At 41.3% G+C, this 71,713-nt stretch overlaps 4 protein-coding genes across 6 annotated transcripts in view; 1 reads left to right on the top strand and 3 right to left on the bottom strand.

Moving 5' to 3' along the window:
- Positions 1-15,301: 15,301 nt before the first annotated feature.
- On the bottom strand, positions 15,302-19,792 carry mrpl22 (mitochondrial ribosomal protein L22). The gene is made up of 7 exons (XM_072661798.1): positions 19,736-19,792; positions 19,606-19,648; positions 18,408-18,534; positions 18,211-18,276; positions 16,337-16,414; positions 16,142-16,211; positions 15,302-15,592 (listed from the first exon to the last, which is right to left on the bottom strand). Exons 1-7 carry the CDS (start codon positions 19,761-19,763, stop codon positions 15,381-15,383), a joined length of 624 nt encoding a protein of 207 aa, XP_072517899.1. The 5' UTR covers positions 19,764-19,792; the 3' UTR covers positions 15,302-15,380.
- A 220-nt stretch (positions 19,793-20,012) lies between these two features.
- Positions 20,013-49,485, top strand: gemin5 (gem (nuclear organelle) associated protein 5). Its single transcript, XM_072661797.1, has 28 exons — positions 20,013-20,261; positions 20,351-20,505; positions 20,928-21,109; positions 21,207-21,361; positions 21,493-21,591; positions 23,336-23,468; positions 23,600-23,762; positions 26,759-26,971; positions 28,121-28,206; positions 28,317-28,399; positions 29,573-29,709; positions 30,359-30,432; positions 30,866-31,047; positions 32,035-32,174; positions 35,270-35,441; positions 36,583-36,807; positions 37,034-37,153; positions 37,660-37,782; positions 40,109-40,204; positions 40,674-40,811; positions 41,558-41,705; positions 42,619-42,738; positions 44,799-45,009; positions 46,146-46,400; positions 46,760-46,922; positions 47,996-48,485; positions 49,023-49,116; positions 49,202-49,485. Exons 1-28 carry the CDS (start codon positions 20,120-20,122, stop codon positions 49,364-49,366), a joined length of 4,464 nt encoding a protein of 1,487 aa, XP_072517898.1. The 5' UTR covers positions 20,013-20,119; the 3' UTR covers positions 49,367-49,485.
- A 7,650-nt stretch (positions 49,486-57,135) lies between these two features.
- Positions 57,136-62,485, bottom strand: cnot8 (CCR4-NOT transcription complex, subunit 8). 2 transcript variants are annotated; one of them, XM_072661750.1, is made up of 7 exons: positions 62,383-62,485; positions 61,593-61,786; positions 61,240-61,433; positions 60,152-60,313; positions 59,880-60,024; positions 58,752-58,862; positions 57,136-58,042 (listed from the first exon to the last, which is right to left on the bottom strand). In XM_072661750.1, exons 2-7 carry the CDS (start codon positions 61,707-61,709, stop codon positions 57,914-57,916), a joined length of 858 nt encoding a protein of 285 aa, XP_072517851.1. In that variant the 5' UTR covers positions 61,710-61,786; positions 62,383-62,485; the 3' UTR covers positions 57,136-57,913. The 2 variants fall into 2 exon arrangements, with proteins under 2 accessions (XP_072517851.1, XP_072517852.1); XM_072661751.1 differs by having other exon boundaries at positions 62,441-62,481.
- A 2,953-nt stretch (positions 62,486-65,438) lies between these two features.
- The window catches only part of wwc1 (WW and C2 domain containing 1), a 36,054-nt gene continuing 29,779 nt past the window's right edge, over positions 65,439-71,713 (bottom strand). For both annotated transcript variants that reach the window (XM_072661660.1, XM_072661661.1), the window contains exons 19-22: positions 71,633-71,713; positions 69,836-70,066; positions 69,213-69,331; positions 65,439-69,015 (exon numbers count right to left, since the gene is read on the bottom strand). The exon at positions 71,633-71,713 is cut by the window's right edge and continues 12 nt beyond it. In XM_072661660.1, coding sequence (XP_072517761.1) covers positions 68,949-69,015; positions 69,213-69,331; positions 69,836-70,066; positions 71,633-71,713 — 498 coding nt within the window. In that variant the 3' untranslated portion in view covers positions 65,439-68,948. The remainder of the gene's footprint in view (positions 69,016-69,212; positions 69,332-69,835; positions 70,067-71,632) is intronic.

Genomic DNA, 71,713 nt, shown 5'->3' with positions numbered 1-71,713 from the left:
GGTTCAGCTGAAATGGGGGATTGGGAACGCTATCCTTGTTCAGGAGGACTGGATCGTGTGGGGGGGGGGTGAGGGGCGTCTTGTTTGAAAGATGGTTTCTGCAGAAGAGAACTGAGTGGTACTGTGCTTGGGCAGTGTTATTGTGCATGTTTTAATAATGAACACCAGACAATAAAGAGAACATGGCTGCTAAATCTGGAGCTTAGAGGCAGAATTAAGCATCAAAGCTTCGGAGGGTAGTATCTTGCGTTCACAGCACATCTTAATCAGAACAACCCCAATAAAACACTGGACTTTTTTTGGCCCTCAAAACACAGGAGTTATTTCTTCAACACAAATCAAGGTTAGTCCTTTGTGCTAGAACGCCTTTAGCGCTGGAGCACGCTGAGAAGTTTCAGTGTTGTCGCACTTCGCCTGAACTTGCGAAGTCGAACCCGAGATGTTCTCCTCAATCCACAAACCTTGAAGTAGAAAGTCAATTTCAGATAGTCAACTCTGCACCGGGCACCTGGTACAACAACGGCGGCGAACACGGGGGAATCTCTCAGCCAATCTTCAGCGAAATGGTGCCCATTTATCTTCCTGAGGCCCGGCACGACCCGCAGCGTCTGCTCGCCTGAAGATCACCCCGCCTCCGTCCAAAGTTGTGTAACATTTCAAAATCAATTAGGATTTTAATTAATGAAAGGCAGCACCTGTGGCGGCGAGCAGTCACCAGGGAATGGCGGAAAAATGTCAGCGGCAAAATTAATTAAGTAAAAGGGTCCACGCCGATTCTTCACAAACAATCTGAGGTGAATCAGTTTCCTTAGCCCGAGCGCTAATGCTTATCAAAATAAGCTGCGTGTAACTTCTGAAGAGGGTTGCTTCAGAAGCTTCAGAAGCTTCAGTGTGGGCAAGGCTGGGTATGTCAGAGCCCGTATGGCGCAGAGCTTTTTCAGAGCTGAGCTCTCGGGAGAAACCTGGCTAATTAACACAAAAGCATCTTTATGGCTCTCGGCGGCCGCTGAGTTGTCTCTGCGCTCAAAATATCTCAGGTGAGAAAATGCAGTGGAGCACATTTAAAAAGACAGGAAATCTTGCACACGGCCTCTGGCTTAAGACGTGATTCGCAAGAACTTCAAGTAGAACACTAGTCATTTCATCAAATGAACAATATATTAGTAGTGTTCAGAGGTCAAAAAATGGCACAAATGGAGATATAGATTATAATATTCTATGTATAAAATAGATATATTCATATTCATGAATTCAGATGTTTCAAAATCAAGCTCCTAGCCATGCATAATGGGTTCTAAACAGTTGGTGAGTTTCCTGGCCTCCCACCATCAACTGGGAGTGATTTATTGCAAACCACAACAAAGTGTCAGTTGGTGAATTTCCTGGCCTCCCACCATCAACTGGGAGTGATTTATTGCAAACCACAACAAAGTGTCAGACCATGTAAAGTTACAGAGCAGGGCTGCCAAGGGCTGAGGAGCATAGTGCATAAAAGTCACCAATTCACTGCTGACTCAATAACTGCCTCAGTAACTGAGATCCAAGTCTTCTTTTGGCATTATCATCAACACACAAACTAGATGCTTCATGGCATGGATTTCCATGGCCAAGCAGCTGCATGCAATGCATCCAAGGGCTTTACGTCACCAAGCACAATGCCAAACGTTGGATGGAGTGGTGTAAATCACACTGGTATCCACTGGACTCTGAAGCAGTGGAAATGTGTTCTGTGGAGTGAGAAACCACGCTTCTCTATATGGCAGTCTGAAGGATGAGTCGGACTTTGGCGAATGCCAGAAGAACTTTACCTGCCTGACTGTAAAATTTGGTGGAGGAGGGATAATGCTATGGGGTTGTTTTTTGTCTATAGGCCACTTCATTCCAGTTTGGGGAAGGCCTCAGCCTCAGACCTCAGCCTCTTTAAACATACTTTGGGATAAACTAGAATGGAGATTGTGAACCAGGCCTAGTCCAACATCAGTGTCTTCCCTCACAAATGCTCTTCTTGATGAATGGGCATGACATTAAAGCTCATGTAGGTGCTTCAGTTCTTTTGTCTATGTAGTGTATCTCTGAACACCATGGGTTGGGTGATCCAATTGTAATCTGATGACAATGCGTCCTGGCTTTTTTATCAAATGTGACCAACAGCTTAAGATTAGTGTATGACATACACTAGGAATTCTTTCTGACATCCAATGTACATTTACATATAGTGAAATACAGTCCACTTCACTCAGTTTCATTTTAGTCACTAATCCCTGCGGTCACACCTCTCACATTGGAGCTTTTGTATTTTACCTAGACCAAAAAGATCCTAAGAAGAGAAATAAGCCTAATAAACATGAGTCCTGATGCTAACAGATCTCAGGTGAGTAGTGCTTAGTTGCATTTATTCAGTTACACAACTGGTTACCTCCTCTGACCCTTAGCCATTTTCAAATTTCAAAAAAGTAAAAGTGTAGAGTAAAAGTGTAAAAAGTAGAGTGTAACACACCTCAGTTTCCTTGCTGATACACACTGAATGTCATAAGAGCTTCCTCTGCAGTTCTACAGTTGACTCAGTACTCAAGCAGTCCTCTAGCTGCTCCTTCTGAACTTCTACTCAAGTTGTTTTAAGAAAGACACCATTACTTTTCTTTTCACTGAAAAATTCCTATCCTGGACTGTGTGTTATCGCAATAAGCAATATTCATGTGATCTACATATAGTTACAAACTACCACTTACTCAATTGCTTGCATTTTCCTTCTGATATAATATATTTGTATATAAAAAGTATTTGGACAGTGACTTTTTTTAGCTTTAATTGAAGGGGTTAACAAAAATATTGCATTGACAATTATAACCACATAGAATTATTAGTCATTTTATACATAGTCCCTCCACCATTTTCACAGGATTTGGAAGTATTTGGACGATTAACTGATAAGCGGTTTCATGGCCAGGTGTGGCCTGTTTACTCATTCTTTCATGACAAATGAAGGAGATACAAGATCTAGAATTGATTCCAAGGGTTAAATTTGTGAAGAAGTGAAGGAAGCCCAAAACAGACTAATCAAAGAGACAGCAAAAACAAATAGACGTGGCCAAATCAACAGTTTGTTCGATTTTTAAAAAGAAAGACTGCTCTAGCAAGCTTAGCAATACCAATACAGCCCTCAGAAAAACAACATATGACAAGTGGATGATCACAAAATCTTTTCTTGGTGAAGAAAAAAAAATACTTTGCAACTTTTAGTCAAGTTCAGAACAGTCCATTTCCGGAACAAGATACAGTAAAGGCCTGGCAAAGCATCTTAGGGGCTCAAACTCAACATTTGGTGATGTCCATGATTTCCAGACTTCAGACAGCCACTAACTGTAAAGACTTTGCATCCAAGTAATAAATATATTGTGTGTTAATTTGTATTACATTTACATTTAAGACATTTAGCAGACACTCACAAAAGTGCTTCACTGTTTACAAAAGTCAGTATGGATACCTAGATATACAATACTCAGCATACACTACACTTTGCCTAAGCACTCTTGGAAGTGGAGGGCCTTTAGTCAGCATTTGAAGCCAGCGAGTGACTCTGTCATTCAGACACCCAGGGTTATTTCGTTCCACCACTTTGGTGCCAGGACAGAAAAAAGTCTAGATGCATCTTTCTCAAGCTTAAAGGGCTCTTGGCACAGATCGGCTTTTGACCATTGCCATCAAGTACGGAGTGGCTGGTCCATCCTTAGCTTTGTAGGCCAGAGCCAGGGTTTTGCATCTGATGCGGGCAGCAGCTACAGGAAGCCAGTGAAGAGAACGCAGCAGAGGAGTTGAACATGGCTGGATCAGTTGTAAGGGCCTGATGCTACGCAGAGGAAGACCAGCCAGAAGGGAGTTGCAGTAGTCGAGCCTTGAAATGACGGAAGACTGAACAATCCCCTGGGTGGCCTCTCTAGAGAGGACATTCTCTGTTGGGAATTCTCCGGCTGTTGTAAAGGAGTTGGGTTTGCAACATGAGTGGAGAGCGATAACGGGTCATCTACGAGTACACCAAGGCTTTAAGCTTTTGAAGCGGTTAATAAATTTAATAGATTTATTATATTAATGATAAAAATGATGAATTATGTATTGAAATGAATGTAATATTAGATAATAAACTTGTTTGAGCCCAGTGCCGCTCTGACAGTATTACAGAAGTAACAGTAATGCAGAAATGAATGTACCCAGCAAAACTGGATGTCAGTATCTGCATGTCAGTTCCCCTCAGAAATGAATGCTTACGTAAATCCAGCAGTTCAATAAAACATGGCTGAAATGGTGTTTCAGTGTTCTAATGGCGGCCGGAGGTGCTGCTAATTGCAGTGCAGGAAAGAGCCTACAGTACATGTTCGAGGGACATTATCAATATCCAGTTTGTGCACTACTGGAAAAATAAAGGATGAATTGGCTCCGAGCTAAAGCACTAAGAACTTTTAAAAGCCTGCATGGCTTACAATACTCTTCCAAATCAATATTTCATTAGCTGGATAGAGGCATAATGTTCTTTGTTAATATAAAAAAAAAACAGCGTTTGCAGCACTTGGAGCAAAAAATGGAGAGTCTGGCTTGCTGTGTTTTACGACTTCACTGAATTATAAAGTACGCTAAGATAGTTCTCCTTACCCACACATTTCACAGCTACGGGACAGCTACAGAGCTTGCAGCTGCAAGGATGAAGCGCGGCTCACTGAAGACTCGAGGAGTCCTCCAAGTTTTTACTGCAGCTTTTTTATTCTTATTGAAAGGGCTGGAAAATGTAATAACTTCTACCATGACCTGAAGCCTCTTTCTGCTCCCTGAGACAAATGAGTGACAGTGTGGCGATAGCTACAAATGAAACGGAGCAGGGTTGCTTGTTCCCACCCCATATTTCCCATATTCAGGCAAACCCCGCCTCCTGCGTGAGGATCCATGCGCTATGGTGCTGAGTTATGAACTAGTAGCCAATCACAGCACTGGTGGTGGGGGGGAGTAAGTCTCCTCGCCCACACTAGACTGGCTCTGCTTTGAGGAGTCCAAATCGTTCAGAGCCCTTAAGCGGATATTAAAGGCGTGCGCTAAAGTTGAAACTCACAACCTACACTCCTGCAGACTGGAGGAGCAGCGTGGTCCCCATCCGGAACGCCGTGCCACAGCAAACTGGTGTACATATATAGGAGGGATTATTTTTTGGCAAATACCAACAGTGACACCTACAGATGTGAGATGAGTCTACCAGTATCTGTCAGGCTTCAGGATTGGGCTTGTTCTCGGCGTGTATTGATGGATGCTGCAACAGTAATTAGATATTAAACGACATCACATGAAGAGTAAGCCATTCAAAATGACAAATTACTTGTCTCCAACTGTAATGGGATTGCTCTGCTCATTACTACCTGGACCAAAGTAATCTCACTACTCATTACCTTACTTCTGCACTACTCTACAACCCGTAGAAAGTTCAGCTGGAAAATACATAAGAAACTCAACAGTCCTGGATTTAGAATGAAAATGCCACAGAAAGCATTGTTTAACAGACCCATCTCTACACCTACACAGTTATGCTGATTAAAATGATGAACAATGAGTTTCCATCATTAGAAACAGTTCTTAGTTTCACATTAGCATTTATAGATCAGATCTTTTTCACTAATTGCCCATAGTCAATATTGCTTATTTAGAGACATAAGTGATGCAAGTAATGTCATTCTTTTTTAGTCAGTAACTGTAACAGGGATGTAACATTGCTCTCATGCCATTATCATTTCTGCGATCATCAGGCAGTGATGGGGTTACAGTGTTACAGCGCTGTAACCCCAACCCTGCTCTTTTTATTCCATTATCACTTCTGAAATCATCAGGCAGTGTTCCATTGTTACAGCGATGTAACCCCAACTTTGCTCTTATTATTCCATTATCACTTCTGAAATCATCAGGCAGTGTTACAGTGTTACAGCGATGTAACCCCAACTTTGCTCTTATTATTCCATTATCACTTCTGAAATCATCAGGCAGTGTTACAGTGTTACAGCGATGTAACCCCAACTTTGCTCTTATTATTCCGTTATCACTTCTGACGTCATCAGGCAGTGTTGGGGTTACAGTGTTACAGCGCTGTAACCCCAACCCTGCTCTTATTATTCCATTATCACTTCTGAAATCATCAGGCAGTGTTACAGTGTTACAGCGATGTAACCCCAACTTTGCTCTTCCATTACCACTTCTGACATTATGAGGCAGTGTTGGGGCTACAGTGTTACAGAGATGTAACCCCATCCCTGCTCTTATTATTCCTTTATCACTTCTGATGTCATCAGGCAGTGTTGGGGTTACAGTGTTACAGAGATGTAACCCCAACCTTGCTCTTATTATTCCGTTATCACTTCTGATGTCATGAAGCAGTGATGGGATTACAGTGTTACATGGATGTAACCCCAGCCCTGCTCTTATTATTCCGTTATCACTTCTGACGTCACCAGGCAGTGTTGGGTTTACAGTGTTACAGGGATGTAACCCCAGCCCTGCTTTTATTATTCCATTATCACTTCTGCTGCCATCATCAGGCAGTGATGGGGCTACAGTGGTACAGGGATGTAACCCCAGAACTATTTTTTTTATTCCATTGTTACTTCTTCTGTCATCAGGCTATAATAAAACAAAGAGGCACCATGTCTTCCTTATTTTTTTATATTTTCCTTTATTCATCAAATAAAAAGAAAGTGAAAACACCCAGTAATTGGATTACAAACACATTCTGTATGCATGTTCTCCGGTCTTACTTTGGCTGTCACTTTTCATCAGATCAATAGCACTTTTTCCAGCACAAGTCATATCTTTGGGCAATGTGGACGGGGATGAAAGAAGATAAATAAATCGAAGCCGGGGCCCATTTTAGCTTAAGTTAAGATTTAGGCTGACAGGACACCAGCCAATAAGCCTCCAAAAACAAAGCTCTCACGTTGCAATTTTTCTCTCTTTCTCTCTTTTCTTTTTTTTTCTGTGCAGCGAGATAAATATTACTTTGAGGCAGGACTGAACGGGAGCTCAAGCAGAAGGAAAAAAAAAACACACAATGAAAGTGTTTGTTTGGGCCTCTTTTTTCCTCTCTCTCAAGGGCAAAGCATATAGTGCTGGCTTGCGGTTTGGGCCGAAGGGTGTCTGTGATGGATTTTATTAGCAAGCTAACATCATTTGTTCCCATCCCACCTCCGACTGAAAAAAATGAACACCTCCAGGCACTCCCGGGAACAGTGCCGGCCTCCAAATAAGTGCCTTGTTTTTTTCCCTTGAAGAAGGTTCCAGTCTGAGGAAAGACAGAAACGAATACCTGTTATTTTTTTCCCTGTTTATCCTTTGGTGAACTTTGACTCACCTCAGCTCTAAACGATGGCATTAACATATGAGGAAAAGTTAGACTCCAAGAACTCTGGAAGTTAAGGAGCCAAACGTTGAACGCCAGCTACTTGACGCTTGAGTTCACATCGTAAATAATATACTGCTTGCTCGCTCCTTTTTTATGTTAGCGGCAGGCTCCCCGTGGAAATCACACATATAATTTACTCTCTGGATATTTAGCTGATGACTGAGACATGTATTATTCAGTGGCTTTAATCTTTTATCCGGAAGCCACAACATTCGTGAAGCAAAGGAGCGGGAGAGAAGGCCGAGCCAAGGCAACCTCAGCGTGGCACACCCGAGCTTTAGTGCGAGCTCCAGTTTCCCCTCGTCTTGATTGAACTTATCCATATTTTATACATCCTCTCACCTTATAAAAATCAGCAGGAACAAGTGCCCAGCCAGGCAAGACATGGAAACATTTCATGGTTTGTGGTAGATTATGACCGCCGCTCAGTCTCAGGGCCACTGAGGAGACTCACTGGAGGACTAGCTGAAGAAGAACACGTGTTGATGCAGCTGAATAAAAGATGAACAATCAATTCTCTGTGCAGGCTCTTTCCCCTCCCTCCTTCCGAAACAGGAAATTCTGTGTATGCTGCAGATTTTTATAGACCTTCAACACCACCGGTACACAACCCGACATGGTCGGGTCTGGAGTGTATTGTGCATGGCACAAGATCATCTTACTCTTGTCCGAGGCAAAGCAGCGTGTTAAATTCCGAGGCACGTCAGGCTACAGTTTGTGTAATTGCTGGAGGACTGTGGTGTATAAACTCCATAGAACTTCAAATAGTAACTTCAGCAACCTTGAGGGTCGAGCCGGCAGGGTATGATCAATTTAAGCCCGTGATTAAAGATGGATATATCAGAGCGCAGGAAAACTGTGCTCGCAGATATGTCAGAACTCCAGTCTGAGGCTGCATCTCAATGGCACTCCAACAACCCCATGACCCAAGCAGTGCATTGTGCAGTGTGTGGAATGGAAAGTAGGGACGATATGTTATGATGAGAATGGATGAAATGATAATGCATCTTATGATGTTATCATGTCAGAAGAACATAATAATCACTAGCAAGCCAGGCTGTTGTCCATTCATTTGTTTGTCTGTTTGTCCATCCAGTATCTTATCAAAATGCTTTCTTCATAAATGCACAGTGGTGCTTGAACGTTTGTGAACCCTTATATCCCCTAATATCTAATAAGTAGATAAGGAGCCTTTTCTTTAAAATCCTAAAATTACTATCAGCTGCAGATGATTAGAACATTTGAGAGGACTTTGGAGGAGCTTGTCTTATTTGATTGTTGTGAAGATCATCATGGCGAAATCCAAAGAGCTCTCTGAGGCCTTCAGAAAAAAGGTGGTAGATGCAGATGAGTCTGGAAAAGGGACTTAAATGGATCTCAGAACAATTAGAAATCAGCCGTTCCACAGTCTGCTAAATAATTTACAGGCGCAACAACCGCCAACATGGTCAGGTCAGGTCGTCCTAGCAGCCTAAGAGCAGACTGAAAGATACGCAAAGAAGTCTCCAACAATCCTATATGATCCTACCTCTTTCCACAGCTGATGTCAAAGTACCACATCTACTCTCAAACAGAGACGGCACTCGTTTGATTTTCATTAGAGGTGTGCAAGGAGGAAACTCTTGCTTTCGATATCAACTGTGGTTTGGGGCAGATTTTCTGCAGCAGGGTCTGGCAATAAATTGTGTAAGAGGGTGCTTGAAGAAAATGTGAGGCCATGTATGTAAACACTAAAGCCGAAGCATCCCACAGCTGAAAGAGTTCTGCATGGAGGAGTGGGAAAAACTGTCCAGTGGATTTCAGAGACTGGTAGAGAGATATAGGAAATGTCTAATTAAGGTTATTTCAGCCAAAGGGGGAAATACGAGCTATTAGGGCATAGGGTGTCCTAGCTTTGTCCTCACAGGAAACTTGATTATTAACGTCATTTTATTTTGTCATGTATGTTGAGTTATATTACCCCCAAACTCTTTCAATACTGTTCAATTGAAGGTCAGGGGACAGTTTCCCAGACAGGGATGAAGCCTAGTCCTGGACTAACTTCTCCAGGACAAGCCTAGACTACACAGCATTTGTTTTTATGCCACTGTATATCCCTATCCTCCCATTTGACTTTCTTAAACATTCATGACTGTTTGTTAGTCAGCATTAGGCCCTGAGGCCTAATGCTATGGTTGAACTATGGGTTCAGCCATGGAAACCCACCTCTCTGTGCCTTCATGTTTCCTTTGCTCTACCACACAATGACTGAACTCATGAATGGCTAATGGGTTGGAGGCAAACCATCTCAGGACCTCCAGAACCTGGGTTGATAAAGTCTGTTTAAGATCATATTTAAATAGACAGGGATAAATGGATTTTGGGGGATATACTGGACTAACAGTACTAAGAGTAGAGTGGGTGGTTAGCTAGTGATATACTGTACTGGATTTATTGGATTCCAGTTTAAGAGGATATATATGGACACATTGGGGTTATTTTTTGATACACTGGTGTTTATAGGGATTTGCTGTGGATGTAAATATAGTCCCAGTGATTTGTTCTTGCTACCTTTGCATGGTTTTGTGGATGTGAGTTGTAATAACAGCATTAACTAGCAATGTCATCCTCATATCGTCACTGTCAGTAAAAAAATCTTATATCCCACTAAAAGTCAATGTAAAGGATTTCTACTGGTCCGTTAATCATGAATTTCTGAGATGGTGTAAAGAGTATGGAATTTGCAAATAACAAAACTGTTCTTCCCTAATTCTGAACATAAGTAATTGCACAAATTGATCTGATGTAATAAGGTAAAATCCTGTGAGCCAACTGCATTATCATATAAAATATAAGCTGTAGAAAAAAAACACAACTGGCACAATTACTCTATAATGAGGAGAAGCTCAGTTCAGTTGAGTCGGTTTTCCCAGTTTATTTCTCATGTTTTTAATGATGCATTTACAAGTCCAGCCAACCTTACCATCACTTCCTCCATATTCTAAGATTTAGTCAGAGCAAGTTTAGAAGGAGTGTGCCTGTTTTCTATTCATCCAGCAGACCAGGGATCTTACTCCATGTGCTGTCTTCTGCTGTCTATTGAGAAATCCTTTTTCACAAAGTAGGATTTCTCGGTTTAGTGAGATGACTTACTCCCAGAGTCTAGCCTGTCTGATAGGAGAAGAGCTGAGGAACAGTCTTAACTTTGGGCTTAGTTAAGAGTCCTGTACTTAAGTAAAAGTACAAATATTCCAGTTAGAAGCACTTAAGTAAAAGACGTTAAACATTTTTTACTCAAATAAAAGTATGAAATGTCACTCTCCTAAATGTAGTTCCGTAAGTATTTCCATAATCAAGGCATCTAATTCCATTTCAGTGTAAATGATGGTTTATGGATGAACTGCAAAATCATACACATCTCTGTTTTTTTGCTCAGCCTCATAATTAATATACCAGTCCAGTTCCATATTCAGTTCACAGATGATAAATATGGTAATATATGGTTCACAGCTCTGATATCCTGAACATGTGATTGACACTTTTGGCCAGTGTTTGTCTTTTCAATTAGACCTTAATCTTAACCTTTACAGATACTGTTTTAGTGTTTCTTTCACATCATAACTATATCAAAACAAGTTTTTTAAATTAGCACAAAAAAAATGGTAAAAATAAAGTGTATCCTGAAAACTGGTGAAATGTTGCCCTCTGTCAATGTTGTCTCCTACCACTGAAAACCCAGCATTCCTACTTCACAGCACTGACCGATTTATTTTATTTAACCAGTGATTTACTGAACAGCTGAAACTGATTGGGAATATTAATAAAGGCGAAACTGCACAAGTGTGTCAGTTAGAGGTTATCATTCTGTGTTATTTGTCACATTAATTAGTTAAATAGCTTCACAAGGATCTTTTCGAAAACTATTTAAATCAGATTGCAGAACCAAAGCTCAGCTTAGTTTGTTTTTCACACAAACCAAAGCTTTAACAGATTCAGATTAACTGCCTAATTTAAAAAAGTGCTTTTAAAAAGTTAAATGTAAAAAGTAATAAGCCTGTTTTGCAGACAATGTAAGTAAAAGGTCTTGTGAAATGTAGGGAGCAGAAGTAAAAAGTGCCAGAAATACTCAAGTAAATTGATTAATTAAAGATTCAAGTAAATTCAGTAGCAACAACGTACTTCCACCTCTGTTGAGCTGAGAAATCCTGCTTTCCAACCTAAACACATAGAAATATTTATTTATTTTATTTATTTATACTAATAAATGTAGTAAGTAAAGGAGGCTTGCTTAAACTTCTACATTTCTACATCAATTTTTTACATTTATTATTAATGTTTTTTTATGTAACCACAAAGTAAATATCAGTATGATAAAATGAGTTATTTAGTTTTTGATGAATCTGCGTGTAGAAACCTCCAAAAACTATTATTTATATGGCGGCATTATTTAAATTGTGCTTATATTAGAGAAACATAATAAATTATGAGGTTGTGAAAATGATATTCAGGGTGAATCTTGGTGAAGGAAATCTTTCACTAATAACAATTCTATGGGAATTTAATTTTAGGCTGTATTAGACTGTGCCCCACTTTCCCCTCCTTTCATTTTTCTTATCACTGGAACAGAACTCCGGTCTAAAGTGGGGATTTCTCCGCTCGCTATTCAAGACTAGTTTTCCATTGGAATAAAATTAGAATGATGATATGACTGGTGAAAATGAATGAAGTATTAATTTAGCTAATGTTGACAACCTCCCTGATGTATGAAATGAAACCTGGCAACGTCCATCGCATCACAACGGAGCCGTTTCTGCTTTGCTGTATGGTAAAGGCTCAGCAGCGCTCCAGCAATAGAACCATATGTGGAGAGAACAGTTGCTCTTCTTATTGTAGCTCAGTGCTCTGAGCTCCAGCAACGAGGGGATAGACCAGGGCTCTAACCTGAAATTGAGGGCACTTGTCTGCTTAAATTGGGGCCAGGAGATGGCATTTTATTTGAGAGCACACTGTAGGCGACGAGATGAAGAGCCCCTCGCTTCAGGAGTCTGCCCATGTTAGACTAAGAACATGGAACTGTGGGGAAATTAGAAAGTGCCCACAAAGCCGTGCCTCTGGTGGGGGCCAGCCCCCCTCCTCTCGCGGATCCAGGATCAGTTTCGGCTTCTCGGATAATGGTCAAGCCTGGGATTGGGTTGTGGGGATGCTGTTTTTAGATCGCCAAAAAAAAAACGGGTAGAAATCTCTTCTAGCGCTACAGACACTCGACAAGATGTATTCACCTTTATGGTAAGGCGATAGAAGGAAGACAGGATGGGGATTTTGATGAATAATTCTATGTGTAGTGCTGTGTCAATGCAAAGCCCTGGAAATTGAAAACAACTCTTGTAGGATAGCAAGCCAGGGATGTCTTTTCTTTTCAAGTGCTTTCCACCCAGTACACTCCTCTCCTCAGCACTGAGGTCATTATGGAAATGGTCCTTGTATTTATTAAAGAGGCTCTAGAATGACAAATTGTATTTTCCTTGGCATGGCTGAAAAATGAGAGTTCAGTTTGCGGAGGTGACATACCTCAACCTCAACAACTGTAGTGTCCTCTTTACAAAAGAAATCCAGCACAACCAAAACAGAGCTGGAAAACAGACCAATTCCTAATCCCCAAGACCAAAGTCTTGACTTACACTGTATTCAAGTCCCCATGACGTGGATGAACCCATCCCACATATGAAAGGCCTAGTCAAAGCTGAGGAGCTGTACAACAGTGATTGACAGGAGAATATGGTGTTGTTGATACTAGAGAGCAGCTCATCACCTCACAGGGATCTGTCAGGCTAAAAGCTAATGCTAGATCTCTCAAAAACAAGCTAGACTAGCTCAGCTGGCTACTGAACTGAAGCCTAAAACACACATAAGACGAAAAAGCACTGGCTTATTATTTAACCAGTAAGATTTGACAAGGCCAAACCCAGGGAAGCAAGGTTGCACTTCTATGGACCAGGTCGTCTCTGGCTGTTCAGTGTAAATGCTAAATTTTCCACTGTCTACGACATAGAAACAACACAGGCTGCAGCTGAATGCAGCTTAATGCTGCTTTAATTTTCCCCAAATTTATGAAAGCCAATTACCCAACCAACTCGTTAGTACTCTCTTCCTTTATCACACATAATGCTCCCGACATTGGGAGGGTGAGAACTGATGCATGCCTCTTCCAACACTTGTGCAACCAGTCACTGGCTCTATTCAAACTACCTCTCAAATCCCCAGAATCCTGTGTGTTCGGAGCAAAGTGCCAGGTAACCAGCTCTGATACATCAGCTAGCAGATGCCCTCTACCTACATACACCTTGAAGTGATGTAGGGAAAGAGAGAGAGAGGCCACTTGTGCTCTCTCAGGCTACAGCTGCTGATGGCAAGCATGACCTTGGATTTGAACCAGCGATCCTCAGCCATAGTGGCAGTGCCTTCGTTTGCTGGACCAATCAGAGCCCTACGATCCATGTTTTGTTATAGGAATGTGTGTGTGTGTGTTTAAAGATTACTACATTAGAGTTCTTTAAAATTGTACACACGTTCTTTTGGCTGCAAAAGTGGTTCTTCTATGGCATCACTCAAAGAACCATTTGAATGAGTATATGTACAATTACCTAACATACATCAATACCTGGCCTTACTAATAACTCTCAAACCTAAATGCAACCAAATCCTCACAGAAACGTTCCAAAATCTAGTATAAAAATTGAAACGTCATAAATGCTAGACAACCCCCCAACGAATAGCCCTGGTTTTAGAAAAAAACGGTGGATGAGCTGGTGTCTATTTGGACATAATGTGCAATAGGTCAGACGACAGAACTCTTAATGTTGAGCATCTGCCCAAAATCCTTAGACCCCTTTAAGCAACAAGTCCCTGAGTTGAGGGGAAAAATGAAGACACCAAGGGCAATACCAGCCCCTATCATAACGTGCCGTTAGATAGAGCAGCCCAAGTGTCACCACCAGACCCATTCTAATTTAATGAGGGGAATAATGAAACTCCACAAAATGGGAACGAGTATTCTGCCTGCTTCTGCCACACACAAGGGAAGGGAGCAGGGACACTTCAAGGTGATTTGGCTCCTCGAAGTGAAGTTGACTCAATTCCAGTTTTATTGTATGAATAAAACATTGGGAGCGCTCCTCCCAAGCAGAGGTCTTTAACATTTTAAACTGTGCATGTAGTCATGGAAAAAAAGCCCTCGGAAGATACGTAAACAAACTCTCACACACAATGCAGAAAATATTTCCCAATCTGTCTTGGTTCTGTCTCGCGTTTATCTGTAATCACGACCACGAATGTCAAAATTCAAAGCAGGCTGCATTAGTGTTATCAAATTCAGATTCTTTCTGCCTGCATTCATTTCACTTGCATCTGCTAGAGAATGGATAGTTAGCCCAATGTTTAATTCATGACTATTATCTAAACAAATAAGCGCAGCAGTAATGAACTTGGCCCAATGTATTCAGCCTCATACAAAGACCCAGTCCCTTGGAGTAGCGTTCTATTGCGCTTGCTTCAAAAGATGAAAAATGGAAGCTATCATCAGCGATCAGCTGCTCTGCTGTCCATGTCTGAGCACGGAACGAGTCTGGTCATGTTCGCGCTAAAAGGGCACATGACAATATAAAGCTGCAAAGTGCCATCAAAGGTTACTGGAAAAGGCCGAGGCCACACTCATCAGCCAACTAATGAAGAACGTCGCGGAAATGTCATGAATGGAAATGTCATGTAGTGGCAGCACTCAGGCTACGGAAGCCGCCCAGAGGGCGCTGCATATTCGGCTCATTCTCCCTCTGTTTCGGAACAAATGAGGTCACGTAGCAGGAGTGTGGAAATGACCGGAACAAAGTCCACTCGAGACAGACGTTCTGAAACAGGTGAGGCAATTTCTTTATTTCATTACTATTTACATGAACACGGCAGCTTGGAGGGCAGGGGGGTTGAGCTAGAGGGAGTGGATGATCGTCCGGTTCCTCAGCTCTTGGACGTACTCTTTGGCCTGGTCGAAAGCGGTCATCGGCGGCTCCACTGCTGGAGGCGCCCCCTCCACTAACTTCACAAAATAATGACAGTGCACTTTGTCCATGATGCCGAACATGCCGCGGCCATGGTAGCGAATGCGCTTGAGGTATTTGCCTTTGCCTGAGAAGGACTCAGCTGTTAAGAAAAAGGAGAGGGAGAAAAGGAAGGTCAGTTGAAGACGTCATGAACCAAATACGCAAGCTTTCAAGCCTAATTTAAGCATGGGATGGTAGTAGGCTCGCTCTGACTAAACATCCTTCCCCAAATCAAAAACATGTATGTATGAGACTTTGTAAATATTGGTACTGTGACAAGCGAGCACATCATAATTTGAATGGAAAAAAAGAAAAATGAAAATTTGTAGTTTTCTTTTTAAACAACAAAGCCGCTTCTGATGCTTTTCTTTTTCAAGTCAAAATATTGTGATAAATATTGTGTTTCGTACAATTGTTTTTAAATATTGTGATATCATATTTTTACCATATCACCCACCCCTACAGCACCCATCTACTAAATGGAACCAAAAGTTTTATTTATTTGTTTTTTTTATCTTAGTGTGAGAAATGCCCAGCTCTGCCAGATTTACACCTCTTTATTTATATGTGCAAACACCCAGTAAAAGGAAATTACTCCGTGCTATATCATATCATAATGATCAGATTTCAGCATATCCTGAACACTTACCAACATACAAATTAGATTTGAATTCAACATTGTGGTTCTTCACCGCCATTTCTTGGGCTTCTAAAAGAACCTGTCAAACAGTAATAATTTCATTTAAGGTCACTTCATTGAACACTTCAAGTGGTTTAGCCCATCTGGTGGAATCTGGGTGACTGATAGTCAGCTATGATGCTGTTAAAAAAGCCATACATATACCTCTCTTATTACTTTGGCTCCCTTCTTGTCATTGAACTCGAGCTGAGCGAGGGCTTGGTCGATGCTCATTCCTTTGATCTGTTGAAGGAAAAATTCATCAGCTGAAGGTTTATAAGCGAACACTAAAAAAACAGTAGAGCTGTACGGTATATCAGTTATTGTTATGTGCGCATGTGAAATAGTCACATCACAGAATGCCATGCAAAGCAAATGATCTCATGCACATTGTGCTACAACTTGCTTGACACAAAAGGAAAATTCCCACTGTTCTCATTTTCTATGACCTACTAAGATCTACCAGAGCCAGTTTATCTACTCAATATCATTTCTTTTACTCCAGTCTTTGATACAGAGAGAGCATTATTAGTATCATGATATGTTGATCATTGACTTCTGGAGAAATCTGGTGAATTCCTGTATTTTTTAATATCACAGTATATATCTTAGAACAATATATTAATAATAATTGCAATGTCTGTTTTTTTTTTTTAATATCATGCAGTCGTAGCCAAAATGTTTTGATGTGAAACACAAAAAACATACTGTATCTGAATTTTCCTTTGACAGGACGCAGACATCTGAAGTGTTTGAAGCCCATTTAAAGTTCATATAGTCCATTTATTGGGAAAGTTTTGTCTTAGAACATTTAGAACAATTTTAAGACCTCAATCATTTTGCTTTAGAACCTTTTTACCCTCACTGACATAGCATATAAAAATTCTTTAAACCCTTGCCAACCATCAACACAATAATCTTTACAATAAACCATTTAATATCAAACCACTCTAAATAATGCTAAATAAGTTGCTTAAAAAACATGGAACTCCTTATTAATTTGAAGCTATATTGAGCAATAGCGTCCCATTCCTCTATTCCGACATAACGATTACATAGAGCTCTACAGAAGAGCGCCAAGTAACAGCAAGTACCTCAAAATGCAACACATTCTACTGAGCAGTGCTGCTGAGTCAGCATTTAGCTCAAGACTTTAGTCGTCTGTAGGACACCAAACATTAATCATAAGCCTGTATTCTCCGTCCTTCTGGAACTAAAAAATCCTTTACAATTCCAAGACTGCTGTGTCGTCTACTGACACCACAGAGCAGAAAAAGTGCTTGGGTGGATGTGAAATAATTATAGCTACAGATCAGAGTACATCTGAATGCAGCTGTACTGATATTACGGTTCATCACTGAATCACAATTGGATCGATATAAGTTTATGTGCCTGTACATTCATACTCATCGCTATAATTAATAATCTACTGCTATTTAAAGATTCTAAGTACCTACTTTGCCCATTTTAGATGGCTGTAGCTACAAAAGGCTGGTAAATCATTATTCATAAAATTAATCCACCATTTTTTTTTCTGATCCAGTCACAATTATGAGACGCAGGCAATTGCAACATATGTGATGTCATATATTAAATCATAACACTTTTTTAAGACTTATAAGCATTATATTGTGAGCTATATTATGTAATCCAGCTGTTGTTGACAATTCCTCTAGTCAAAAACATCTGCTTCAACTCACTGGTAAATTAATAGGTTTAGAAGGTGTAGGGCAAGCCTTTCCTAAGTTGCACTTTGAAAACTGAAGCTGTTGTCTAACTCTGATAAATACATATAAAATAACTATACTGATTAACAGTATATGCTTACACTGGTATTGATCATGGGCTGACCGCAGGCACAGAGAGTGGCAGAAGCTCTCCCTATTACACCCTAGCCCACACACATACACCCACCACCTACCAAGCACCCAAGCATTGTCATGTGCCAGGTAGGTAGCCACTGCTTTTCTTCTCATCCATTCATGTAACCATTGCTGATGCAACCAGCAATGTTCTTCAGGTTGTTCAGTGTCACTTACCAGCTTAGCTAGGTACCACATCTTGTCTTTGCTGTACTTAATCTGACGTCTGCTGTGAAACACCTCCTGAAAAACACAGTAAGCAGCTGATGTCAACAATTTACCAGGCAAAGTTTTTTTTCTCCCTTAGTTTGGAATGTGTGATATGGAAGTACATATTGAGCTGATGAGAAGAAAGAAAAAAAAGAGTGACTAACAGCTGGTCTGGGGGGCTCATCCTTCTGCTGAGGCGGATATACAATGCGATTTTTCCTATCCCAGTTCTTGTTGTTTAATAGTGCGGTAGTGTGAAGACAAGACACCTGCGAGCAGGGGGCGAGAAACCTGAAACAGAGTAAAGTGATCAGCATACACAACAGAACCGTGACTATTTATTCATTCCCCCCCCCCCATTTCATCTGGCACTTAATTTTCACACTTTTGTGAAGCACTGTATAAAAAGTCTAAAAAAGGTTATTGCAATGGGTCAGCATGAGATGGCATAAAATAAATGTAATTAATGAGAAGGCTAGGCTTCTAGGCATGTACAGTCTGGCATGCATATCAGTGAGTAATAAAAGATATCTGCATTTTAAGAATACATAATTATACGGCAATCAAATCTACATCGGCAGATAACTGTTGAAGTTGGAAATGCCATGGAAAATACAGAATACCCAGAATGTCCATACTAGTACAAACCTTACTTTATTACATATACAGTACATGGTGACAGCTATATCATCAAAGAGCATAAATTACAGTGCAGAATATCATATTGTATAGTTAATATGACATGAACAGACACTATACAATATGTACAGTGCACTGAAGCAAACAGAAAACAATTATTAATCATTTTGATTTATAGCCAAATTGAACAAGCAAAACCACAATGACAGCCAACTTTTATTATTTAAAAGTTAAAAAAAAAAAAGATATATCTGTAGGGCAAAATTATGTATTATTATTTATTATTATTATTATTATTATTATTATTATCATAAAATATATTTTTGTAAAATATTTACTTTTACTGGATGATCAAATAAAATGGAAATGGAAGCATTAACATGGTAATATTAGATTTTCAGGAATTTAACATAAATAAATAAGGGTCTACCTCTAATATGTACGTAAACAACACGTATATTTACATAAAAAAAACGAATAATTACGGATAATATTTGCATATACACGCAGTATGTAAGTAATGTATAGACAATATAAATTCATATACAGTGGCTGCATACATGCATTTAATAACATACACACACGCAGGTGATTGAGTTATATGGATAAAACAGGATCATAATTATGGATAATATCTCTGTCCTTGACGCTTCCGCAGGCTGCAGGACAGGCTAGCTGGCTAGGCTAATCAGGGCGGACTAGCTTCACAAACTGCCTACAAACCTCGATTGAATGTGTCCAAACACACGGCCGAGGAAGGCGACACCTGCGGAAAGGACAGCACCATTATAATCAGAGTTTATTTCAACCAGCTGAAAACTCAGTAACACAAAATAACGCTACGTTAGCCCACCAGTCGCTGTCACCGCGGAGGTCGCCATGCTGAACACACAACTACCGTAAACTGTCCCGCACAGTCGCAAAGAGGCTAGAAGAAGTTGATGAATTATTTTAGGAATTATTTTTTGCTGCGATGACGATAACGTAAAATACCACCGTAAATGTATTTACAAATATATTTTCATCTAAATTCATTATTTCTATTCCTATTTCACGAAACTGACGAACCTGCGCCTGATGGTGTTTACGACACCCCTCGCCGACGGACGGCTCTGGCTGTGTTGATGGAGAAGCAGCATGGGTGAATGGAGCAAGTTAGCCGCTAGCTGCTAGCTAAGCACCCCTCATTTACCCTGAATCGTTTTTCTTAGTCTTAAAACAGGATATTTGAGGCAGAATGCATGAGAGGCTTCTTCCAGCTTCTCCTAACTGGTACTGCTCCCGCTGCAGTGATGTGAACAGGAGCGGAGTTCTGGGCTTTGGAGCTAAAAACACAGTCTACCTGCTGAAAGTGACTGCAGCCTCAGCAGCAGTTCTAGGTGGGGAGAATGTTGTTTACACTGGGAATTTATACGTATTTCTGCATTCATGCCCTACAGGTTTGTGATCTCGTTTATGTGCCCCACAGGTGAACTCAATGGCCACACAGAGAGGGTTTCTGGCTTTGCTTTTTGTCAACATGAGGGGCAGGAGCATATCTGTGCCAGTAGTTCAGATGATAAAACAGTGAAGATCTGGGACATTGAGCAGAAAGCTGTGTTGGCAGAGCACAGTGCTCATCAGGTAAGGCCAAGAACAGCCTTGGAAGTAGTGAGACGTCTCTGTTTAGTTAAGTTTGGCTACTTCTGTTAAGTATAAAAACTTCAGTAAAATCAAATTCAAGTTTATTTGTCAAATGTACAGTCATGCACTGTGCAAACCTTTACTCCATGTGTTTATTATTCATTTATGCAGAAACTATGGAGAATTATTTAGTAATCTTGTGGGATCCCACAGAGTTCTATTTTAGGGCCTATTCAACTGATGTTCATTGTAACAGTGATGCAGTAATGAGTGATGAAATGTGTATTTAAATACAGAATCTAGATAAAACACAGGATGGATAAAATTATAACTATATGACATTCAATATATAGAGAAAATGGAAAACTGTGAATTTCGGCATTGCAGTAATATGTGGTAAAATATGTCATGTGTTTGGTCAGAACACCATCACCTCCCTCCATTGGTCTCCTGTGGAGAAGGGTCTCGTGGTGTCAGGAGATGAGAAGGGCATCGTAGTGTGCTTTTGGCTCGGCAGGAACGACACCCACAGCTTCTTCCCTGAACCCAGAACCATCTTTTGTTTGGCATGTTCTCCTCACAACGAGAACCATGTCGCAATTGGGTAAACTCTGGGGTCCTCCCAGTATTGCACTGCATAATCTCTCACTGATAACAAGTTTGTCCTGCCAGAGGGAGGACTAATGGCCTTTCTCTTTAAGGTACAAGGATGGAATGATTGCATTGATCGACATCAGTAAGAAAGGAGAGGTGGTCCATCGGCTGCGAGGTCACGACGAGGAGATCCATGCCTTGGCCTGGTGTCCCGAGCCCAAAGAGGAAGATCTGTACACTCCTAGACCAGTGGACAGTACTGGTGTGTGTGATCAGTTTCATGGATGTTTTACTACTTATTTGCAAATAAAAGGCATAAATGCCTCAGACACAATATTAGTTCACACCTGGTATCTACAGTTCCTCACACTCAGTTGTGCTTCTTACCGGCAGATGCCTCCAATGGACTGTCAGAGATTGAGGGGGGAGGCTATATTGCTTCTGGGAGTCGAGATCAGACTGTCAGAATCTGGAGCACAGCCAGAGGGAAAGGTGAGAGAAGCTTATTGGTACAGTCCTTTATATTTAAATCATCATAATTCATCAATCATAAATGCTGCGAAGGGTTTATACGGAAAATAAAATATTACATATATATTCATTTAATATATATAGCGAAATATAAAAAGCCAAAAACAAAATGTTGACCTATATAGAAATATGCTATTAAATGTAATATATTTACTCGGTATATACTATGTATGTACACAGTATATACAATATATATGCACAGTATTGAATATGTAGGATATACTTTTATTTTTTCTATTTTCTATTTTTTCTTTTCTATTCTATTCTATTTGATCTATGTACAAAATAAAAAAGAAAATATTCAGTTCTGTTTGTCTATACAAAAAATAAATATTCAGAAGTGTTGGAATGGCATCACCAAATATTGTATTTTAGGTATACACTAAAGACATTTGGTTTTGAGATAAAAAAAAAAAAAAGATTAATTTTAGCTTTAAATGTGTTAACCAACTAAATGCCACTTTTGTTTAAACTCCACCATTTTTCAAGTGAGAAAAATGCTGAAACATGGCCAACAGGTGTTTCTTGTTGCCAAGGTGTGCTCCGTTATTTATTTATTTAATTAATTAATTAACCGAATTAAATAAATCGCTCACAGCATTTACTCTCCCTGTGTTTTGCCTGTGTTGAGTTGTCTGAGTGAAAAGTAAGCAATTTTGAAGCTGAGAAAAAAGGTAGATTTGGGCAGAGCTAGTACAACAGTGTAGAATGTCCTAAAAAGAAACCACTTGTGTTACAACAACTAGGGCATCAAAAAGGTCTGCCAAGGTACACATCAGCAGTTGATGGCCATGTGAAAACTAATGAAATCCCCCCCAAAAATAGCAGTCTGTGGCATTACCAACATCCTCCACATCCTTCTTCATCAGGGGGTAAAGCGTAGAAGGTTTTAGACTGGCCAGATCAATAACCAAGCCTAAGCCCAGTTGAGCATCCATTTCACTTTCTGAGAAGACTGACAGGAGAAATCTCAAAACAAATGAACAAAAATTTACAATAAAAGGTCTAGATGTCAGTAGATAAAAGCTGAAATTCTGATACCATCTCATATTCATCATATAAACATCAATGTCTGTAGTACAGTAGAGCAAGAACTAAAAAAATTGCCAATCTCTTTTTTTAATTAAATTTCCCTCCCAATTTAGCTAGCCAAGTACCCAGCCTACCTGTTCATACTCTTCCCCCTTTCACATGTAATGCTCCTGACACTGGGAAGCTGACACACATTCACAACCAGCCTCCAAATGTTTTTAAACTGCTGCCTAAGCAGAGTCACTTGGCGACCAGTGTGCTCGAAGGAAAGCACCAAGTACCCAGCAGACACGTGCCGGGCAGCATCACACCAAAGTGGTGGGGGGAAAGAGCTCTATCTACCCACCTTGAGAGAGCAAGGCCAATTGTGTAGGGCCAGTTGTGCTCTCTCAGGCTCTGGCTGCTGATGGCAGGCAGGATGATCCGGCATTCGAATGATGTACATAGCTTTTTGCAAACTGCATAATTTTTTTATTTTGCTGAGGGGAGAAATTAGTTTGGTTTCTGTAATTAAATAACAAAGCCAAAAGAAAAATGTTTATTCTTTTAACATTCAGTCGGAGACAATATCCAGACACTTTATCATGAACATCAGATTTTATGTCCATCACGCAGCCCTAGTTTCCTCTGTAGGTACTCAGAATGATGTGCTCTTCTGTGGCTCTTCCTCCAGGCGTGATGACCCTGAAGCTGCCCTTTTTGAAGAGGCGGGGGGCAGGAATGGACCCTGGTGTGAAGGAGAGGCTGTGGCTCACTGTGCACTGGCCTAAAGGAAGACCTTCACAAGTTGTGTCCAGCTGCTTTGGGTATGAACTTTCTAGACTTTAGTGATGCTTCATGCCTTTGAGTGAGTATTTCTTCCTTGTCCTTTCTTACCCCTGACCTGTCTGATGATTCTTCTCTTGGTGTGTGTGTGTGTGTGTGTGTGTGTGTGTAGTGGAGAGCTAGTGGCATGGGACCTCACAAAGTCAGGCAAGCAGAAGTGGACTTTGCTGGGCAGTACTAGCGATTGTCAGAACCACAGCCGTATTGTCTTCAACATGAGCTCATTGTGTGTGGGGGATCGAGAGATACTGATCAGCACGTCCATGGACAGAGAGGTGAGCTTCTCCAACTAAACGGAAGCTTAATAGTGTCTTCCATTAAATCCACACTCCTCCCTCAGTATGTTAATATTCAGACCCCAGTGGGGAGGCACCATAAGTCCCTGCCCTTTTGCTCTCAGACTGTACCCTCTCAGTTGGCATGCACAGCATAACAGTCAAGTTTTTTTAATGGTCTCTGTTGTGTTGACGAGACACAGTTGTGGATAGGCCAACACAAGCAGTGTAGTCCTGACTCCAATGGACGTTCTGCCTTAGTAAACCCGCACACCGCTTTGTAAATCCTGCCGATCAAACAGTAAAATATGAATGTATTTTTTATATTTTTGAAATCATAATCTAAAGGTATTTGAAGAAGGATATGACTAACATTAAATAGAAGAATAAAAGAAATGGTGGAAATTCATGTATAGAAATATGGAAGATTTTCTTTACCAGCATTGAAACACTATATGGACAAATACAGTGTGTGCAGAATTATTAGGCAAGTTGTATTTGAGAGGATTCTTTTTATTATTGAACAACAACTATGTTCTCAATCAACCCAAAAGACTCAAATATCAAAGCTTAATATTTTTGGAAGTTGGAGTGTTTTTTTTTGTTTTTTTGTTTTTTTAGATCTTAGGAGGATATCTGTCTCACGTGTTTATTTTCACCAGGTAAACCAATATAACACAAAATTTAGAAATAAACCTTTCTGACATTCAAAAACAAAACCACAAACAAATCAGTGACCAATATAGCCAACTTTCTTTACGATGACACTCAAAAGCCTTCCATTCATAGATTCTGTCAGTTGCTTGATCTGTTTAAGATCAACATTGCATGCAGCAGACACCCCAGCCTCCCAGACACTGTTCAGAGAGGTGTACGGTTTTCCCTCCCTGTAGATATCACATTTTATGAGGGACCACAGGTTCTCTATGGGGTTCAGATCAAGTGAACAAGGGGGCCATGTCATCATTTTTTTCTTCTTTTAGACCTTACTGGCCAGCCATGCTGTGGAGTATTTGGATGCATGTGATGGAGCATTGTCATTAAATTAAATTATGGTTTTCTTGAACGATACCGACTTCTTTCTGTACCACTGCTTGAAGAAGGTGTCTTCCAGAAACTGGCAGTAGATCTGGGAGTTGAGCTTCACTCCATCCTCAACCCGAAAAGGTCCCACAAGTTCATCTTTGATGATACCAGCCCATACCAGTACCCCACCTCCACCTTGCTGGCGTCTGAGTCGGAGTGGAGCTCTCTGCCCTTTACTGATCCAGCCTCGGGCCCATCCATCTGGCCCATCAAGAGTCACTCGCATTTCATCAGTCCATAAAACCTTAGAAAAATCAGTCTTAAGATATTTCTTGGCCCAGTCTTGACGTTTCTTGTTCAAAGGTGGTCGTTTTTCAGCCTTCCTTACCTTGGTCATGTCTCTGAGTATCGCACACCTTGTCCTATACTCCAGTAACGTTGCAGCTCTGAAATATGGCAAAACTGGTGGCAAATGGCATCTTGGCAGCTTCACGCTTGATTTTCCTCAATTCATGGGCAGTTATTTTGCACCTTTTTTTTCAACACGTTTCTTGCGACCCTGTTGGCTATTTGCCATGAAACGTTTGATTGTTCGGTGATTGTCCGCTTCAAAAGTTTGGCAGTTTCAAGACTGCTGCATCCCTCTGCAAGACATCTCACAATTTTTTACTTTTTTAGTCTGTCAAATCTCTCTTCTGACCCATTTTGCCAAAGGAAAGGAAGCTGCCTAATAATTAAGCACACCTTATATAGGGTGTTGATGTCATTAGACCACACCCCTTCTCATTACAGAGATGCACATCACCTGATTTACTTGATTGGTAGTTGGCTTTCAAGCCTATAGAGCTTGGAGTAGGACAACATATATAAAAAGGATGATGTGATCAAAATACTCATTTGCCTAATAATTCTGCACACAGTGTATACTGGGACAGCAACTCATCCCAAAAGTACTGGATGGAACATCATCCATCATTACAGAGAACACAGTTTCACTGCTCCACAGCTCAATGCTGGGGGGCATTATACCCTTTTAGCCCATGCCTGGCATTAGGCATGGTGCCAATAGGTTCATGTTTATCTGCTCCACACAGTCCTTTTTTATTTTATTTTTTTTAATTACCTGTTCACAGACCTGAATTAGCTAGATAGTTGTTTTAATGACAAAATCAGGTAGTAAATAGCTTATTGTTGTGAAATATAAATAAAGACATACTTTTAGCTCCAATAGATATTTAGGAATAGGTTTACGGACTGATTGTACATTTAGCAAGCATACTGCAATATTTCTGCGAGGTGAAAATGGCAAGTGAACACGTACCGCAGTACAGGATAATATTGCACAAAGGCATTTACGGAATCTGGTGTAAAATGGACTTCAGGACATGATTATCTCCTGAATTATCTCCTGAAAAATAAATAGTTCATACTTCAATTAATAGATTGAATCTAATTGCAGTTGATTAGCCAAGAGAGTTTTGCCAGCTGACATGGGCAGCTTTAGTTTTCAACAGGGGATGCTGGACTAATGTTGTCAACAAACACTGGTCAGTCACATCTCTGTACACACATGCCCAAGAAACATACTAAAAAATGACTGTTTGTTAGTAAAGCCAAAAGCTGATGATTTAGTGCACTCTGGACAAGCAGAATGTTTGTATGACACTGTTACTGTGCTAAAATCTCAGCAAATTTGTTGAATTTACTGCTTTTGTAGCCCAGTACAGAAATGTTTGCATCAACATTGGTATCGGAAGATTTGTTCATTAAAAAAAAAATAAATAAATAAAAATCTGTTATAAGTAACGTAATTCACAAGGTTCTTTTCTAAATGTAGAGAAATGCGTCCGACCTCACTATGCTAATTTAAGGTGCTGCACGTAGATATTAGGTAGGATGATGTTGGATTATTTTTTTAATAATGTTGATTGTGTTGTAAGAAATTATTTTTTTTGTTTAACTGTGTCCAGATCAAATGCTGGGACCTGGCCTCTCTGGAGTGCTGCTGGACTTTACCTACATTGGGAGGTTTTGTCTACTCCATGAGTTTTTCTCCTGTGGGCACGGGGTGCTTGGCATTGGGTGTTGGGGACAACATGATCCGGGTGTGGAACACCATGTCCATCCATAATCAATATGACACCAGGACCTACTGGCAGAGCATCAAATCCAAAGTAACTGCGGTAAGTTCCAGGAAACCTGGCTAAGAAGCCTTCTGCAAGGAAAGCATATCAGCTGTTTTGGTTGATTACACGATGGAAGGATATTAAACCGAACAATGACTGATCATTTGGCCCAGTTTGAAAACCTTTTTGATGTAGTTTTGGTAAAGTAACTATATATTAAAAAGGAAATTCTGAAAGGATGTAGGCAGTACTCACAAGTCCCAAGAAGCGTACACACTAAACAACCCCTAAACACAAATAGACTGGGCCCAAGAAGCACTAGCTCTGCTCCCGTTATGAGTCCCTGAGTCTAACGCTACTGTCCCTACACCTCACAGTTTTGCTCTGCTCTCTCTGTGTCCTCTGTTTTCACCCTTTTTCTCTCTCTGTACCTGTGTGAGAGCAGTGTGCTTTCCATGTGGTTGGGAGCTCCTCCCTAAGTGGCTACAGCTGTCCATGATCAGGGGGAGAGCTCCCAGCCTAGATTGGTGGGAATCCACGGCCACACCACCTCCTGTCCCGCCACAATATGTATAAACCTGTCATGCCACCATGTCGTCTTATCGCTGAATTTGCACTGATTATTTGAATTATTGTCTGATTAGATTTTTTTGTTTGTTTTATTATTTTTTCTTCTTCTTCTTCATTGTCCATTTTTGCTCTTAAAGATTCAGTGGCTGTGTGGGATGTGCTGTTGTGGGTTGCACTCTGAGACAAAAAAATAGGGATATTTGGCTTGACTTTAAATCATTAAATCAGCTGTTTGTTTATTTTTTTAATGTCTATTGTTGTTTAGAGACTGAGTCTACCAGGTTTCGGACCACCAGAAAAAAAGCCGTTTCTGATATCGAGATCATTTTAAGGGAACCTCCTCAATTTAAATGAAAAATGAAAAATAAAATATGAGCTTGTTTTCAGTATCGGCTAAAACTGAAAACAAGTTTTTGGATCTGTAGCAGAAAAGAAAAAGTGGTATCATGCTGTTATCTATCAGACTGATGGGTAGACACACAGTGCAAAAACACGACAGTGCAGAATACAGTGGGATCACACTGAGCCATTTAAGAGTGTGATGTGGGTCATTGTGTTGTTCATTTTGAGAGGGTATTGTGAAGCCTGACAGCAGCTGGCATTAAAGATTGTTTATCTTTCCTTCCTCCTTGACAGTTGGCCTGGCATCCAGCGAAGGAAGGCTCCTTAGCCTTTGGCACAGATGATGGCAAAGTGGGCATCTATGAAGCTTATTCTAACAAGTAAGCACACACAGCCAGTTATTACCAGTTATGCCTATTTTGCTTGTTTGGTAACCCTGAGCTGCTTTGGACTAACAAGGAGTTCAATCTGTGTGCGCTCTGACACGCAGGCCTCCTCAGATCTCCAGCACGTACCACCGCAGGACTGTCTACTCCCTGGATTGGGGACCCCCCATCCCACCTCTGTCGTTCGGTAAGTTGCGCTTTGACGTTTCAACAAGTTCAATTCATAATACTCTCCGTGGCCCGGCAAACATTGAACTAGGAGAGACGCCAAGAGCCATCCGTCAGCGGAGAGCGGTGCTTGCTTAATGTGCGCTGGTAATTGAGCAAGCTGCTGGCGTAAAATGCCCGCTTCCCTTCCCTCGCAGGCGCTTTCTGTGGGAAATGGAAGCGCAGAAACTTCATTTGCGGCCCGGCCGCTGCCGCATGACACTTTTATCGCCATATCTGTCATCAGGCTGGGAGACGGCGGAGATAATTGCTTTTGTTTTGAGAGAGCTGCTGACTGGAAAGCGGAGGTGGGGGGTAATTTGTTTACACACTTTCTGCTGGCTGGGCGCTTCTCCCACGCCCGTCCCCCGGGATACTGCTAGTGGCAGGACAGCGCGACAGATTATTCGGCACTTACATTCGCGCATCTGGAGCAGAATGTGGGGGAATTCAGTTTTAAGTAGTCATATATTTATTTTATTTATTTTTATTATTATTATTTCAACCAATTTGATACTGCCATTTAGCATACCCATTCGTAAATCCCCCTAGTTTAGCAATGCTCCCGACACTAGGAGAGTAAGGACCTCCGATACATGTGAAGCCAGCCGCTGCTTCTTTTTGAACTGGCGTCGATGCAACATTGACAGGCAGCGTTCAGGGTCCCCAGCTCCACCCCAACAACGAACAGACACTGGTGCCGGCCAACATTGTTTTAAAGGGTTGAGGGGAAGAGCGCCATCTACCCACCTGGACAGAGCATGGCCAGTTGTGCTGTCTAAGACTTCAGTCGCTGATGGCAAAGCGGCAAGGATTGGAGCTCGATTTTGCAATCAGTGGGCCGTAATGGTAGCATGTTAGGCCGCTGAGCCACCCGGGACCCATATTTGGAGATCCAGATTGATTTAGTCCCAATCTCAAAATGTTATTTAAAAAAATATATATATACCAAACAAGATGCAGATCTGAACTGATCACTGTTGTGTTGTATTTGTAAATGTATTCTACATATACAGTGTAATATAACCGTTTAAGATATATAATATTTTGCTGCTATTTCCTTTCAGAGTCTTAATATTCAGTAAAGATGTTTAGACAAGCATCTAGTGCTAATGTGTGTGTGTGTGTGTGTGTGTGTGTGATCTGGTTGTAGGAGGTTCTGGAGACAAGCCCTCATACAGTCTGTACAGTTGTGGTGGAGAGGGGGTCATCTTTCAGCATGACCCCTGGAAGCTGTCAGGAGAGGCCAGCAACATTGACAAGCTCATCTGTGACACCAACAATATCAAAGTAAGACTTTAGATTCACAGCGCACCATTACAGCTTCCCTTGGCTAATGAAAAACCTGACCTGAGTTCATACGGTCTACGTCATACATAGACATGTATGTGCATCAGAGCCGGGTATAACGCGCTTTCCTCCAGGCGCAGTTATGGCCATGTTTGCTGGGACAAAAGTTTATTTGTGGAGATTTCTTGCACAAAAATATGAATCTGGCTCAAACAGTTATCTATTTTCATTTTCATTCATCTGTATTTGCACAGATCAGCCATAACATTACGTTAATAGTGTACACCCCCCTCTAGCGCCGCCCACAAGCACTACAGTAGTTTTACAGTAGGTTATCACTTCTCACGCCTTCACTTCTCACATGCATCAGCGAGCCTCGGGCGCCAATGACCCTGTTGCAATTTGGCCCTGGAAATGACTGTTCATCTGCTGCCTGATACGTACGCCTCACCCCTTGTCAGGTGCCAGCTGCTGTAACCAGACAATCAACGTCCGTCACTTCACCTGTCAGTGGTTTTAATGTTCTGGCTGATCAGTATATACATGAAAAGTATTGGATACAGGCATCAGCCCACAATTCCTTTGTCAGTGCATTCCTACATGAGATTATTCCAATATCCTAAAGAGAGGTTTGTCTTGTTTCTTGCAGCACAAACTCTCTCCACACACAGACCTTAGCTGGAAGTCGGATGGGAAAGTTTTAGCCATTGGAAATGAGGATGGGTGAGTGATTCTCTCGTAATGCTGCGTGGAATCTTTAAGATAATAATGCCCCTTTAAGACGATGGCAAATGGTGCTCCTCTAAGTTAAATTGCACAGACATTTTTGGTTAGTATAAAGATCACGCCTTATTATGTGGAGACACCTTTCCATTTCACATAACACATTCTGAACATTCATGTTCCTCAGACCAACCTTAAAACAGGCCATCAAGCAGGAGTGTTTAAGAAAGCATGATTTCTTGGTTAGCTAGACAACTAGCTAGTCACGCCCATCCTAAAGGGAAAATTAGTTTTCTTTCTGTTCCTGCATTTCTAGGCAATCCTCCCTTCGGGCTTCAGTTCAGTGCAGCTTTTTGAATCTTTTTAAGGAATCTTACACAGAAAATGCACGTTTGCGAGTGTGTGAGCTAGGTGTGCTGTCTGTGGTTTTCAGCTCTATAGAGGTGTATGGGGCTCCCAGTCTGAAGCTGCTGGGCTCTGTGCAGCAACACCATAAGATCATAAACACGCTTCGCTGGCACCACCAGCACTCAGACCAGCCAGAGCTGCACTGCCTGCTGGCCTCCGGCTCCAGCAACGCCCTCATCTACATCCACGACCTGCGCAGTGCTATTGGTGAGCAACTTTAGCACAATCTCAGATGTTCCAGATCAGCCGGTCACCTTCATTATGTCATTGCCTTATCACACAACATATAGATGCTACTTCAGTCATTTTTGCTGTTTGTTTACATAAGAATGAACTACACTGATATTCAAGGCAGTCACACTATTCTGCTGTGAGCAGCATCTATCATGTAGACAAAAGACGTGTGTGCGTGTGCATGCGTATGTGTGTGTGTGCTTATAGTTGTTTTTCTGGGAAATATAAAATACAGCCGGACCATTAGGGCAATTTGCTGCCAGACTATTTCTATATTTGGATTGTTTTTGATTATATAGATTTTTTTTTTTTCTTCAAATTCTCTCTCACCGTTTTAAAATGACCCTATCGCTGCTGTCCAATGAAAAACATATATCTCCATTTTTGTCCATTAGTTATTTGAACCCTGTGGCTGCTCTGTACACTGTGTATATAGTTTTGGATGACTAGACCAATATAAATGCACAAACATTCCTGGTCATCCTGCTAGCCAATCAATGCATTAAAAAAAGAGTGAGACAGAGAGTGAGACAGAGAGTGAGACAGAGAGTGAGACAGAGAGTGAGACAGAGAGTGAGACAGAGAGTGAGACAGAGAGTGAGACAGAGGCCTTGCTCTCTCCAGGGTGGGTAGATGCCGCTTGCTCCCCACATCACTCCAGAAGAGTGGAGGAATGGCAACTTCCTGTAACGGCTGATATAAACAGAGCTAATGAACAAGTACCTAGCAGTTATAATAGCACACTTGCATAACTTACCTCATGTAAGTGTGATAGCATTGATAGAAGTAATAGACATATTTATGTGGTTTCTAATATTATGACATTGCTGTCTATATAAATGTTGTTGTTTTCCATGCTGGTGTTAATTGTCTGCACTGCCTGTACAGCTTGATTATGCTGCTTGATTTTAGGAATGTTAGGTGTGAACTCTTTACTGTTTTACTGTTACTTTTATATAGAGAACCCTTCAGAGAATCCAGTTCTGGTCACCGAAGCCTTCCGTAGTCTGTCTGGCCACACCAACAAAATCACCAGTCTGGCCTGGAGCCCTCACCACGATGCCCGCCTGGTAACTGTGTGTTACGACGGTACAGCCCAGGCGAGTCACAGACTTTCATATGTCATTTTGGTGTGGGTGTGTGTGCAATGGTTTTACATTTGCATGTAATAACAGTCAGGTGAGGACATTTACCCGAACTTCCAATAGACCTTCATCACAGTCACTGTGTCGTCACGGCTGGCTCTGAATAGTAGCATTCTCAAACCTCCGCCTGCACCGTTTAACAGAGCACTCGCCGGTTTTCAACCTCCCTCAGAAATCTTCACTGGGCTTCTGCGCAGCCAACAGGAGGGTAGTTCACATGTCTGGAAGTCTTACCAACACAGACGAAAGGCTCGTTTGTCTTGCCCGAAGCACATTGCGCAAAGGCTCCAAACAGGGATAAACAAGCTTGGTGTGGAAAGCAAACGGCACTCAGATGGTGATGTGTCACCTGCCGTCTGAGCCCCGCTGTCTCCACTAGGAAACCACCTGTGGCGAGTTTTGCAAAGCAGAGAAGGGGCTAAATGTTTCTTTAGCTAACTCCGCATCACGTCTCTGACCAGCTTCAGTCTGGAGGAGGAAAAATCCAGGCAGGTTAAACGCCTCCCACTTAGTCCATGTAAACATTAGCAACATTAGCGAGTGCCCTGAACACCACAACTAGCAAAGACACACAGCCTCATATTTCTACATTAACCTAATCACCAAGATACAGTGCTGAGGGCTCTGTTTCTCAAGTGTTTTAACCAAATCTTGATGATAACAATTTGAATGAATGCTGTATAACATGAGTAAACCTGTCCTACTGTTCAGCCCTGCGTTCACTCTAGTTCAGATTAACTCTCATTTTATTGATTGTCTCTTTAAAATGAGACATGATGAGTTTTTCAGCTGGAGGATGATGTGGAAACTCTGGTAAGTGTGTGTGGTTGAGTTATGGGTGTATTTAGGGAAGGGTAGTAGCCTCAGCCATTGACTACAACCCGTCCGGGAGATGTTTTAACTCTACTATTTACTCTTCTGCGTTAATGAACGGAAGGGTGATGGTCACTCAGCTGAGAAATGTTTGTGTCTTTAGTTTTGACTGGAGCTATGAGGCTAATGTAGCTAGCAGTCACAGAAGCTAATGCCCTGTCATTTAACATTTGCACAAACTGCATACTTTGATTATCACAAGTACTATTTCTGACACTACCTACACTATATGGACAAAAATATTGGGCCATCTAAATCTTTGAATTCAGGTGTTTCATTCAGTCCCATTGCCATAGGTGTATAAAATCAAGCACCTGGCCGTGCAGTCTGCCTTTACACACATTAGTGAAAGAATGGGTGGTTTTAAAGAGATCACTGAATTCAAGAGCGGTACTGAAATAGGAGGACTGTTGAAAGTGGAGATGTTAAGGACCCACAGAAACTCCAAGTCATGAAGGGCTAGACCATTTGTTAAGTGCTGAGGCACATAGACAAAGACAACCACATTCACCTGTAATTGGATTCATATTGGCCAAACTTCTAAAAGTAGTCGGATCAAATTGAGAGCCTTTTTCCAAATGGGACAATTCTATTGGAAAATATTTATGCAGTGAGCTATTACTTATGTAGAAGGTTTTTGAGAACAAAATCAGACATTTCGAAAACTGGTAGGGATCATGTCCCCCAGCGTCCCCTGTGTAATTTACGACTATGTTAAAGTGCATTTTTGGCTGGTTTGGGCAAGTCCCAGTCCCAGCAGCAAGGAGTCAATTATGTCTTGCCTTTCTCCATGTTTGTTTATTTCACTAGAGAATAAGGTTTGGCAACAAGCTTCAATTGCTGTGACTGAACGTGTCCAGGCTGCAAATCAAGCTTCACTGAATGTCCCCAAAGACAAATAAACCCAGCACGCACATCTCCCATGGATAGACACCCAATTCTGTCGTCCATCGGACATGTTTCATTTTTACTTAAGCAGTATTTTTAATTGGCTGTCTTAATAAAGGTGCATAATAATGAGGATGACTAAAGATGAGGATATTGATCTTCTTGCCCTTAAGACTATCATTAGCTCTAGTTCGCTTCACAGGTGGATTCTTTGCGTTCCAGGTAGGTCTGTGACGGTAATTACAATACCGACTTATCGTAAAATATCTGGACATGACCTTAACAATTTTTGCTGATCTCCGTATTGCAAAATTGCCCATTGCAACATTTGTCATGTTGGGAAAGAGTGTAGTGCATGCAATGAGCAGTGCATCAATAACAGCACCTCCATACACACAGAGTGGACTGACACCAGCGGTGATGGGCTGGTAGCTGTTTTTCCCAATGTAACTCCAGATTGACAGTCTGGAAGAGTAAGTCCAAAGACCGTTTTCCACAGCGCTGGTGTGGGATCATTTTTGGTTGAATGATTGAGGAGAGCATGTTAACCTGGGGGCATCCTTAAACACAATATAACATATAGCCAATATAACTACACATTTTAAAAACCTGTTATCAAGCTATCATAAATATAAAAAATATACAAGTCATGCAAATTCATGAATATAATACTAATACTGTATTAGTATTATTACTATTGATAAGCAGAGGTACATCAGAGGGGTACAGCTTGCTCTTTAGAAGTTTTTGGACCACAGGACAAAAAGTAGTCTAGAAACCCTCCTGCCATTAACATGAATGTGGCTATATGTCATCTTTAATAATGAAAAATTGTTTTTTAAAGACATTCATCTAAAACATAACCATCCAGTTTTCTGAGCTGGAAAAAAACAGTGACCTTCTTAAGAGTAGGCATTTGCTCAATAGTGTAAATAGAAAAGTGACCGCACAGAGATGCACTTACAGATAGCATAATTTCCTGCATAGCCATAGAGGTGCTGCCAGCATGCTTTAAGGAAAAAAAAATGCATTAAAAAAAAAAAAAAGTTTGAAAAAAGACATGCACCCGGACTGTTACTAAGAAAGTGTCCATTGCTCTTTATATGGGTGTAACTGCATTATTAAGCAATTATATTATCATTACATCAGTGGCATATTCTTAAAATGACAATAATATTGTTTATCACAATTATTTCAGCGATTAATATATCGTCCAAAAAAAAATCGCGACCAGCTTTTTCACAATTTTGTGCTTGTGTTCTTGTGTATGTCAATCTACCATAATGCAGGTGTGGGATGTGCTGAAGGAGGAGCCCGTGTGTAACTACAGGGGACACAGTGGCCGCCTCCTTTGTGTACAGTGGTCCCCTGTTGACCCTGATCTGATCTGGACTGGTGGTGACGATTTCACCATCCAGGAGTGGGCAGTGTCCAAGCAGGAGCACGTCAGACCTCCCAAGAGTGAGTATTGTAGCAGCTGACCCAGTATCGGTGAGGTTTACCTGGATTTTTATGTGTGATTCAGCTAAAAGGATGTGAGAACCTTTTGCGATTCTTTTGGAATTGTCCAGGTAAATGCCTCCTAAAATATGTCCTGGGGCGTATTTCACATAGCAGGATTTCTCTGTTTGACTTGAGCCTCTGATAACTTGAGCCTAAAGTAAAGCCTGTCAAATAGGATGAGAGCTAAGTGACGTTTCTCCAGCTTTATTTAAAAAAAACTGCCGTGTGAAACTTTCCTCCTGGTCTTGCAGTCCTGTCATCCACCTGCACTGTGTGGTTATTTTTACCTCTGCCTCGCGTTATTATCCATGTTATTGGCTAATTGTGAGGTACTTCTTTAATCTCAATCAGGGGTGCTAAAGTAATACTGTGATTGTGTTCTGTCTCTGGGCTAACCAGTTCAGCCAGCCAATAAGAATCCTTCAAATCGAAAGGAAGAAACTGAGTTAAGAACCAAGAATTAAAATAATCCATCCTCCTCTAGTCGATATCGGAAAGCACAACAAATGACAGAACAGCAAAGATAAAAATTGAAAAACAAAAAGCAATAGTGAATTAAGAACTGTGGCAAATGTGACAGCAAGCTATAAATGATGACGATGTGAGTGAAATGTAAGGCCAGAATGAATCGATGTGAAAATCCAGAGCAGGACAGAATAGCAGCGAGCAGCAGGGCAATGGAGATCCAGGTCTGGCAGTACCAGGACAGAACAATTGGAACAGGGCATCGCAATACATGAGAAGGAGGGTTTTACAGTGGCACAAAGCTGATCCAGAGGGTAGACGGGCACCAGCAGCTCACCACGGATGGACTCTCATTAGCAGCCAGCGGTGTAAGTGTACAGTGTAGACAGCAATAATGATCAAACGCTGTAATCAGACCCGTACAGTACATCAGTAAGGAAAACGGTGCAGTACACTGGTGGATTATCCCAAAGCTAGGTTTTTCATCTAGATTCAAACACTGAGAATGAGTCCTGAACAGCAACAGTTTTGGCAATTTCAAACGTTTTCCTCACAGCTAAAGCATTGTGAGGCTTGGCATGTGGAGTGTCTGTCTCGCTGTGAAGTTACAGTAAGGGAATTGGTGTTCTAACAGGTAGGAGACGTGTGGAGTTGGAGAAAAAGAAGGTGCCGCAGAAGAAAGCCAAGAAGAAGAAGAAGACGACAGCCGGAAAGGGTGGGCTGAAGACTGAGGAGAGTGAATCCCCAATGGTGGAGGAGGAAAAAGGAGGCAGCGGTGTGGATGAAGTGCAGTCAGACGACGATGGAGAGGATGAAGACAGAAAGAGCACCAACATCTCTGCTGTTGCTCCCTCCACTGGTAACACTCCTCCTCTCATTTCCTGAAAGCCGTTCAACATCCAGAGCTGTTTAGTATGTGGGTTCAGTAAGTCCTGTTGGGGTATTGTTTAGCTTGTCAGGCATCATCGTTTTTATTGGTCCTGGTCTGTTTTAATTGGTTACTACATCATACTATATGTCATTCTGCAGAATTTCTCAAATTTAAATGTGCTCCATGATTACACATGTATGTAACTTGTATTCAGGTTTTTCAAAGGAGGCCAGTATGGACAGGTGTTTACCAGAGAAAATACAGAATGGGGGAAAATCTTATCTCCAGGTGATAAAGAAGGAGGTAAAAGAAGAAAAGAAAAGAGAAAAACCAGGTCAGTATATTTTGTTGTATCTCTATTATTATTTATTAAATTTCATTGTATCAATGTGTGAGTACAGAGCAGAAGACCTTGAAACCTGTTCATTTTAGACCAGTGTGAAAAGCACAGCACATGGGAAAGGTGGACAATCCCTACATTGTATCAGACTGGAGTAATTGAAGTAGTCAAAAATAAATAATAAAAGCACCCTCATCATCTGCCCTCATTGTTAACCATGATAAGAGGCCTACATTTGGTCCATTCTTTTAATGCCTGATGTACAAACACTCCTCGATTTTCCTCGAGTAGAAGGGAAGCCCATTACACTGTAGTTTCCGAAGAAGCTATTGTAGCCGAAATGTCAGCCAGCCCTCTGCCCTTGCTCTAGACTTAAACACATAGATTAACACACACCCTATTCGAGTGCACTTGACCTTTTCCCACAGAGTAGTCATTTTCCTGAAGTTGTGTGTGTGAGAAGGAGATAATTGGAATTGGTTTGCACTTCTTTCTTACAGAGTTATCTCTGAAGAAGAGGAAGCCACGCTCCATGCTGCCTCTCAGCACCTCCATGGATCACCGGCCCAAGGAGGAGCTGCAGCAGGACTGCCTGACGCTGGCCGCTGTCAGACACGCACACGGTCAGCAATACATCATGGATTTCAAACCCTCTCGCAGCACCAGCTTAGCTGTATTAGTCATCGTAGGACTGTCGGGTTTTAGATCCACCCCACCCCTACACAGTAGTAATTACAGTTGTAAATGGGTGACCTCGTGAAGGTTTCAGACGGATCTGATTCTTTAAGGAATGATTCAGTGCGTCAAAAACGCAGTAGTAGGATACAGGCAATAAAAATGAGAATGTCAGCGTGTTCGGTACATCCAGATGTTTGTGAACACACAGGTTTGTTTTCTGAAAATCTCTCCGTCCACCAGAGAGCGCAAAAGCAGCCCTAAAACGCTCCTGTGAGGATGCCAGCCTAAAAGAATGTAACCTAAAAACTGACCTGAATACAGAATGGAGCTGAAGCTGAAGATTTTCTCAGTGTGCGACTGAAATTCAGTCGGTTGCACCAAGCAAACTAATTTGAACGTATGTCCAAGTTATAACTTGGCCGTAAAAAAAGAAATAAATCATTAAAGTGGCAAGTCATTGCAGTAAAAACAAATTGCATCTTGCTTTGCGTCAGCAAAGAGTTAGGACACACCCATTTGATCAGTTCTGCAATTTTGATCTATATCCGCTCTTCTGTTTGCGTTGGTCAGAGATTAAAAAGATCACAGACCTCATAACCGCAGATTTACGGCAGCTCGCAGACATAAACTGAGCTCTTACAATTTCCACAAGGCTATAGTTTGACACTGCGAGATTTTGCTACAGGGTCATTCAAAAACCTTGTGGGTGACCCTGTTCAACTGGGTGCAGTTTCACTGTGATTATGAAGGCATATCTTTAATATTGCCAGCTTCATTTCCCTGAAATACACAATTTAGAACACATAACCTGCGAGGGACAGACTGGGATGCAGATGGAGAATATTAGCAAACGTATCACAAAAATGATTAATACCTTAATAACGCAACGTTACTTATTCCTGTCATACAGGGAATTACAATAGCAACCGATTCGCTTCATTGATATCCTTTAATAAATTACTTTAAAAATCGAAAAAAAGAATGATGAGCCAATAAACGGTAGATACACGGGGGTGACTGAATATAATACATTATAATATGAATACAATATTGTATATGATTATATTATGTCCATTTATTATTAACCACAGTGTAGTTAACCAGTGAAAAAAGAAAACTGGTTACTGGTTTTACTCTACATTCTTTATGTATTACCAAGCACCTTGTGGGACAGCAATTGTTTTTTGTTTATTATTTGTTTATTTATTTATTTTTTAATAAATTAAAAACCATAAAATGGTGCTGAAAAACTTAATCTGTGGTAGTGAACACACACACACACACACACTAGTAATCTAGGGACAGGGAGCAAAGAGGGTGAAGGGCCTTGCTCAAGGGCCCAACTGTGGCAGCTTGCCTAGCCCGAGTATTGAACCCACAACCCTGTCATCAGTAGCCTGGAGCTCTAACCGCTGAGCCACCACTGCCCGGTTGTTACTGTGGTGTAACCAGAATTCTGCACACTGCTCGTACATTTTAAACGAACTTGGAGAGCAGTTGTGTAACTTTGCCATAAACAGTACATCGCTGTTTTCCCTGATGAAAGCCCTTGAGCCGAGACACATGGGTTTCAAATAAGGGTGGGATTCTCCAGTCATCAACTGCTACTGGTTTTACTCTTCTGCAGCACATGTGTGCCAGCTCAATTTTTCCTGAAAGCAGTGAAGCTAATGTTTCACTGCTGTATAAAGAACATTCTGTTTACTCTCGTATGATCCTGGTTTTACCACTTTAGTCAGACGTTTAAAAAATGCATAGATGTGCTTGCTGACTAAATGGTATCTTGCACTTGCGATTGCCAGTTCGCATGTCTATGCATTTTTAAACAGGGAGTTTAACTCTAACTTTATCTGTAATTATTTTGATTAGTGAAAAGCTCTGGTGGATTTTTTTTATGGCCTATTTCACAGCTCTGTTGCTGACACACGACTATCCGGGTAAAATGTTCTGATACGTAAACAGTAGAGTTCCTCAGGCAGTGTGTGTCCTCGTTAGTACAAACACAACTACCAGGTCTAATGGCTTTCTAGACTTACAGTTTAGTAGTGTATTGAGGCCACATGTAGCCTGTGAAGAAGTAACAGTAACATCGAACTGGGATTTTTCTTTCTTTCTTTTCTTTATTCCTATATATATATAAGAGTCCGTTCCTACTTCTCTTTTTATTCTTTTGATTGCTACAACACTGTGTCAAATATTGATGAGGTCAAGACTAAAACCATGACCATTCAGTTGCTAATATATTTGTTCTCATGTTGCTTCTGTTCTCAGGCCAGTCAGTAAACTGTGTGCCAGGAGCAGGAGAGCACATCCAGCTCGGCCTGTTCACAGACAGAGAGGCCCTCTGCAGGATGTTTCAGGAAGAAGGTAAGAAATGTATGAAAGACAGGACCATAGAAAGTATACTAGATGTCCAAATGTCGGTGGACACCTCTTTTAATGAATGTGATTAGTTTCTTTATGTTTTACCTGTTGCTGACACAGAGGTGCAAATGCACACCCAGCTTGTCTAGTTTCTGTAGAAAAATATTGGCAATAGAATAGGACCAGATAAATGAATGCAGGCATGAGCTAGAGGGGTATATATAGCATTTAACTGAGGAGTAATGGGTGACTGTGCTGCATCTGGTTCTTTTGGAGATGGGGAGGTGGGGCGGTGATCACTTTTTTTAGTACTCTTGATTTCAGAAGAAACATTGAATGAGCAGGTGTCCCAGTATTTTGTCCATATAGTGTGTATGTGAGGCTGAGCAACATTTAACATCTTTCTGTGTTGGTGGTGAAGGGAAGGCTGATTTGGAATCAGTGTTTACTTTTGCTCTATGTCTTTGTGTAGAGGACAGTCATGTGGAGGCAGGTCACTATGACTCTGTGACATATCTTCGGCTGTGGAAGGGAGATCTGATTGGAGCTTTGCACATGGCTACAGAGAAAGGAGAGCTGACTGATCACTTGCTGAGCTTAGCACCGATGGGTAAGCTTTTTTTTTTTTTTTTTTTTTAAGTGGCATTCAAATATTAATATATGTATGGGGTAGGTTTTCAACACTACTTAGACTATGCAAACCTTCCAGTCTCTCGTCAGCTAAGAACAAATACCTACAAAGCTTTGCCAGAAAGGCAAAGCAACCCTGCCAGAGGCTTTAGCCAATGCAATCACAAAAGATCATCAGGTTAAGCCAGCGGCTTTATTTTTAGGAAACAAGTGATGTGGACTGATGAGGTTAAATTAAAACTCTTGGGCCACAATCACCAAAGGTATGTTTGGAGAAAAAAGAAGCAACATTTGATGAAAAGAACATCTTGCCAACTGTTAAACATGAGGATGGATCTGTTAAGCTTTAGGGTTGTTTGGCAGCCAGTGGCATAAGAAATAGCTGGAAGAATGGATTACACTAAATATCAGCAAAGTCTGGAAGCAAATGGGCAATTCTGGGATGCACCTCAGGAGCAATAAATATGCATTAGGAATCTGTATGCTCTCATTTCTATTCATCAAAATGTCTGGTATGGCGAGTATAGGACTACTTGCCCCTGCAATTGATTTGAACAAGCCATCCCACCATAGTACTGTCACCAAATATATGTCTAATTTTTGCTTTCTTTCCCATAAATATAATTAGTCTAATGTCATACATTTTTGCAAACTGTCAAAGAGTTACTACCTGAAACTGCACTGCTTTGTAAAGGTTTGATGGGCATCGTTGGTTCTCTATTTTAGCTGGTTATCAGGTGTGGTCTAGGACAGTAGAGGCGTACGTGAAGCAGCTGTGCATGCAGGAACAGTTCATCAAAGCTGCCTCCCACCTTGTATCCATCCACAAGATCTACGAAGCCATTAGCCTCCTCAAAGCTCACCAGTTCTACAGGTAAGAAAATATATATTTTTTTAAATGCCTCTGATATCTGTTATTTTATTCCTAGTCCAGTTCCGAGTCTTTGTTTTAAACACAGTGTTCAGATCGCCCTCTGGTGGCCTCAAGGCATCATTAGCAGACATTATTGCCCAGCTGGTAAATAAACGAGTTTAGTCTCCAGTGTGGGACTATTTTACAGTGGAACGCGACAACAGACCATAGTATCTGAAACTTTATACAACTATCACTAAAAACGCTCTGCGGGAGAACCGCTAGCCTTAAACCAGCACTGACTAGTGTCTTCAGAACCGAGAAGGCCAACACAGATACACACACGCTATGGAAACCCAAATCACTGCACACTTGCCCACTATAAACCAGCTATTTCACACCAGTAGACCAACAACAACAGATACCAGTCCAGAGTGTGTACCACTACACACACACACACACAGGAAGTGATTAGACTGCAGTGTTTTAAAGGAACTGGGAGCTGATTGGTCAGGGAGGAGAGTCAGACTGGATTATAAGATATTAAACAAAACAAAACTACAAAACAAGAAAAGTCTCTACTAAACTAAGTCAGTTCAGAAAGTTTTCATAAAAACTGCTACTATAAATAAAGGGATTTTACTGCAGTATTAATCAAAGCTATGTGTCTATTATCTATACATACTCAAGGTTCAGTTTGGGGGACATCCCTATAAAAATCTGTTGTGTTTTTCTGTTGTGTTTTGCAATTTTGTGTGTAGTTTATCTGCTCCCAATTTGTTTGTATTGAGCAGATTTACAAAAAATTTATTAAAATGATTGAATTCTTTCAACTGTGGTGAAATTAGAGTGTTCATGTGCACCAGATCCTAATCTAAATCTGAGGGCTGAAATGATGTAGAGGCTGACTTCAGTATTCCTGGTTGGTCCATAGGGAAGCCATAGCTCTGGCCAAAGCCCGACTGCAACCTGACGATCCTGTGCTGAAGGACATCTACGTGAGCTGGGCTGCTGTGCTGGAGAAGGATGGCCATTACACCACTGCTGCTAAATGGTAAATGATAAGTCTGTCGGACATAATGAGCTAATGATCAGCTCACGTTTATATTCAACATGATGATTTTATACTGTATATTTCATAAATATATATTCTATATATTTATATGTTTACGTAAAGGAGAGTGTACTCCAGCAGCTTTCTTTTTCCAAAAAGAAATATGGTAGTTAATTTGCATTCCCATAAAAGTCAGCAGTTACTTGAGGCAGGGCTGGAGTCTGGACAATATGACTGACTGTATTTATCATTATTGATAAGTTACATTACAGTATGTTGCACTGTGCAGATTGTGTGAAATGTTGAATAGAAGGTATTTGTAGTTCTAAAAAATTGTTTTTAGCTTAGATGTTTTCCTTTTTTACAACCTGGAAGGTGTTTAATATCTACTGGAGAACTGCAGATACGAGAGACAAAATGTTAACCAGTAGGTCATTTGGCCTCTAATTAAGGGAAAACCCAGACATGGTTAATCTGGGCAGCAGAGAAATCACAGATGAGTCCTCATGCATGAGATAATTATTCCATGAGCCCATGTAAATGTATTCCCCTCAAGACAAGACAAGACCCCCATATTCACCATTAGTGTTGGACACGGACAGAATTTGGCCCTAGCCTTTAACCCATCCATACAGTGAACACACACACACATACACACTAGTGATCAAACATGCACAGTTACTGTGAGCACACATGCCCGGAGCAGTGGGCAACTGTTGCTGCGGCTCCCATGGAGGGTAAAGGGCTTCGCTCAAGGGACCAATAGTGGCAGCTTGCAAAGCCCGGGAACTGTTAAAACCACAACCCTGTCATCAATAGTCCGGTGCTCTAACGGCAGAGCCACTTCTGACTCTGTTTTTACCACAGAAACAATACATTTTGTGGCATATTGTGTGTTGTAAAAATGTTCAGGATTAAAAGGTAACTTTATATTAATGTCAGATCACCCATCCTTAATTGTATATTAATATTTAAATTTTTTTATTTTATTACTGGCAGTGATGTACATTAACAACCTGATCTAATGGATTAATCTAATCTGATTGCTTGGCCAAAAACTTGCGTGACATACTGTTTTTATAGCCACCATTATTGTTCTTGGTTATGCAGTATGTATGTAGTATTTTTTTTTTATTGTTTTTCAAAAAACAAGATATTGAATAAGCAAACACATTGACGCACCACAGTGAGACTGAAAGATGAGAAAAGAAAATAACTAACTAAATAAATAAAATAAAAAGGGGAGGGGAAACATTATACATATATACATGCATACATATACATACAGATACAAAAATAGGCGAATATGCAAAATCATTGCGGTAAGCCAGAGGCATTTAGAAAGCAAGTGCTGTAGAGTGATAATAGTTCAAATTGAACTCACTGGCCACAGTAACTGAAGGTATGATTGGAGAAATAAGGAAGTAGCGTTTGATGAAAAGAACATCTTTCCAACTGTTAAACAGCGTTGTGTGGCAACCAGTGGCATGGTGTGGAATTCTCCTTACGCACGATATATGCATTAAAGAATTATCAGATATTGGAAGCAATGCATATCATGGCATATCCCCACATTATTGTAGTGCTGTAGTGGGTTTTTGATTGATGGAGGTTGTTGGCAAGCCAGCATTCAGTACCTCTAGTTTTGTTTTTTATCATAATATTTCATGAGCCGGGCTGTAGAAGGCATAACATAAAAGGGAAAATCAATCAACCAATTTGCTTTATTGATGGCTATTAAAGAATTTTAAAAGTCAGATGTCTAGGGGGTAAAAGGATCACCACTCCTGATCCCAGGTCATCTAGGGTCATCTATTCTGCAACAAGGACCACAGAAAGATGGTCCAGTGGGAACCAGGGAGCCAAGACCTACTAACCCTCCTGGGAATCTACCCTGGAGCAGAGTGAGCACCCGACTGCTGGTCTCAAGTCCCTTATAAACCAGCAGGTTTATAATGTGTTTTGGCTGATGAACTACTTTTTGTCTAAGAGGGAAACCTGGCTACTCCTTCAAGACAAAACTTTTCATTTGGCTGGATTTCAACTTTTGTCTTTCACAGCTATCTTGCCGCAGACTCCAGTTTCGATGCAGCCAAGGTCATCGCCAAGAAAGGGGACGTGATGTCGCTGAAGACAGCCGCTAACCTGGCCAAGCTCGCCGGAGAAAGCGACCTGTCCCACTCGCTCTCCTTGAGATGTGCCAAGGAGTTCATGCTGTCGCAGGATTGGCTGGAAGCACAGGATATCCTGAGGACACAAGGCACCTTATTGGTCTGTTGCCCAAAAAAGCTTGTTTTGTGCTTTGTAGATGTAATGAGCTGGCCAAATCCACAGCTAACGTAAATGTCAGCCACAGCGCTGGTCAGGCAGCGCGCTCTTAAAATGAAATATGCTCTGTTCAAGGTCCTGCTACTTCAGCCAAGGATTTGCCTACCAGGTTTAACACTCAGGATCAATATTCAGCTGGCTTTTTTTTTTTTTTTTTTTTGCTGTTTGTGCCTGAAAACCTGTTTACTTTTGAAAATGGATGTTTGTGTTAATGCAGACTCCGCTGTGCAACAGCACAGAAAACCCTACAGCATTCATAATTATTGTACCTTAGAAGTACAAAAAGTAAAAAAAATCTATTTAACCTTTCTGTCTCAACAAGCATGTAGAATGTGAGGACTATATACTAGGCCTATGCTGAGGGCATTCCATATTTACTATAATCTCAAAGCTGATGTTTGCATTTCCCTTCTTAGATATTAAAATATTAAATATGAGTTGCTGTTAATGCTAATTTACATTTTACTTTTATTATATATAAATTTCATATTAATGTCATACCTGGAAGCCAAGTTTAGGGTTTATTATCTAACAATATGAAATTTAGCAGAGAAGGAGACAGAAAAGGAAGGTTTCCATCCTGTCCAAATGCTCAAAAGTGGCCAGGAGATGCTGATGTTTGGTCTAATGGAGTCTTCAACTTACAAAGTGATCATGTTAGAACTTAGCTGACTTTGGTTTTAGATCTCAGTCAACAAATAATAAAACAAGAAAATAAGACATGAGATCTTCTGCACTCTGAAGATAAACATTCATAAAACCTTGCAATGTGTTTTGATATTTCACATCTGTTTAAATACAGTGATATGTTCAATCTGGGAGAAAGTGATTGAAGTGATGATGAAAATGCAAGTGTCCTACATGGCTTGATCAGCTCTGTTGCATAGAATGATGCATGAAATCATAACAGTGATATATATATATATATATATTTGGGACACATTGAAATATATAATGCAATGAAACCTGGTGCCAGCACACGAAGTGGGACCAGGTTTGTGAGACTTCTCTCTTTTTAATGCGAACTTTGTCCCAAGTATAAACCTAACATGATGAACTCTTTCTCTTTCTCTTTATAGGGTCACAGACTGGTGCTGTGTGTGAGCGAGCTGCTCACTCAGAGATTGTCGCACACTGGTGTGGTGAGCTGGAGCTCAGCGTTATCTCATGCGTGGTCTAAGCCCACTGAGGAGGCCTTCCTGCCTGCCGTTCAGAGAGTGTGGCAGAGTGAGTTTGGTCTAGACTCGGCTGACTTGGACCAGGTGAAAGTCCTCCATCAGCAGCTGAGAGCCATAGAGAACCCGCCAGTCACCACCAGCACACCCATCAAGCAGGTATGTTAAGCCAGTGCCGGTTTACTACAGTGAAAGTTGAGCGGTTCCAATATGTATCAGCCAAGGAATCTTAATATGTACTTTTTCAGGATATTTTATGGTTAACTTTGGATATATAGATAACTTTGGGAGGGGGGGTTAATTTTAATAGGATAGAGAATAGAAATGCTCCTAAATTGCCATTTTAGAGATATGAGTTCTTTATTTTTGCACCACAGCAATAATTGCTGATTGTCCAGCATCACTTAGCACCTAAAATATACCTCACAGACCACTAACTGTAAATTTCTAATATTGTGTATACTGCCGAGTATTGGTTCTATATCACCAATAATCAATAATATGTTCACTGTCTTCAGCTGCTGTCTCATGTCGCTCTGGACGTGGCTCTCTCTGTGGCCAGTCAGCTGCTTGATGATTGGGGGTCAGTAATGGAAGAGCTCCTGCGAGCTGTAACTAGAGGTTTCGAGGTGGGCCATTTCTCTCTAATGGACGAAATGTGCCAGCTCCTTCTCCCGCAAGGTAGGTACTGCAGTTCAAAGTATATCCAGCAGTGTATTAGTGGTGAATGTTAGTGATGGCACAAATAAACTGAAATCCGTTGTCATGTCAAACATCTGTGTCAATTTTTCTATCTGATGCCAACAGGCCAGGCTTAATGTAGCATACCTACTTGAGATGATTCATCAAAACAGTCGTGCCACAGTGGTATAGCAACCTGAAATTTTTAAGTTAGCCTTTTTCTAATCTCGCAATTTAACCGCTTAAAAGTCACGCTAAGAAATATATTTGCAAATAATTATTTATTGGTAAAATAGTGATCCTGGATTGTGTTCCATTTAGCAACTTTTTAGGAAGCAGAAAAGCAAGTCAACCAGCTAGTTGACTTGCCCAGTTACACAGTTAAACATTATAGAACAGTTATTGTAATACAGTTGAACTACAACATAATCGAGTTTTCTGTACTAAATAAAACATGGAAAAATATGTCCGGCCTCACGTGCAGAGCAGAGTAAAATGTGTTTATATCTACCTACCTGTCAAGACGGCTGTAGCTATAGCTAATCAATGCAGTGTTTTTTAATGAAGCTCAGCTATGATGGGTACCAAATGTACAGAGTAAATGGCTTGAAATATATGCCAATTTGATGGTAAAACACATACACATACTTAACTGGGCAACTCAACCGAGCGGTCACACACCGTTTTTGGAATAAGTTTTACATTTTATTGGCATGTTTCTGCCTTTCAACACAAATACCATTGCTAAGGTGCATGGAAGCCACATCATGCAGATCCTTTCAGCTGTTGCCACCCTGTGGATCTAATTGGCATTACACAGTCTATTCAATGAGGGGACATGCATTCAAACAGCTGAAGATGGGTTTGCCAAGTTTTTATTAAAGCAATTTGATTGCAGTAAAGGTACACAGATATGATTTCTTAGGCACCTTTCCCCCATTTAGCTTTTGTGGTCAGGTGGAAATCCGTGCAGCTTTTTGTTGAGTCGAGGTGATGTGGATGCCTGGCATGAATTAATGATGCATTCAACTAAACCATCCCTAGCTGTAAGATGTGTTTCGCTTCACCTGCAGGTATGGATTCTGTAGAGCTGTATAAAAAAAGACTTCAGCAAGGTGATGAAAGAAGCTTGGTCGTTTCCCAAAGCCTGGAGGCTTTTATTTGCTACCAGCTCATGTACAAAGACTGGTGGAGGCACAGCTTCCGCAGCACCGCAGCAGCCGACGGCATCAAGCAAACCAATGGAAGCCAAACACCAGTGGAAAATGGAGATGCCAGAGACGAGACTGAAACCTTGTCCCGGTCTGAGGCCTCTGATGTGGAAGCTGCCATAAGGTCTGAGGGCTTCTGGACAGTTCTCCTCTCGGAGCCCCACGGCAACCTTCAGGCCACCCAGAGAGCAATCAGAGACATCCAGAGCAGAGTGGCCGTCCTCGTCCAGCACCACAGCCGTCCTCATGAGCCTCAGCCAAGCCTGGGCACACAGCCACACACACACTCTACCGATCTCACTAGCGAGACAGACACACCTGAGGGACCTGGGGACATGGAGAACAAGCAAAGGTATTGAAGATCATTGAGCCTTTGATTATTCAGTTCACTTTATCCTGCTTAAAACTAAATGTGGTGCATTAAACCGAGGTCTGAAGTGGACTTCTCACTTCAGTCCAGTAGATAATTAAACACAACAGAGCAATCTATTAGAATCTTAAATTATCTTTTTTAACCGGCAATAATATATGCCATTCATTTGCTAGCATTTACTGGGGAAGCTGTTGGCTTCTTGACAGAGTTTGGTGTGGATAATGGCCATTTCCAGTCCCACGAGCCCCCCCTCCTTTTTTTTATCCCAAATGTATTTATTCTGTTTGTCCATTCTTGTTCTTCACAGATGAATTTTATTCAGTATGATTAAAATAAAAAAACTAAACATTTGTCAAAAACGAACCAAATGAAACATTTGGCCAAAGCCTGAATACCGAAAAGGTATAAAATATTCAGCCTTTTTGCTAATTTACAATTGACATCTAATCTTACTAATTTACAATTATTTGGGGGAAGCTTCATGAACTTCATCAGCTGATTCTCTGTTCCTCTCAGGTCGTCTGTGGCAGATAGTGAGTCTTTTCCTGCCCTGGTTGCACAGGTCGCTGAGCGTCAGAAAAAGCTTGCCGACATCCCCGACCATGTGAAAGTAAGTTTATGGCTCTGTGTAATGGCTCTGAACTATAAGGAGCTCTGTTGTCTTTTACTGACGGTACATTTCTCTCTCATTTCAGAAATACCCGTTCCCCGATGTGGCTGAATGTTGCATCGTCCTCTTGTACATGGATAAACACTTTGGTGTGGTTCCACAACATCTCTGCGAGGCAGCTACCGGGTTGTTGGCCAAATACGGAACCACGGGCTCCCTCCGCAAAGCCTGGCAGAGATTCGCTTTATAACCGTCCTTCCTGCCCCAATAGCACTTCCACATTTTCCCCCATTAATAATATATTTGTATTTTTGTTGAATGTATAAACTGAACCTGACCAGTGGTCAGCTGTGCTGTCTGTACATTAATAAAGGCTTTTTTTCACAAATGAAACTGGGTTAAAGTTCATGCAAGACATTTTAAGAGCATTCTCAGTGAAATTTAAGACAAGCACTATTACTCAAAACATGTTATTTATGTTATTTTGATTCATTCAAATACAGAAAAAGGTTAATTCTATATTAAAACTATCAAAATATTAACATTTTCAACCCAAGCAACCCTACCAACACAACACTATCTCTATCTATACCTACACTATCTATATCTCTACATACAGCCCCACCCTACATAGGTCAGGTCTGCCTTTTTAGCACCAATCTCATTTTCAAGGATTTTGAGTTGGGTAAGCTTTTCTTTGTATGTCCTTCTCAGGGCATTTGGCTTAGAGCGGAGAGGAGCTGAGCCATCTCTGAGCCAGCCTTGCCCTCGGCTTCTTCTGCAAGTACATCCACCTCCCTAGCAAGACAGGTGGACACCTCTTCCAAGCTTGTCTTCCTTTGAGCAGTCTTTAGAGGACCTTAAGAAGTCAGCTGTCCTTTCCTGGCTCCTGGCCTCCTTATGCAGATGCACTTGCAGAAGAAGCCAAGGGCAAGGATGGCTCAGGGATGGCTCAGCTCCTCTCCAAGACAAAAACCCTAAGAAGGGCATACAAGATGAAATGATAATAATAAAAGAGACTGTGCATCATTAAATGAAATAACCCTACACACACATTATACATTTAACAACATCATGTAGACTACAGCCTATCTTCAAGGCATATGTCTAAGGCATGATTTGACCAATATTCCCACAATATGCAGCTGATAAAATCCATTAACTATTCAATTCTGGTTAAATTACTGAATGAAAATTAATTACACAAAAATAAATTACAGAAAGGATCAGGAGGAGTTTTCTATCCTGAACACAACTGTTTTATATAGCCCAATGAAACCAACTTATTTTGAAAGGTCTAGCCATGCTGGATATTGACAATACATTTCAGTACAACCATGTGCAATCTGTCAAACTGCACTTGTTTAAGGTATGTCTTTGCCAGAAAGGTCGACCTTCCAATTTCTGGAAGGTCCCAAAATACCACTCCTGGCATTGTGAGATGTTGATAAGGAGTTGGTTCTACTGTGGTTTCAACAACTCCAGTTTTAGCAGCACCTTCATCATCAGCAGCCAGATTTCTGATTGAGTTAATAAGTCAAGTCAAGTCAGATTTATTTGTATAGCACTTTTTACAACTGTTGTCGTCACAAAGCAGCTTTACATAATTAGTACTTAATAAAGGACAGAGATAGAGAAGAAAGAAGAAATAACATGAAGGGTCAAAGACCCCCAGTGAGCAAGCCAACGGCGACAGTGGCAAGGAAAACTCCCTCAGAGCTGGAGGAAGAAACCTTGGGAGGAACCAAGACTCACAAGGGGGACCCGACCCATCCTCCTCTGGCCAGATTATTTAAACATTAATGATAAAATAATAAAAGTTGACTTTCCTGCTCCTGTGTCTGCAGTTACAGCTATGCTAAGTGAGATTTTTAGCATATCATTAATTTTTTTATTTATTAGGGTGGTTCATTCACCAAAACCATTGGGTTTTATTTTTAGGTTATTTCCTCGACTCTGCAGGAATAGACATTCCAAAGAAGCCCAATTCACTCCCTATTTGGTGACTGAGGGAGTAAGAATCCACGGACGTATTTTGTGGGCAGGGTGGGGGCAATCAGGGCCATTTCCTGCCTGCTCGGTAATCATGGGATTTGTAGTTTAATCAACAAGTCCCTACACCGGTAGCCCCCCAGAAAAACAGAGAGCATCCGGTTAAACTACACGTCTCTGAAATTATTATTCTCGGTCTGACTATGCTGCTCTACACCAACCCTGGGCAAGACTACGAACACTACATAGGCTCGCCTCTGTAATACAAGTAATCTTGTAAATTGCTCTGGATTAGAGCATCAGCTAAATGCTGTAAATGTAAATGTACTAATTTAGATCTTAGAAGTGCTTACAACCTGGTTAGGATAAAAAAAAATGCATTTCTCACTCTTGGGGGACACTATGAGTATACAGTCGTGCCATTCAGATTATTAAATGCCCCATCTATTTTTCAGGCCATCATCAATGATGTATTGTGAATAGAAAACTGCATTTCTTACCACTTGGGGGGCACTATAAGTATACGATCATCCCATTTGGATTATTTAATACCCTGTAACAATACATAATTTTTCAATTGTCTTGTGTGATATGCTAAGTCGCTTTATGTATATTGATATTTTGATTTATTTTCCTGATTTAGTCACTCATACTCACCAATTCTTACCTTGTCTCCTTGAGAACCACCTATTTTTTAAAGGGTGGTTCATTCACCAAAACCATTGGGTTTTATTTTTAGGTTATTTCCTCGACTTTGCAGGAATAGTCATTCCAAAGAAGCCCAATTCACTCCCTACTCAGCTACTGCTTCGGTGACTGGGAGTAGGAATCCACGGATGTATCAGGGCCATTTCCTGCCTGCTCGGTAATCATGGGATTTGTAGTGTAATCAAGAAGTACCTACACCGGTAGCCCCCCAGAAAAACAGAGAGCATCCGGTTAAAAGGTAAAGGTGCACATATTTGTCACTGTACACTGTACAGCGAAATGTGTCCTCCGCATTTAACCCATCTGGTAGTGAACACACACATGTGTTAGTGGCAGTGAGTACACACACACACACACAAACACAGCGGTGGGCAGCCAACTCCAGCGCCCGGGGAGCAGAGAGGGTAAAGGGCCTTGCTCAAGGGCCCAACAGTGGCAGCTCTTTTTTTTCTACACAGAGCTCTTTCTCACCTGGAGAAGCCCGGCAGCACTGTGAGGATCACCTTCTTCGATTTCTCCAGTGCTTTTAACACCATACAGCCAGGCCTCCTAAAGGACAAGTTGGGACATTGTGGAGTGGACAGTCACCTGTCAAACTGGATACTGGACTACCTCACCAACCGACCACAGTATGTGAGGGCACGGGACTGTGTCTCTGACTTGGTGGTCAGCAGCACAGGAGCCCCTCAAGGAACGGTCTTGGCACCGTTCCTCTTCACCCTGTACACTGCTGACTTCATGTACAGCTCACCGACCTGTAACCTCCAGAAGTTCTCTGATGACTCAGCGATCGTCGGCCTCATATCCAATGAGGAGGAAAGCGAGTACAGAGAACTTATTCAGGACTTTGTGGACTGGTGTCTGCAGAACCATCTGCAGATAAACGCTGGAAAGACCAAAGAACTGGTAGTGGATTTCCGCAGGTGCAGACACCACACTCCATCAGTGAACATCCGGGGTATGAACATCGAGAGTGTGGACTCTTATAAATACCTGGGTGTTCATCTGAACAACAAACTGGACTGGTCAGTCAACACTGCTGCTCTCTATAAGAAAGGCCAGAGCAGACTCTACCTGCTGAGGAGATTGAGGTCCTTTGGAGTGCAGGGAGCACTCCTGAGGACGTTCTTCGACACAGTGGTGGCGTCTGCCATCTTTTATGGAGTGGTCTGCTGGGGCAGTAGCATCTCGACGGCAGATAAGAAGAGACTGGACAAACTCATAAAGAGGGCCGGCTCTGTCCTGGGGTGCTTCTTAGACCCAGTGCAGGTGGTGGGAGACAGGAGGATGACAACCAAGCTGGCATCCATGCTGGAGAACAGCTCCCACCCCATGCATGAGACTCTGGCAGCACTGGGCAGCTCCTTTAGCGACAGGCTGCTTCACCCCAAGTGTGTGAAGGAGCGGTATCGCAGGTCCTTCCTTCCTGCTGCCGTCAGACTGCACAACCAGCACTGCTCCCAGCGGACCACATACACACACACTTAACTACACACACATGTTCATGTTCAGGGAATACTATGTGCAATATCCCCCCCCCCCATGTGCAATTAAGAGTCTTTTGCTGTAGATAATATTGTTTATTGCTTTTTTAATTCTTATTTATATTGTGTATATAGTGTAAATTATTTATCTAAATTTTTGTAACTGAGTGTCCTGCTATCCCTTTCTGCTGTTACACTGTGAATTTCCCCACTGCGGGACTAATAAAGGACTATCTTATCTTATCTTATCTCATCTTTCCCGGGAATCGAACCCACAACCCTGTTATCGATATCCCGGCGCTCTAACCACTGAGCCACCACTGCCACACCACACGGCTCTGAAATTAACCAATGTAAAAATAAAAAATGCAGTTTTTAAGTCTTTTACGGTCTTAAATGTAAAGGTTTGAACTGTAGTAATGTTAAGACTTTTTATCAAACCCATGCGGAAACCCTGCTAATATTCGAGCACCTCCTGCAGCAGGGCTGTTAGCCCAGGTTGCTGATTTCCCTGCTCTAACGGACCTGCTAAACCTGGCAATTAAGGATTGCCCAACCTTTGCTCTACAGCATCATTTTCCAGTTTAAAGTCTAGTTAAAACGTCCCTCTGATGATGCCTTTCACATCATGATGTAAGTTGGAGGCCCAATCTGTCCTTCCGATGAATTGTTTCCCGTGCCACTGCCTCATGGCTGACCCACCCCAGCACTTCACAGTTGGAGAGATGCTTGATGAAATTCTGCACCTTTTTTTCCTCCAAACATACACTCTTTTAAAATGCACACGTCTACAGACCTCATTCCACAAAGCATCAGGATTGTTTAGGTGTTTCTTTGGAACTATATTATATTGTGGCAAGAATGCAAGAAAGTTCAAATGACTTCCATGGAGGTCATATTCGTGCAGGGGCGCACCAGTCTCAATGCAAAATCATCCGAGAACTGTTTAGCTTAGTCTTTCTAGGAATGCTCTGAGCACTTCTCTCAACGTTCTCTTAGACTAAGCTGACCTCCAACATTCCTGTTAACTGCCATTTCTTCTGCATACATCTTCTCATGGTCTTCTCCTGCTTTGTGGACATCAACAGTTTCATTTTCAGATTGTTGGGCTTAGAAGGCTTAGAAGAGCCCAAAGCAGCTGATTGTTAAAACAAGGTTTAAGGAGATTAATCACCTGGTCTTTCCTAACATTCCTAACAAGCCATAGCCATAACAAGCTAATCAAGAGGCCACTGTAAAAGTTGAGGGCTCAAATCTCTTGGGGTGCTCATTTTAATGGTGCTCCTTTTCTCTTATTTAACTCGAAAACTGTACAGAACAAAAAATAATAATACTCAAATGAGGTCTTTAACTTTTCAGGATCTTTTACTCAGGTATGCCGCTGTGTGTAGTGCAGTACATGCAGTGGGTTGTAGTGTGAGAACACCAGACAAAACACCATTGGCAGGTCACTGAGTTTGGGGGAGGTGATGCTGTGCTACAGAATATTCCATACAATATCAATCCTGCCAGTTTTGGACCAGACTGTGGGCCTCTGAAAGCACAATCACACATTATTCACAGACATTAGAAGTTACAACTGCCATTTAGTAATTTAGTCAGTAAGAATTCCAGCCTTCACAGGATCCACTGCACAGCAGTCGCCATGGCCATATGTTCCTATAGTCATAACTCTGAAGCCCTGTCTTACTAAAAATATCTCTGCACTGTCAAATTCAGATTTCAGATCATTTTTAATTGGTGAGGAAATCAGTGGGACAGCTTTTTATCAGATTTGCTCAGATGGATCTCTAAACCACTATTCAGGGCTATCCATAAATGAGAGGGAGCACATAGATGGGAAATGCAATTCCCTGGGGTGAAAACAAAATTACTAATTAGATTCATCATCTTCTGAACTGATTATATGCTGTAGCAGCAGATTAATACCCAAATGACTGTTGGACTGCGCTGAGTAGATCTGATGACTTCATATAAATATAAAAAACATCACTAGTCCTGTTCCACATTCTCTTCAGTATAAAACAGACTATAGGCACAACTGTGGCTCAGCAGTTAGAGCACTGGACTATTGATGACAGGGCTGCTGGTTCGATACCTGGGCTCGGCCAGCTGCCACTGCTTTGAGTGTTTTGCCACTTTCTTGAGCCCTGCCTTTAGTACATAACTGACTAGTCTAAAGAGGTGGCTCAGCGGTTAGAGCACGGTACTACTGTCGACAGGGTTGTGGGTTCAATACCTGGGCCTGGCAGGGTTTTGAGCAGTTTGCCACATTTGTTAGTATATAACTGAGCAGCAGTGGCTCAGTGGAAAGAGCACTGGACTATTGGTGACCGGGTTGTGGGTTCAATACCCAGGCTCAGCAAGATGCCACTACCTCAAGCAAGGCCCTTTGCCCTCTCTCCTCCCTGGGTGCTGCATGTATGTCTCAGTACTAATTTGTCTATGTGTGATTAGTTTGTGTGTGTGTTCACTGCATGGACAGGTTAAAGGTGGAGGTTCAACACTAATGGTGAATACGGAGGTCTTATGAGTAGTGATAAATTCACACCACTGTAATAAACACGTCAAAATATTTTTTAAAAGCTAATTGTCAAACAATCATTTTGTAGAATAGTTGTGCACTTTTTATTTCTGCCCCTTTAGAATAAATAAATAAAAATAAATTACTAGTCATCTGTAAGCCACAGAGAAGCAATTATGCTCCTTTGTAAAGAGAAACAGGCTTCGATCCTCATTTATAGGAAATGAGGACTTGCACTGCAGTCGGCAAACTTGAAATCACGGACACTTTCTTGAACTCATTCAGCCCTGCTATGCATAGTGCAAACAGATGTCTATAGACCTCTCCACCAAAACCAAAAACTCATTTTATCCAAAAGTGCTCAGAAGGAGGTCAGATTTCAACTGAGGAGGTTAGCCTGTAGTTAGCAAACTCAGGGAAGCATGCTAGCAGCTGAAGCATGGCTCAACTACTGCCAGAAAACAGGTTTTCACCTAGAACTATGCTGGACAGCAACCGTCTCGGTCTTCTATGGACAAACACTGGCCTTCACCCCCTGACAAAATTAATGTAAGGGTTGTTCGAGTTTCCCACCCCTGGTCCAGGGGTGTTTCTCAAAACTCAGCATCCTACCCAAGCTGACATGGATTAGAGGGGGCTTTCAGAGCCAGGGTCAGACCAGTAGAGAATATTACTCATCAGGTGTCTTTCACAAGAATAAACTTGTGTTTAAAAAAAAAAAAAAAAAAAAAAGAATAAGATGAAACCACAAATGAACAATATGGCTCAGAAGTGTAGCTTAAATCCAACTCCTACTGAAGAGCAAGAAAGAGATCCAACAAAGGGGGCGAGAGAGAAATCCAACAAACCTGCCGCTGATATTCCGATGCTTCTGTTCATAACTCGCATTAAAGGCGTTAGAATAAGGTGTAGGGTGGTAGCTCACCAGAATTAGGCACCCTGAAGTACTTGCTAAAAGGCCTTATTTTTAAATGGGACAAATAGAAACAGTGTTGAAACCAAGTCAGAATTCAGTTTGGAAACTAAAACAAGACATTTATATATTAAGGCCACAGATAACGAAAGGGCAGCTTTCACATCAGACTTAAATGTTAATAAATATTGGAACAATATTCCACCCCCCCCAAATAATTATACATTCATTTAATCAACGGTTTAGGTTTGGTCTACCAGTGTTTTGCTATAATTTGCACCACAACATTAAGAAATGTAATATTTTAAAAAAAGACTTTAATCAGAAATTCAGTTTCTGAAATGAATGCAGACTTTGTTTCAACACACGTGATTAAAAAAAAAATATATATATCACTGTAGATACAAAACATTTTAATATACAATGGCTTCGAACAACGAATGGAATAAAAACAAAATATGTACCACAAACATCTGGTTTCATGGTGGACAAATTAAAAGAACGGTTACACAGAACCAGTGTATCCCTGCAATGTGTTCAGTCTTAAAAGGTGTTGCAAAACCAGGTCTAAAACATCATAGGAAAAATGCTGAAAGATATTTGCTTCTTTGAAAGTTTACATTTTAATACACATACTTTCCAGCATAATTTAAAATATTACAATCCCTATAAGCATGTGTTTCCAACCTTGAACCATGTTTCCCTTACCTTATATCATTGGATATCTTCAAGCTTTTTTCGTTTTTTCTTTTCTTTTTTTTTTTTAGAAAACATGGGGGGGGAGGGGGGGGGGGATTCCTGAACAGGATTCTGCCAAACTGCTGGTGAGCATTTTAAAATGCCTTGAATCTTGTTAGCAGTGAGATACAAGTGCTGGTCCCGTGCTTAAAAAATATTTTCTGTTGTTTTAATGCTGTAAAACAAAAGCTAAAATGTCCTGGAGCAATGGCTGCTTGAAAATCACCAGTACGGAAGGGGTTTGGAAAATTGGGATTTGTGTAATAGGCTTGCAACAGCAAAACTGGATCTGAAAGAACTGGTAGTTTTTCTCCAAAGTCCCTTTAAAACAGGGCCACTGGAATTAGTTTTTTGTGTAAATTTTGAGGAACAAAAGAGTGACATCTGCGGGATGGGATAAAAACAAGTGCATCGTCCACTTGGACATCACGTCGGTGGTCAGTGCTTGTTGTTGGTTTCTTCTTGCGAGGAGCTGGAGATGCCATTCTGACTCTGGGAGGAGCCGGACCCCAGGCCGTAGAGGCGCCCACAGTACTTTGCATCGTCAATGTTGTCTTCGAAGAACAGCTGTAAAGAAAAATGTACATTACTGACTCAGAAGTGTACAACGTAGCTAAGCACTAGACTTTGAGCTAGCTGAGACTTTGATAGGATTCTGTGGCCGCTTTTCTCAATAGCACCAGGTGTCCTAAACAAAACCGGTTCAAGATCCAGAGCTCATTTGGTCAAAAAGAGCCAACAGGGTCATTGATGCAAGACACCCAAAGCTATTTGAGTACCAACAGCACCCCCTTGTGGGCAATCTTCCTGGGTCTGAGAAAGTAACCATGTCCATGAGACCCTTCACATCTGCTCCGACTTGGTCCATAACTATGTACTCTTGTCACAGTACAGACATCAAGAGTTGGTGCATGCAGCATGGAAAATATGCACAATTAGGGTAAACATGGAAATTTGACAAGTGCAACCCCAAAACCTTAAACTGTAAGTCTTTGGATTCACAGTAACTGTGGTGGATTTAGGAGTATAACTAATTTTGTCTTCCTACAAATTCAGTTCCCAACAACAGTGTTTTATACATAACTGAGTAACAGGGACTTGACTTCAACAGTCAACTTAACTGATTTGAGGGTGTCCTGCAACAACTACACAAAAACATGAATGAGGTGATTGGAGACACCAGCAGTAGGCATATGTAGCACTCCAGTGACATACTGAAAAAACTACTAAATGAGAAAAGACTGGAAAACTAAACCAAGATCTAATAGAGTCCTACCTCTTTCATTCTGAAGAAGGCCATTCCAGTCAGCAGTGAATCAGATCCAGCCTGATGCTGCCTCCCAATCCTTTTCAATTCCAGCTGGTCTGCAACCTCCTGAAGTCCTCCCTGATACAAACCCAGATCATTAATGAGTATGAGCATCGTTCATGTCATGAACATCTTGTTGCTATGGCATATCAGTAGCATTACAACATACCAGTAGTTTCTGCCCTGTAATGTTCATTTTATGCTCTGTAGAGCTCACAGTGTGCAACAATATTGGGGTAGATACATAAAAATGGATAAATAAGTACAAGGCCAACAGTTATCAGTGGTGAAACTGAAGACTGGGTGCTTCAGGACATCCACACCCAAATACTGTGATCACTTTGTCTGGATAAGAGCGTCTGCTAAATGCCGTAAATGTAAATGATCTTTCTCCATCCCTTTAAAGAATGGAGAAAAGATCACAGTACTTGGGTACTGACTGATGTAATGGGATTGGGCACACGGATCATCAAATGACAGAAGCAAGTCAAAGCGAGTCGATTCCGAAAGGCTGCCTCCAAAAACGTTTGCCACTTTGACGTTCAAGTCAATCAGACCATATCAGTCACATAAATGTGGAAACATGTCATTTCTGATTGTTACTGCTGACAAATAGTAAACAACTTCAATATACCTCCCTTTTTGTGCAAGGCCCTGTTGATTTCAACATCTTGAATAATGGAGAAGACACACAAATGATCTTTACATGAGTGTTGATCTGTGTCAGATTTCGATGACTTTACAAAAATGCATGTCTATAATTATAGCTTGATTGCAAATTAATCAAGTGCTTAAAGTTAAACCTGATATCAAAACTGAAGTCACATCTTGTTTGTTTGCTTGTATGATGCATTCTGAATCATAACAGTGGCTTTTGCTGCTGCATTTGACTTTTGATTACATCACCATCCATCTCACACTTCCACAACCCATACATATCATCAAGCAAAAGTGCTTAGCTAGCTGAGAGAACAGCAAGGTATGATAAGAACAAGCCTGCTAATGTCAACAAATTAGAATAATGCCAGAATGATGAAAGAAAGCCACACAGAACAGAAAAAAAACCCACAACCCATCAGACATTTCTGAACTCACCTTTAAGTTTTTGCAGCTTTTCATAAGATACTTAACATCATAGATGGCAGGAAAGAAGAGGTTTAGGATTTGGAAGAACTCGTGCTCCTCTTCTGGTAGGCGAGCATCTGTTAAGAGCTTCACCAGATAGCCGAAATCATACCCACTACCCAAAAACAGACCAGAACATACACGTGATCAGTGCACTCAATAACATTGTCCACTGGAACAATCACCAAGAATACTAGCACACATGTCTGGTTTGAGAGCAAGAATTGATTCATGCATCTCACCTATGAAAGGAGAGCCACTTGACATTTTCACACAGCACCAAGCCTGAGGTCATCAGGAGCTCAGCAAAGTACAGGGTATCAATTCCCTCTTCCTCATGCTTTTTAAACTGAAGACCAGAGTTCTGCAGAAGATCTATTGAGTCCTGAGAGTACATGTCCTCTCTATGAAAAAGAAAAAGCCAGTTAGAGTGATGGTTTGTCCAAAAATCGAATTTACACAACTATCCTCTTATTCCTAATGTAGTTAATCAGCCAAGACATTTTGGAGTCCGAAACAGTCACTTATTTTTCTGACACACTCACATCTAAAGACAACTTGTCATTACTCACAGACTATGATTTTGCAAAGACTGAGAACCTTGCATGGCCACTATTTGTAAGACCGCAACTAGATTCCTTTTGAGATCATTTCTATTTTATTAGGATTCATTTTTTAATTAAATTTTATAGTATTTCTCTTTTTAACGAGGACTACCCCAGAGTCTCCTCCATGTGTCACCTACCCACTGGAGATGTTCCACTTTGCTGCTGCCTGTTTGGTGCGCACCTACTGGTTATTCAGTGTCCACAATCTTGCATGAGCCTGGACTAATAATAATTAATAAATAATTAAACACTGCTGATTTTATACAACTGAATTTAGACAGCTGTCCTAACCAAACGATCAAGATGACAGCAGCACGCAGCAACTCAACTCTGGCAAGACTCACATGACTTTATTCCAACATTGGAAATTTGTCTATGACAAATCACTTGAAAGCATTCGATGTAAGGCTGGCTTGCTCATGTGGTTTCCTACACTATACAACAGGATAGTCCATTTTTTAGAAAACGGATAAAAGTATATTACATAGCTAGAAAAACAGTGTAGTGTATCAGAAACCATGTAAGCATAGTGTACTTAACAGCTTAATCTGCCCTTCAGATCATATGAAATGATTCAGGCAACAGGCTTGCAGCTCTTGTGGAACACCAACCAATTTCTGGACACCAAACAGGTCTTGGCTGAACACCTAAATCTGGGGTAATAATGTGAGCTGGAGGACCAAGTCACCTCAGCATGAGACCAGACCAGACCAGACACTCACGTTAAGTTGAATTTAAAGTTGAACTGCCAGGTTGTTGTTCCAGGTGGATAGTCACCATCTTCATTCATGAACGTTAGACCCAGCTGAATGATCTTCAGCAGATCCACATTGCACCGCAGGAGCTGGTACTGGTAGTCCACAGTGCTGCGGAATTCTCCGATGGGTCGGACCACCACTCCGGGGAACTCTGTGTCCTGGTGAAGGAGGGAGACGGGAAAGCAAGTTTCAGGACAGAGGTCCAGACCTCTAAAAGCCCACAGAGTGATGAGCCCACCTGAAGTAGGCCTGTGTGTGTGTGTTACAGACAGAGGAGATGTTTAATATTAATAACAACAAGGTAAAAATGCTCATACCATAGCGATGTAGTTGTAATTTTGAATGATCTGTCGTATCTTCCTCATCTCCTCTTCCACGTTGCTGGCCCAGACCTCGCAGATAATTTGACTAGTATCTGCAAGTGCGGCTGGCATTGTTGCAGGCTGAGGAAACAACCAAGCACCCAGGCGATCCCAAAGCGGCCACAGGCAAGTAGAAGCACACTGGAACTCTGCAAGGAAGCACACCTGAGCTTAGCTTCGAGCTCGAACAGCAGCCAGGATGCTCGGTTCGTTAGCTAACGCTAGAACCACTGCTAAAACTGGTTTACTTATCACAGTACAAGTCTAGGAACTCTATAAAAAACACCCTGGCGCTGAGAAATGAAGTAGTTTCACCCACCAAAGCAAACAAACACACTGAACATTAGCTAGCTAGCGCACCTGGCTAGCTTGCTTGCTAGCTAGCTAGCTAAGCTAGCCACATCGAGCTAACCAGCAAACGTTTCGCTAGCTAGCTAGCTAGCTAACGTTTACCGTCCATGCTTACTGGTAGTGTGTATTGCCCTTTTCCTCTCTAACATGGCAAAATGTAATGAGGTACTGGCAAAATCAAGTGCTGTTATATGACAGTTTGCCCTCACTAGCACTAGCTTAGCATAGTTAATGCTAACTCACACCACAGCCTGCTCGGCTTGCAGTTAGCTAGCTAGCTAGCTCGATAGTTATCAGCCTAGCTACGCTTCAAGACACAAATACACTGCAAAAGCACAACGGACATGTAAAAAAAAAAAAAGAAGTAAAAACATAAACTACAAATAACACGAACATGAAGGTTACTGCAGGGAGAAGAGCTGTAGACCCTGCTGTCCGGCTCGGGTAGCTACCTGGCAGGAGTTCTGCTGCGCTGATGCTCGGCGGATAAAGCAGCGACTACCGCTCCAGCACTGAACAGGGGTGGAGGGAGGAAGCCTTATGTTCCCTACAATTAAAAATTAATTTCAATTAGAAATATATAAAACAAACCTGACTTAAAAAGCACACAGGAAATGCATTTTAATCTTTATTGCTTTTGATCCCTAATCAAGCAATATGACAAAAAATAAGTAATTTATCACATTAAGTAACGGTATTTTGGCCACATGTGATTTCTGATCGTTAACAAAGAATATCAATATATATTAATTTAAGGTGTAACCTTACAAAATGTCATCACTTTTTTTTTTTTATCTCTGATGGTCAAAGTGCAATGAAGTGCTGATCTGACCAAACCACATACAAATAAAAAACATTAAGCGTTACCTTAAAATCTACCATTTATATATATATTTTATTAAATCACAAATTAATTTCTTACTATGCTTCAAAAAACAATTATAAAATGTGTATAAATAAAAAAAATAGTTACACAGCATATAGCATATTCTCCACGGTTTTATATAATTGCATAAAATTTTATGCTGAATGAACCAATAAAAAGGATCAGAATGACTTGGAATAAAATCTTTTTAGACTGACTTCCACTGAGAGTTAGAAGTATTTTGGAAATACAAGGTTTTTGCGTCACAGTGACCACCTACTCTCCCATTGGGTGAGGGGGTGGGATTAGGCTTTCTGACGGGCACTATTTTTAACCAATCAGATGTGTGTAGCTTATTTACTACACAGTCACTACTGAGACTGGGTGGGTTTTCATTTGCTCTTAAAACAGCCTCAATCCTGAAACACTGGAAACCAGTTACTGGGAGGGCCACTAAAGACCACTGAGCCCATGGTAATGTTTATGAGACCAGTTTGAGATGACATTTGCTTTGTGAGAAATGGTTAGAAATTGGGTATATGTAGTCATGTGGTCATCTTGCATATGATCAGCAACAATCCTCAAATAAGATGTGAGATTCCAGTGATGATTGATAGGTATTAACAGGCCCAATTACACCACCTCCACCAGCCTCGACCGTTGACACAGCGCAGGTTGGCTCCATGGATTCATGCCATTGGTGCCACACTCTGATCTCACCACTCTCTCATCAGATATCGAAATTCATCAGACTAGGCGATGAGATTTTCTGAACACCACAACTGTACAGAGTGATTATCTGAGTCATTGTCAACATTTTAGGGAACAAAAGTGAGTGATGGCTGATAAATATACTGTACAGTAAACATAAAAGGACACACCTGTCTTTGCAGGGTGTTTTTTAATGACTTCTGTGTTTCTGTATGTACATGGCACTCTGCCTAAAACTAACCCTTATACAAATTTTACCATCCACTCACAAACATTAGTCTCAGCCAGATAACCTAAAGTTCAGGGCTGTCCAATAGGAAAGCTCCTTCGCTCTTCTCCTATTGGGCTCAAGTTATCCGGCTACCTCGAAGCATTACAAACAGATATTAGCCAGAAGTGTTTGTATATGGCAGAGTTAACATTTACATCATACCTCCATTAAGATTACACTTAATCTTTGCCTGTAAACCCAAGAAACTCACACAGAGCACCAAAAAGACAGAACCACATTAGCAGAAAAGAACTTTTTTTTTTATATTTGTTGTGAAACTACAAAACATATTCTTGTGCTGGTGACATATTTACAATTTTCGTTGACAGTACAGTGTTGATGATAAAATTCACAGCTTTCGTAAGTCTCACAAGAAAAGAAAAACAGCACACCCAAATCACAAAAGTGCAATAAATACATGCTGTATTTCTCCAATCCGCCTCTGTGGAAAGACCCGGTTCTTCTTCCATCAGCACTGAATTTAATCTGAAAAAGAATCAAAATTCGCTCCGAAAACAAGAATCCTACTGTAAGTCTACACGAACAACAAATCATTCATCACTACCAGCATCGGTCACTGATGGTGATTTGTGTGGGGTTTTTTTTCTTGTTTAATTTCATGGTTATCTGAAGCAAGTCCTACATGATTTTCACATGATTACAATGACCGCACAGTCAACAGAACGCACACATACAGGACGTTAGAGAAGCAACGTGTCAGAGCCTTGGATCGGCCAGTAAAAAGAGCACCTAGTCGATCTTAACGGTCATCATCCTTTTAACTCTTTAAACCGTGTGCTCTTCTTCCAGTTTACTAGAAAGAAAGAAAAAAAATAACAACAACAACAACACCAAAACGAGAGCGTAGTGTTTCCATGTAACAATTCACATTCAGCTGCAAACAGTGCATGTTGTTTAAAGGGAAACGTGTCTCTCCTCACATTCGTCTTCCTGCTCAGCCGCACAGACATTCCACAGACATTCCACAGACATCAAATAAAAATACATCAAGGATTTTTCCAAAAGGCTCCAGTTTGATGCTTTAGTTTTTGTACCGTAGCTAACAGGCCCTGGGCCAGGTGTGCAGTGGTAGCTTCATGAACAGGGGAAGCAGGGGATGGAGTGGAGAAGCCTACAAATGAGCCCACAGCAGTCAGCATTTGGTATTACAACTTTTTAACTTTTTCTAACCTACACCATGTGACAGGGGGGAAAAAATAAGGGCAAAACAGAATGCCAAGCAAAGATTAACAAGTTCCAAGAAGCCTGGGCCTACTCTACGAAACGTTAGCCTGATCCAGGGGATGAAGAATGCAGTAGGTTGCTGCGCGATGCAGCTGAGAAAGCTGCTGGTGCTCATTAAAAAAAAAAAAAAAAAAAAAAAGCTCTTCAACTCAAAGCATGAGATATTTGGTTAAATGTAAAGCTTTCAGACTGAACTTCCAGTGGGGCTTAACGTCAATGTACACGGGGAACGCACAGCCCGCTATTCGAAACTGAAAGATGCTGACTGGGAGGGACAATCTTCGCTGGTTTAGTCATTTCTCTCAAGGTGCATGGCAAACACAACAACAGTATAGTGGGGTGGGGTGGGGTTGGGTGGGTATAGTGTTTAAAGAGTTTTTGAGAGAGAAATTTCACAGGGATCAAGGCACGTGTCCAGCACCTTTTAAAAATCACCCAAGGAGAGCCAAAACGGCCGCTCTCGTGCCACTTGGTGGAGCACGTTAATCACCAGGTGCCACATGCACATGTGCACAATGCTGGGACAAAACTGAAGGCTTTAGGATTTGTCTTGTTGGACTTCTAAACAAGCTGGCTGGTGCTGAGTCATGCAGTTTCCCGGACAGCAATTGGTTAAGAGCGGTTATTAACGTCATTTGTCCAGGAGTCTTAAAACGCATTCCACATGTCTAGTGCTTATTATTATGAAGGCATTAGTGGTCGTTTGTAATTCGTAACCCAAAGGAGATGGGAGGACCCCCACTGCTGGCAACAGCCCAAAAAATAAATAAAATAATAAAAAATAAAGGGTTCCTCAGTGGGTGTAAATGCTGAAGGTGGACCAGCAGGGGGAGCTAAAAATCCATGTTACAGGTACACAACTTGAGTAGTGTTTTATCCTAATCGTCCTCCAGACTCTCCCAAAGTGATGAAAGTTGGGTTGGAGCAAAAAAAAACAATAAAATTAAATTAAATAATAAATAAAATAATTAAATAATAAATGGATAACAAATGGATCATCTGGGGACCAGTTTGAGAGCAACTGCTTTACACGACATATCAAGTGTGTGGGTTAAGTTCCTTAACACCCTGAACTGTACTGTGCTGCAGTGTTGGTGCCAAAAAAGAATTCGTAGGAGACAGAGGAAGGGTCGTTGTTAAAGGGGAATTCCACCGATTTAACAGAAGCTCTGTGTGATTTTCCCCATCAGGTGTAAACAAAGTGCTCTGATGTGAAAGGAGACAGGGAACCAGATGTCCGAAGAGTGAATTGCTTCTAAAACGATACATCACAAAAACTAATACGATGAACTGGTTACAAATACAGGACTTATGTTTAGGTATTACTCCTGACAATATTATTGCTAGTTTTTATATTTAATTAGATTATAGTCATTCATGGTCACCTGGTTTTATGCAGGCATACCCAATCAGTCAGAACCTGGCGCAGCCTGATGTCTGACAGCTTTTTTTTTTTTTTTTTTTTTACAGTTCTGAGAAGACTAAAGACTAAATAGTAACTAAAGAAACCAGTTATTTAAGATTTACCACTATCTCACCCTCATCTACAGATAAACCTTAGAAGACGAGCGCAGGTTTTCTGGTGGTTTAGGGTGACTGTTGTAGCCCTGGTTGTAGCTTTCTCTACAACAAACCATTTCACATCAAAACCACTCTGAATTAGGGCTGCACAATGTTAAAAAATACTTAGAAATGTTCCCCCAAAGTCAACGATCCAACATGTCATGAGGTTATTAATGTATTCTGTGTATTAAAGAAGACCCCCGCCTGGTAGATCGGTCATGGAAACTGAGAGCAGTGGGAATTGTCCTTTTGTATCAATCATATAGTAGCATGATGTGTTCAAAACACTGCACATCCTGCCATTTGACTGTTGTGCATTCACATATTCCGATGATGATGCTGAAACGATATGTTGTGCAGCCCTACTCTGAATATCAATTTTCTCTAAACAACTGAATTATATTGAAATGAAATTCCCCTTTAAAGTCAGTGATCAGGACCCAAAACCTTACTACAGCAGGGTTCTTATATTCCAGCCACCTGCTTAAACACACCTGACCGAACTCTACTATTAACAGTCAAGTTTGGTAAGCGTACACGTGCAGGGAATGTGGAAAACTCCACAGTCTCTCTCCAGGACTGGAATTAAAGGATCTCGATCAGGTCCAGTGCTAGAATACAAGAATCACCTTTGGATCAATGATTGTTAGATCCAGCCATGATCACAGACAAGAGTCTGAACGACAGTGGGTGTTCATTAACATTCATAGTCAAGTGCGCCTGTGCAATCAGCACAATTACCACAGCTGAATGAGCGCGACTGGACTGGACTGAACATTCAGTGTGAGAATTCAGGTTTGCAGCAGGGGGGCTCATGTCGGAAAGGATAAACACAGCTACGGGTTACGTAACAAGCTCACTATGCATTATTAAGTGTGTGCAGGGGAAGGCGTGTGAGAGGCTCTGCTGCATCGAGCGCTCGACTTCAGCGCTGGCGCTTTGCCGCGCCGAATGATCCAGTTCCATATTTCATTAGCTGTGACATCACGGCCCTCCTCTGCAGGACGTGTGCCATGTGCGGAAACCGCAGCTGCACTCCAGCCAGAAAGCCCTGGGACGCATTTGAATATGTCCGGGAGGGGCAATTACACAACTGATTAGGAGATGATTAGCCATGAATTGGACTTGCTACACAGCAAGTTCTGAATGCTTAAAAGTAGTCAGGGATTAAATAATAAAATCAAAAATCCTCAAGTTCCTGGTAAAAGTCCTTGAAGCAAATCAAGTCAAGCATTCTGAATAAAAGTGAAGGTAAAAAAAAAAGAACAAAAAAAAACAATTTAATTACAGGGCAAAGAGTTTACTTCCAGGGCAAGGAAAAAGGCATCAGGCCTTCACGTCTTTGTGCTCACGAGTTCCAAATGTGCCACGGTAGCATCGCCCGGTCTCTGATTACTATTAAAGTGCATAAACTAGCCAAGAATCTACCTGAGAGGCTGTGGGACTAAGTGCAGTTTCTACTTAATTGCTGAGACTGTGGCCACTGGTTTATGTGCTGCGCTTTGTTGAAAAGTCGTCTGATACTCGCGCATTCAACAACATGGGCAAACACTGGGCTGGAAACCTGCTGGCTTTGAGTTACAACTAGCTTCCCGTTAGCTAGCTACACATAAACGTGCTCTAGGCTACTGTTATTCGTACTTTCATTGGTTTCTATGTCTGCTAATATTAGCAATCTTTTGTACATATCATCAAGGTTACATGTAAAAAGAACAGAGCCAATCCTCTTGGCGGAGGCCTGTGCCTGCTTGTGTTGAGACATCACCGGCAGGACCGGTTTCTACCTAATTCACCCATACTGACATGCTTCCACATAGTGATTTCCAAACTCTTGTGCTATGAATCATGAAAGTACCGTAAGGATCCGTGTTCACATCAAGTTGCAGTAAGCGGTCTTGCCCAATCAACTGAGCATTCTGTCCTCGTCCAACCTCCTACTTGTTTAAAACAACTGACTGGTGTTTTGGAATGATCGACTACCACAAAAATACCTAGCACATATACCAATATACAATTATTAGTAACAGAAGAAACATTGCTACAGACAGCAAAAAACAAAATAATAATAATAATAATAATAATAATAAAAAAGCTGTTGTTGATACTACCTAAAAAAAAGAAAACAAAAGGAACACAAAATCTACAGATTTTGAATTGAGAGCTAAAAACCCAGTGTTTTAAAATGACATTTTCCTACTGAATATACACTTTTTTCTGCATAATTCTTCATTCTTCATAATACCACCAGAGGTCAGCTTCTTCTTCAATGAAACAGCAGTTAAGACTTGGAAATACTTTAGATCCTCTATACATCGTCAGCCGGCAGGTCAGGAACGTTTATCTTTGCTCGGGTGAAGAAGGCCATCTTCTCTCTACGAACGCATAAACAGGCAATGATCAACAACAAAATGCTGACTTCTCCAAATGGATTTTAACAGACTTGGATTAAGGGAGCCACAAACAAGCATTATTGCAAACGAGATCCTGACACCTCACAGCAAAAAGCTCACTTTTATTGCTAGCCTGGGAACTCTTCCAATTCTGCAACAGAAACTTGTATGATCTTCACCTGAAAGACTGGACTTCGGGCCCCTCCTTACGGCTCTGCCCGCGAATCTTGTGCACTTCCTTAGCTGCCGTCCGCATCATCTTCTCCACTCTCTGCTCCTGCAGCTGCTCCTCTTGAGTCTGCCAAGAAGAAGAGGAAACAAGCATGACATAAATAGAACACAGATCGCAACAGGAATACTCAAGACTGGATCGAAAATGGTCCAGTGATTCGCATGTCAATCTGCGCTTGAACTTTGATAAACCATCCTCTTAAACCAACCATGAACACAGAATTTAAGGGAGTAATCATTAAATCCTCCACTGTTTTGTTTGTTACAAACCCAAGCTTATGGACAAATAGCAAAACTTGGTCACGTGGAATCACTAACAATAACTAGTAACATAATTAGTCCTGGAAAAAATTTAATTAGACCACCTTGACATGGAAAGGAAGGACCACTCATATTGCACAATCTTTTAGAATGCTTTACCGATTACAGTTTTAAGCTGCTAATAAGTAATCTGTACTGGAACACGATTTGAATGCAACCTTCTCGACCCAGGCAGAACATCTGACTCATATCACACCAAGTACAGCACAGGTGCCAGAAATGCTGTGCGCATGCGTTTGCAGCAAGTCACCTGTCTCTCAGCCTGTGTGAGCAGCAGGCGAAATCGTTCGTCCTCCTGCACCCAGGTGGGAAGGCTGCGCTGGCCCTGCTGCCGCGCGCTCTCCAGCTGTTCTTTCAGCTGCCGCAGCACATGCAGCTCCTCGCTCAGACGGTTGTGGCGTGTCCGAGACACCTGCAGCTCCAGTTCCAGGTCCAGGGAGGTCCGCAGAACACCGTCCAGCCCACGCACCTGCATCGGCGGCTAGGGAGCGAATGGAAAGGCAAAAGAGTGGCAAAGATGTTTAGTTTTATATTTAGAAGCCTCAGTACCCAGAGCATTTCTTTTTCATACCAGTACAGCAGCACAGGGGGTTTACAACAAACATCCCAACAGCTGAGGGGCTGAATAAATCAAATGTCAGCTCTTAGCTTGTTTCTGAACCTCTATGTACTCCAGGCACACATGGATTGAAAGCTGTACAGCAATACACCACTAGTCTGCTAATCAGAAATGCACTTTAGCCAGAATGGTGGCCTCCAGCCTAAAATTAGAGTAAATGCAACCATTACCATTAACAACTTCTAGTCAAGTCCAATCAAGCCAAGAGGCTTTATTTATTGTTACAGCTGCATACAAGCACACAGCAGAGCGGAGAAAACGTTCCTTCAGGACCACAGTGTAACACAGAGGAACACAACAGTACACAGCACTATATAAAGTACAAATGTACAAACAGGACTGTGCAGAGCAGAATGTGCACGTTGAGGAAAAGGTGCACAGATATGTAACATATGGTATGTCACAGTCAGCTTATATGCTCATATATTTATAAACACAGCAGTTACTGAGGCAGTAAAATACAGCACTCCTGTTAATACAGTACTGACCAATAAGCACTACCTAACAAAGTGAGTGAGGAGGTAGAGTGGGGGTACATAAAACTGAGATTTACGAGTGTAAAAGAAGCCGTTCAAGAGTCTAATAGTGACTGCCTGTATGTTTATATGGATATTTGTGAAAGTTATGAAGGAGTATTTTAAATGGTCAATTTCTTGCATTTTTCTTACACAGGATTGTTATTTATCTATTTGATTGATGCCTACTAGCCTGGAAGTACTAGCTTTAATTACCTGTGTTTCTGTGCTGAACAGTAACCAATTTTAGAAGAACCAGCAGTTTTATTCGTTATCAGGTTGTATCATAAGATTAAAACAAATCTTACTGTCTTGTTCAGTGTGGTTTTATCAACAGCTAATGTACAGAAAAGGTTGTAATTTGCACAACAAATCAATCAAGCTAGTCCTCACTGTTTTAAAGTATGCTGATTAGTCTCAGCTACAAATATTAAATAGCTTAGTTCTCCAAGCACAAATGCTTCTTTATGTTATCTTAATAAGCATGCACTTAAATGCCGTAATGAACTCCTCTATCAGGGCAGTCGAAAGTGATCTTGACCTTTCCAGAGTGCTTGTGAAGCCGCTCAGGGGGGGTGGGCACACCCACTTCCTCTGAGGCAGCTGGTGCTTCATTAACACTGACCTTGGGTCAGTCAGGAAATGTCAGCATTAAATATTAAACTACCGATCACACATTCACCTTCTCTTTTCGGAGAACAAAATTCTTTTAGTCTTTTAGCAAGGAAAACAGACGCGGTGTTCCTCTGAAATAATAAAATGCCAGCTGTGACTGTGCAATCTGTACTCCAAGTCTTCAGGTTCACAATGCAGGGGGTGTTTCACGGGAAACTCCCGTTCCGATAATGGCCGCGCTGTTGACAGCAAGCACTAGCGTCACTGTGGGATGTGTCAGGTTTACGCGGGTTGTTACCTTTTTCATGCGGACACTGCGTCTCTCGGAGGCATTCCGGACAAAGGGAGACTTCTTGGACAAAGTTGAGCTGTCGCTGTC

Source organism: Salminus brasiliensis, chromosome 18 (assembly GCF_030463535.1).
Source record: "Salminus brasiliensis chromosome 18, fSalBra1.hap2, whole genome shotgun sequence".
NCBI lineage: Eukaryota > Metazoa > Chordata > Actinopteri > Characiformes > Bryconidae > Salminus > Salminus brasiliensis.
This window is presented reverse-complemented; position numbering and strand designations above follow the sequence as displayed.

Excerpts from the sequence above, each read along its gene's own strand:
- mrpl22 (XM_072661798.1), bottom strand. The coding sequence starts at position 19,763 with ATGGCGACCTCCGCGGTGACAGCGACTG. Across the intron at positions 18,535-19,605 it reads TTTGGACACATTCAATCGAG|GTTTCTCGCCCCCTGCTCGC; the intron begins GTTTGTAGGCAG and ends ACTCTGTTTCAG. Across the intron at positions 16,212-16,336 it reads GAGCCAAAGTAATAAGAGAG|GTTCTTTTAGAAGCCCAAGA; the intron begins GTATATGTATGG and ends ACTGTTTGACAG.
- gemin5 (XM_072661797.1), top strand. The coding sequence starts at position 20,120 with ATGCATGAGAGGCTTCTTCCAGCTTCTCCTAACTGGTACTGCTCCCGC. Across the intron at positions 23,469-23,599 it reads GTTGTGTCCAGCTGCTTTGG|TGGAGAGCTAGTGGCATGGG; the intron begins GTATGAACTTTC and ends GTGTGTGTGTAG. Across the intron at positions 30,433-30,865 it reads GCCATTGGAAATGAGGATGG|CTCTATAGAGGTGTATGGGG; the intron begins GTGAGTGATTCT and ends TGTGGTTTTCAG.
- cnot8 (XM_072661750.1), bottom strand. The coding sequence starts at position 61,709 with ATGCCAGCCGCACTTGCAGATACTAGTCAAATTATCTGCGAGGTCTGG. Across the intron at positions 61,434-61,592 it reads ATTACAACTACATCGCTATG|GACACAGAGTTCCCCGGAGT; the intron begins GTATGAGCATTT and ends CTCCTTCACCAG. Across the intron at positions 60,025-60,151 it reads AAGTGGCTCTCCTTTCATAG|TGGGTATGATTTCGGCTATC; the intron begins GTGAGATGCATG and ends GTTTTTGGGTAG.